General features: G+C 37.2%; 3 protein-coding genes across 8 annotated transcripts; 1 reads left to right on the plus strand and 2 right to left on the minus strand.

Moving 5' to 3' along the window:
* The first annotated feature begins 27233 nt into the window (after window positions 1–27233).
* LOC104216858 (clathrin light chain 1-like) lies at window positions 27234–31467 on the plus strand. The gene is made up of 3 exons (XM_009766998.2): window positions 27234–27673; window positions 30568–30721; window positions 30821–31467. The coding sequence occupies exons 1-3, from the start codon at window positions 27411–27413 to the stop codon at window positions 31268–31270; spliced, it is 867 nt and encodes a 288-aa protein (XP_009765300.1). The 5' UTR covers window positions 27234–27410; the 3' UTR covers window positions 31271–31467.
* A 779-nt stretch (window positions 31468–32246) lies between these two features.
* On the minus strand, window positions 32247–40623 carry LOC104216857 (cold-responsive protein kinase 1-like). 6 transcript variants are annotated; one of them, XM_009766994.2, is made up of 7 exons: window positions 40520–40622; window positions 39000–39173; window positions 37323–37435; window positions 36708–36918; window positions 36395–36632; window positions 34917–35064; window positions 32247–33074 (listed from the first exon to the last, which is right to left on the minus strand). In XM_009766994.2, the coding sequence occupies exons 2-7, from the start codon at window positions 39082–39084 to the stop codon at window positions 32748–32750; spliced, it is 1122 nt and encodes a 373-aa protein (XP_009765296.1). In that variant the 5' UTR covers window positions 39085–39173; window positions 40520–40622; the 3' UTR covers window positions 32247–32747. The 6 variants fall into 6 exon arrangements, with proteins under 6 accessions (XP_009765296.1, XP_070012320.1, XP_009765298.1 ...); XM_070156219.1 differs by having other exon boundaries at window positions 39000–39135; window positions 40520–40612; XM_009766996.1 differs by lacking the exon at window positions 40520–40622 and adding an exon at window positions 40312–40513 and having other exon boundaries at window positions 39000–39135.
* Window positions 40624–50929: 10306 nt separating this feature from the next.
* On the minus strand, window positions 50930–53999 carry LOC104216856 (stem-specific protein TSJT1-like). Its single transcript, XM_009766991.2, has 4 exons — window positions 53677–53999; window positions 52772–53012; window positions 52053–52173; window positions 50930–51369 (listed from the first exon to the last, which is right to left on the minus strand). The coding sequence occupies exons 1-4, from the start codon at window positions 53886–53888 to the stop codon at window positions 51182–51184; spliced, it is 762 nt and encodes a 253-aa protein (XP_009765293.1). The 5' UTR covers window positions 53889–53999; the 3' UTR covers window positions 50930–51181.
* Between the last annotated feature and the right edge of the window lie 18090 nt (window positions 54000–72089).

Here is a 72089-nt window from a genome sequence, read left to right on the forward strand (position 1 = left end):
GCAGTTGATGAAGATATGAGTTATTGTTTCTTGACTAGTATGACAGACTTGGCAATTTGATGTCGTAGATATTCCTTTATGATTAAGATAGTAAAGTGTTGGTAATCTATTATGTCGAAGTAGCCACATAAAAGTTTTAAATTTTTGTTGGATTGGTAAACTCCATATCCACGCAAAATCATTTGTTGTGTGTGGGAGATAGGAACTATTTGTAGTGAGCTGCCTATACATAGTTTGCACTGTGAATTGTCCTTTATTTGTTAGATCCCGAATCAGTTGATCTTGTTGTTGTGTATATATAGAGAGGTATTGTTTGTTAATATACTTTTCTATGACCTCATGCATTTCAAAGCTGAAATTTGCCCAGTTTCATGCTTGGTGTTTGAGTACACTAGAGACTGTAAGTGTGTCATGGAACTATGGTAGTGGTCCTGTGAACATTGATCTTAAAGTTATTCCTGTGTTAATCCATGGATCAGTCCATAGCTTAATGTGGTTCCCCGTTCCCACTTTTCACTTAATACCTCATTGACAGTGACTCCATCCCTTTAAAATATTACGCCAAGTTGCAGAATGATTTGCAACCTTCTTTTGAGGTAGGAATTTATTTAAGAGAGTCACTGCCTAGAGAAAGTGAGGATTCTGGAAAATCCTCCAAGCGAGGCTTGCTAATAAAGCATAATTCTTAGCTCTAAGGTTTTATATATTTAACCCCCCCCCCCCCCCATCGTAGGACTAGTAATTTGTTCCCAGTTAAGGAGGTGTACTTTTTTTTGTCTCTAAGTGTTTCCCCAAAGAAAATTTCTTTGGTAGCGTTCCATTTTGTTAATGATAGTAGCCGGAATATGAATATATTGCATAATATGGTTTGGAAGAGTATTTAGCGTAGATTTAATAAGAGTAGTTCGTCCCACCATAGATAAGTCTTTTGTTTTCCATCCATCTAGTCTACCTTTAAAATTGTCAAGAATAAATTGTAAATCACTATTGCGAGGTCGACTAGTAAATATTGGGAAACCTAAATACTTAACAAAAGACTAGCCTTCCTTCATCGAAAAGGATTGAAGTACAAAGTTTTTGTTAGTAGCGGAGCAATGTTTAGAAAAAAAAATCTTAGATTTTAGAAAGTTAATTTTTTTACCACATATTTGATTGAAATGATTTAAAACATCAATAATAGCATGATAGCTTTGCAAGTTAACTTTTGACAGAAGCATGATATCGTTATCGAAGAAAAGGTGGGACATATGCAGGCCATGTTTGGAAATACGTATGGGATGCCAGTTTAGATAGTCTACTGACTGATTAATCATATGGAAACGTATTTCTATGCACATAATGAAGATGTAAGGAGAGAGGGGATCCCCTTGACGAATGCCTCGTGAAGGAGAAAAGTAGGAAGTACGTGTTCCATTAATGAGTATTGACGTAGTTGTAGTAGTAATACAGGACATGATTAAATTCGTTAAGGAGTTATGAATATTAAAGTATAAGAGTATTTTCCGAACAAAAGACCATTCCAAATGATCAAACGTCTTTTCAAGGTCTAACTTAAGAAGCATGTAACTAGTATCATCTTATTGAAATGTGAAACTATTTCTTGAACTCTTATTGCATTTTGTGAAGCTCTTTTTCCCCCATTGAAAGCTAGTTTGTGTTGGGCCTATAATTTTTGGAAGAATGGGCTTTAGCCTATTACCTAATTGTTGAATTTGGCAAAGTCTCACATCGGTGGGTTAGCCATTTGGTTGGGAAATTTTCCCTATAAAAGAAGGCTTAATGTTTAGGATTTAAACACACCTCTCATTTGCCTTCTCATCTGTTTAAGGCATTTGTATCTTATCTCTTTAGTATTATTTCACTTGTATTTTTGGAGTGGAATAAAATATTTGTTGTGTCCGAGGAGTAGGCAAAATTAGCCGAACCTCGTAAATTCTGGTGTTCCTTTTATTGTTATTTTATTGTCTTATTTATTATTTGGTGGCTGTCATAATTTTTGGTATAGTAGTTGTGACTTATTCACACTATATACATTTGGCTTCCGCAACACTAATATTTTAGTAATTAATTTAGATAGTATTACACAAACTTATAGGCCTGTATTTGCTGGATTGTGTGTGCATGCTTGAATTTCGGGATAAGGCATATATAAGTGCGATTAAGGGCAGAGGGATTGACTTTGTCGTTGAAAATTTGTTGGCAAAAACGTTTAACTTTAGGGCCTACTTCATGCCAATATTTTTTATAGAAGTAAGGATGTAGGCCATCGGGACCTGGAGCTTTGAAAGTTTTGAACCCGTTGAAGGCATTAATAATTTCAACATCCTCGAGAGCTGCCTCCGATAGATGGAAGTCAGCAGGCTCGATTATGTGGGTATGGGATAGTGGAATATCCTTAGAAAAAGAAGTATGTTCTGTTGAAAACAAGTGTTGGTAGTAATCAAAGATTTGCATTTGTATTTCATTAGTGTTGAACGTCCAATTTCCTAGGTGTCTTTTAAAGTCGTTATCCTATTTTTTCATCGACATTGAAGTGTGGTCATATGAAAAAATTTAGTGTTGGCATCACCGGCATTCAGTCATGCGATACGAGATTTAAGTTTCCAAAAATCTTCCTCTAAGCGCAAAATATTACTATAATCGGTTGTAAGTTGTTGTTCTAGATTTTGAAGGAAGGTACTAGTAAGATAGTAAATTAAGGATTGGATGCCCGTAAGTCGAGCTAATAACTTACGTTTACGATTAAAGATATTTCCAAATATTCAGTGAAGGACTTCTTCCTAAAATAGTTTGGTCGTATGAATGAGGTCTGAATTATTGCCCCAGACTTGATGCATTAATTGATGGAATTGAGGGTGAGATGTCCACATTGTCTCAAAGAGGAAAATGTTTTTATGATGTGGGCGCCTAGATTTCAGGGTTATTAAAAGCGGACACTAGTCCGAGTAAGTTCTTGGTAAATGTGTATTGTTGCCTCTGGGTATATATTAAGCCAATCATAATTAGCTAATATACGGTCGAGTCATTCTAAAATTGTATTGCCATTACGACGTTTATTAGTCCAAGTGTAACAGTTATCCTAAACCCTAAATCCATCAAACTGCGTTTGATTAATAAAATTACCAAAGTTGTCAGCTCTATTATTACTTATTGACAGGCCTCCAAATTTTTCATTTGGACTAAAATTTCATTAAAGTCTCCACCTATCAGCTAAGGGCCATTTACATAGTTATCATGGAAATATATTAAATTATTCTATAGTATATGTCTAACATCATAATAATTACTAGCATAAATAGCAGATAATAACCCTTTGGGAGTGGCTGGTATACTTGGACAAGGCAGTGGATTTCTTGCTCTGACATCCTCAGCTCTTCTACAGTAATTAGTGTGTCATGCCACAGCACGACCAAACCACCTATGAGCCTATTAGCAGGCACTTGCTACATGTTAGTAAACTGGAAATCATCCCGAAGCATTGTGTGATCTTGCATGTGTATCTCCAGGAGTATAGCCAAACTGGCCTATAATCTTGTCCAACAAAGATCGAAAGTGGCACCTAAATTTAGCATTATGGGAACCTCGGCAATTTCAAACTATAAAATTCATGAATGGAAGTGGATTGAGAAGTTGCTCAATCGAAACTGGACTCTAGGGATTGGCAGCCTGCATGGCCATCGTTCCCTGATCCTCTAGTAAGTGAGTTTGTTGAAGCATTGTAATTATGACCATGGCATATTTCCCCGCCTCTCGATTTGTCATCAAACAGAAGTTTAGACTGCACAACACTAACTCTGACGGGCATTTCAGAATGAACTTTTTTCGTATTTCTCTTTGAGGTTGTAAAGATGAATGCCTTTTAACCACAGAAACTCCGTGCGAGCATCCCTCATCTCCGCAAATATTTCCACTAGCTCCTGGTTTGTTTGTGTGTCTAGTATGTTGGAAGATAGTGGTGGTGTAAGAGGTGGTGTTGTTTGTGGATTTAGTGGGTCGTATGGACTTTGTTGTGTTGAGTAGCGTGACAGAGGGTTGAAGGAATCTATTGGTTGGAACCACGGGGCATAGATTTGGCCCTGGTGGTGCAGAGGATAGAACGGAAAGAGGTTCATGTGTGGGTTGACATGCGGAGTCGGGGGGTGCATGGGATATGACCATTGTGGTTGGTGCGAACTCGACGCCTTTCAATAGAAGCGGAGTCTGAGTTGTGTACCACTAGGTTTAGGTAGTGGCGGAGGCAGGATCTCCACGAAGGAGGTTCAAAAAAAAATTTTGTATCTAGTGGGAATTGAACTCATGACTTTATATAGATTTTGAACCCGCTTGACCACTAAACTACACTTTTGGATTGTGTTAAAAGGTTCAAAACTTAATATATAGAGGTAAAAAACAGATTTTGCCTTATATATACAGTATATTTTTTCGGCGAAGGGGGTTCACCCGAACCCCTTGCGCCCCTAAATCCGCCCCAGGGTTTAGGCATAGGCTTCCATCCCAGACCTCATTCCCTCTGTTACTATTTCAGCTAAATGGGTTGGATTTTGTACTAGTAGAACTACTTCCTGGTTGTTGAGCTCTAAAGTGAAGACCAAGGCATAGCCTTGGAGGCCTATATCCAACCATGACTGGAGAGGCTGATCTGTCATTAGTAGTTGGGAAGTGTATATCAGAGGTATTGATGTGTGGGGGATTTGTGGACCTTGCATGATCAAATGAGGAAGGTGAAAGAACTGGCTGTTGTGGTGTATTGTCTCCCTGAGATAACTGTTGTTGGGAGTGTTTGTGAAGGAGCGACGCTGCATGGTTGATGGTGGAAGTATGCAGCTTAGTAGACTGTAGTTGGTTTTGAACTTGTAGGAATTTCTTTAAGAGCAGAACTATTTCCCTTAGTGATAATAGAAGATGTAGACGGTGGCTTAATATTGCATCTAGGGGAAGAAGAAAGGGTGGTGGATACATGATGGTCATCACATAGACCATAATTATTTTGGTTTGTTGGGACTGGGGATATCCTAGATTCATGCATAGGCTACTGTAGCATGTAAATTAGAGGTGTTAATGTCAATTTGCATGGGTAAATCTGAAGTATTTTGTATTGCTTTTGGGAATGTATCCTAAGTTGATTGGTTAGCCGTAGTGGCTGTGGTAATTGGAGATGTTTTATCCTTATGTGTCATATGCTGGGGTTGTAGCGTGTGAGAGCTAGGGTCTAATAGAGTGATTTGTGGACAGAGGTTATTGTTATTGTTATTAAAAAAACTTTGGTGATTAGGAGAGTAGGTGTTAGTGTGGGCTTGCATGTTAGTCCAGTCGGACGAATTCCCTTAGGCTTCAGAAATGGTTCCCTTTAAAATAGAGGATTGACAATTTTTACTCGTAGTTTGAGAAGTGGGCTTATCAGAGTTTGAAAGATCTGCTGGGCTACTAGGGTGTACGCCATTTTTAGGGGCATTTGCATTTTGTGTCACGTTTTAATTTGTGTCCGCTTTGCAAAAAAAATTGCAAGCATACCCATTTTAGCATACGGGGCTGAAGTAGCAAAGACAATCACGCAAAACTTCAGCATTCTAGTAGACGGGCCTGAAGTTCAGCTCTAGAGCTGAATATTTTGTTTTATAACTGGCGAAGTTTTTGTTTTTGGAACTGGCGAACTTCAAGTTTTTGTTTATGTAACTGGCGAACTTCAGCTCTAAAACTGAAATTTTTCTGATTTGCTCTTGTCTCACACATAAAAATGCCAGTCTGGTTTCTTCTACGGAACTACTGTGTTGTACAAGAAAAAGGGCGGATTAGACACCAACCTAATGGTTTGCCTTTGAAATCACTTGCTAGCTTTACATGTGTATCTTGTTGAATTTGGCAAAACCTTTTGTCCCACATCGGTGGGAAAAGAAGGGTTGGGGGATTTTCCCCCTATAAAAGAAGGCTTAATGTTTAGGATTTAAACACACCTCTCATTTGCCTTCTCATCTGTTTAAGGCATTTGTATCTTCTCTCTTTAGTATTATTTCACTTGTATTTTTGGAGTGGAATAAAATATTGGTTGTGTCCGAGGAGTAGGCAAAATTAGCCGAACCTCGTAAATTCTGGTGTTTCCTTTATTGTTGTTTTATTGTCTTATTTATTATTTGGTGGCTGTCATAATTTTTGGTATAGTAGTTGTGACTTATTCACACTATATACATTTGGCTTCCGCAACAATTGGTATCAGAGCCAAGGTACTGTCTAAGTATGCTCTGTGGTTGCAGCATAGTCTGATCTTCCACATCAGAAAAGATTTATCTTGGTAACTGAGTCAAGGTTCTGTCTGAGTATGCTCTGTGGTTGCAGCTTAGTCTGATCTTCTACATCAGAAAGGAAATAATCTTGATTTGTGTCGTCAGCTATTAAATAATATTTGTGTCAAATATGGGAGACAATAAACAAGAAGAATCTACATCAAGTGTCAACAATACGTCATCATTGGCATCTTCGCTTATGACAAGAATTGTGTCAAATGCGAAATTTGCGGTAGAAATATTTGACGGGTCCGGACATTTTGGGATGTGGCAAGGCGAGGTTCTAGATGTCCTTTTTCAACAAGGGCTAGATCTGGCCATTGAAGAAAAGAAACCAGATGTTATTGGAGAAGAAGATTGGAGAATTATCAACCGTGTTGCTTGCGGTACTATTCGATCCTACCTTGCTAGAGAGCAGAAATATCCATACACAAAGGAAACTTCTGCAAGTAAATTATGGAAAGCACTGGAGGATAAATTTTTGAAGAAAAACAGTCAAAATAAATTGTACATGAAGAAGAGACTGTTTCACTTCACCTATGTTCCTGGTACCACGATGAATGAACATATCACCAGTTTCAATAAGTTGGTCACAGATTTGCAAAATATGGATACAACTTATGATGATGGTGACTTGGCCTTGATGTTGTTGGCGTCACTTCCTGATGAGTACGAGCACCTTGAAACTACTCTACTCCATGGAAATGACGAAGTTTCTCTCAGAGAAGTTTGTTCGGCTTTGTACAGCTATGAACAAAGAAAGCGAGAAAAACAGAAGGGCGGAGAAGGAGAAGCACTATTTGTGAGGGGTCGTCCTCAAAATCAAACGAGGACAAAGAAGGGAAGATCCAAGTCAAGATCCAGACCCAGCAAAGATGAATGTGCCTTTTGTCGAGAAAAAGGGCACTGGAAGAAAGACTGTCCGAAGTTGAAGAATAAGGCCAAATATAATAATGGAAAGGCCATTATGGATTCAAATGTAGTTGATTGTGATGATTCAGACTTCTCATTAGTTACAACAGAGTCATCAACATCATTAGACATATGGTTGATGGACTCGCCTTGTAGCTATCATATGTGTCCCAACAGGGACTGGTTCGTGGATTTTCAAAAAGGAGAATATGAAATTATTCACACAGCGGATAACAGCCCTCTTACCTCATATGGCATTGGTTCAATACGATTAAGGAACCATGATGGAATGATCAGAACATTGATAGATGTTCGATATGTACCGGATTTGAAGAAGAATCTCATCTCTGTGGGAGCCCTAGAATCAAAAGGGTTCAAAATCATTGCAGAAAATGGAGTGATGAGAGTATGCTCCGGTGCACTAGTGGTAATGAAGGCTAATCGGAAGAATAATAATATGTACCGCTATCGTGGCAGTACAGTTATTGGGACAGCGACAGTGACATCCAGTGACGACAAAGAGGCAGAAGCAACCAAGCTATGGCACATGCGCTTGGGACATGCTGGAGGAAAATCCTTGAAAACTCTATCAGATCAAGGATTGTTAAAAGGAGTCAAGGCTTGCAACTTGGAGTTTTGTGAGCATTGTGTTAAAGGGAAACAGACAAGGGTTAAATTTGGTACAGCGATCCATAATACTAAAGGCATTTTGGATTATGTACACTCTGATGTTTGGGGTCCTTCCAAAACACCTTCATTGGGTGGGAAGCACTATTTTGTAACCTTTGTTGATGATTTTTCCCGAAGAGTATGGGTGTATACAATGAAGAGCAAAGATGAAGTGTTGGGAATTTTTCTCAAATGGAAGACGATGGTGGAGAATCAAACAGGCAAGAGGATCAAGTGTATTCGCACAGACAATGGAGGTGAATACAAAAATGATCATTTCAATAAGGTCTGTGAAAATGATGGCATCGTCCGACACTTTACTGTTAGACATACACCACAACAGAATGGAGTGGCAGAACGTATGAACCGGACCTTGCTGGAGAAGGTACGGTGTATGTTGTCCAATGCTGGCTTGGGCAAAGAATTTTGGGCTGAGGCAGTTACATATGCATGCCACCTCATTAATCGCTTACCATCTGCTGCTATTGATGGCAAGACACCATTTGAAAAATGGTATGGAAAGCCTGCTGTAGATTATGACTCTTTGCACGTGTTTGGCTCAACTGCATATTATCATGTGACAGAGTCAAAATTGGATCCAAGGGCAAAGAAGGTTATTTTTATGGGAATTACTTCTGGAGTCAAAGGATATCGCTTATGGTGTCCTATGACAAAGAAAGTAATATTCAGCAGGGATGTTACCTTTGATGAATCTGTTATGGTAAATAAGGTAACAGAAGATACCAAACAAAATAAAGGTGCTTCTAAGCAGGTGGAGTTTGAGGGAAAATTTATTTTTCCTACACAAGAAGCAGAGGAGGAAACAAATGAAGATTACCCTCTGGAAGGAGAGCCAGTAGAGGAGATTCCAACTCAGGAACCTCAACAACAACTTGAATCAATAGCAACCAGCAGGCCAAAAAGAACAATAACGAAACCTGTTCTTGTGCAACCTCAATTGTAGCTGATGATGTTCCTACCACTTATAAAGACGCTGTCCAAAGTTCAGAAGAAGATAAGTGGAGGATTGCCATGAATGATGAAATACAGTCCCTTCATCAGAATCATACATGGAGATTGGCCAATCTCCCGAAGGGAAAGAAAGCAATTGGGTGCAAATGGGTATTTGCAAAGAAAGAAGGATTTCCTAACCAATTAGATGTTCGCTACAAAGCAAGATTGGTGGCCAAAGGATATGCTCAAAAGGAGGGAATTGATTACAATGAAGTATTTTCTCCAGTTGTAAAACATTCCTCCATTAGAATTATGTTGGCTTTGGTAGCACAATTGGATTTGGAACTAGTTCAGATGGATGTAAAAATTGCGTTTTTACATGGAAACTTGGAGGAGGAAATCTACATGACTCAGCCAGAAGGATTCAAAGTTGCTGGAAAAGAAAATATGGTGTACAAACTAGAAAAATCGTTGTACGGATTGAAACAATCTTCTAGACAATGGTACAAGCGATTTGACGAGTTTATGTTGCGGCAAGGGTACAAGAGAAGCAAATACGATCATTGTGTGTATTTGCACAAGCTTAAAGATGGTTCCTTTGTATATCTTCTCCTATATGTTGATGATATGTTGATAGCTTCCAAGAATTCGGAAGAAATTGATAAGTTGAAGATTCAACTGAAGAAGGAGTTCGAGATGAAGGATTTGGGTGAGGCAAAGAAAATTCTTGGCATGGAGATAATTAGAGATAGACGTTCAAAGAAACTCTGTTTATCTCAAAAGGAATATTTGAAGAGAGTACTTCAACGTTTTGGCATAGATGACAAGACTAAGCCAGTTGTCACACCTCCTTTTTGCGCGCCCGCCCCGAAGGATAAAATGCGCGAGGGAGTTTTTCCAATTTAAGTGACAATTTAAGTCTGCGAACCGGTTTATTCTTGTTGTAAGCACGGGCCATTCTTCATTGGTACAGCTGCCCGTGACAAACCGCAGCCATTCGTTTCTCGTCAATCAGAGTCAACTGCTCCAATCGAGTCTTAACCCACTCGCTATCTTCAATTTCTGCTTCGATAATGGTTCGGAGCAAAGGAATTTCTACCTCTGCTGGTATCACAGCCTCGGTTCCATAAACCAAAAGATAAGGGGTTGCTCCTACTGACGTGCGTGTCGTAGTGCGATATCCCAACAATGCAAAGGGTAGTTGTTCATGCCACTGTCGGGAACTCTGGATCGTCTTCCTCAAAATCTTCTTGATGTTCTTGTTTGCTGCTTCTACAGCGCCATTGGCCTTGGGCCGGTAAGGAGTGGAATTCCTATGCGTTATTTTGAACTGCTCGCATATATCTCCCATCAAGTGACTATTCAGGTTCGCTGCGTTATCTGTGATGATAGTTGCAGGAATACCGAAACGACAGATAAGATTTGAATATACAAAATCCACTACAGCTTTTTTAGCGACCGACTTGAGAGTGACAGCATCTACCCATTTTGTGAAGTAGTCGATGGCAATCAGTATAAATCTGTGTCCATTTGAGGCTTTCGACTCGATCGGACCAATGACGTCCATGCCCCAAGCAACAAATGGCCAAGGTGCAGACATGGGATGCAATTCCGTGGGAGGTGCATGAATCAAATCACCGTGCACCTGACACTGATGACACTTCCGAACGAAGCCAAAGCAGTCCTTTTCCATGGCCATCCAGTAATAACCTGCTCGAAGGATTTTCTTTGCCAAGACATACCCGTTCATGTGGGGTCCGCACACTCCTGCGTGTACTTCATGCATGATCCTTCCCGCCTCCTCGGCGTCAACACATCTTAGCAGATTGAGGTCTGGGGTTCTTTTATACAATAACTCGCCGCTCAAAAAGAAACCACTTGCATGCCGCCTAATGGTTCTCTTTTGATCTCCAGTAGCATACTCGGGGTATTCTTGTGTCTTCAAGAACCTCTTGATATCATGGTACCATGGCTGTGTACACGATCCTGCCTCAATTCCATTACAGTAACCGTGTCTTTCCCTGATTTGGATTTCCAAGGGATCGACGTGGGCATTGCCTGGGTATGGTAACATTGAAGCTAAGGTAGCGAGTGCATCCGCTAGTTCATTGTGACGCCGCGGGATATACCTGAACTCTATTGATTGAAAACGCTTGCCGAGGTCCTCCACGTGCTGTCGGTAAGGAATAAGCTTGATATCCCGAGTTTCCCATTCACCTTGGGCTTGCCGGATAATCAGGTCGGAATCTCCCATAATCAATAAATCTTCAACATCCTGATCGATCACCATATGCATGACCATGATGCAGGCTTCATATTCAGTTGTGTTGTTCGTGCAAAAGAAACGCAGTCTGGCTGTAGCAGGATAGTGCTGACCAGAGGGCGAGATCAAAATTGCCCCGATTCCTACACCTTTGGCGTTTACGGCCCCATCAAAGAACATCTTCCAAACGTGAGCGTTTTCCGAGACCACTTCTACGGTATTTATTTCTTCATCTGGAAAATAGGTACTCAACGGCTGGTATTCCTCATCAACCGGATTTTCGGCCAAATGATCTGCTAATGCCTGGGCTTTCATTGCCGTGCGGGTGACATAGACTATGTCGAACTCAGTAAGCAAGATTTGCCACTTGGCCAATCTTCCAGTAGGCATTGGTTTCTGAAATATATACTTCAAAGGATCCAGCCTGCTTATGAGGTAAGTAGTGTGAGCTTGGAGATAATGTCTCAATTTTTGAGCAACCCATGTCAAAGCGCAACATGTTCTTTCCAGCAGAGTGTACTTGGCCTCGTAGCCGGTGAATTTCTTGCTCAAGTAGTAGATCTCTTGCTCCTTCTTTCCGGTTACGTCATGTTGCCTGAGGACGCAACCAAAAGAATTTTCCAAAACTGTCAGATACAAGAACAGGGGTCTCTCTGGCTCTGGCGGGACCAAAACTGGGGGATTTGAAAGATATTCTTTGATTTTGTCGAAAGCTTCTTGACACTCATCCGTCCACTTGATCGTTGCATCCTTCCTCAATAGCTTAAATATGGGCTCACACGTGCTAGTCAGCTAGGCAATGAATCGACTGATATAGTTTAACCTGCACAACAAACTCATCACGTCTTTCTTCGTTCTTGGGGGAGGTAGATCTCTGATAGATTTTATCTTTGTTGGATCTAATTCGATACCTCTCCTGCTTACTATGAAACCCAAAAGCTTACCTGATGGGACTCCGAAAGCGCATTTGGCTGGGTTCAGCTTCAAGTCGTACTTTCTCAGTCTCTCGAAGAACTTCCTCAAGTCTTGGATGTGATTATCCTGCGTCCTGTACTTGACTATCACGTCGTCCACATACACCTCTATTTCCTGATGCATCATGTCATGAAAAATGGCAGTCATGGCCCTCATGTAAGTTGCCCCAGCATTCTTCAGACCAAATGGCATAACCCGATAACAGTAAGTGCCCCAAGGTGTAGTGAAAGCAGTCTTCTCGGCGTTCTTCTTCATCCATCAACACCTGATGATATCCAGCGTAACAATCTACGAAAGACTGGATCTCATGTTTGGCGCAATTATCAACAAGGATGTGGATGTTGGGCAATGGGAAATTGTCTTTGGGACTTGCTTTGTTCAAATCTCGATAATCCACACATACCCGAGTCTTCCCATCTTTTTTCGGCACTGGAACTACATTTGCCAACCACGTGGTGTACTGGACTACCCGAATTACTCCCGTTTTCAGTTGCTTGGTGATTACTTCTTTAATCTTGTCACTGACGTCAGTCTTGAACTTTCTTTGCTTTTGTTGAACTGGAGGACAATCAGGGTGGATTGGCAATTTATGCACCACTAGATCAATGCCTAATCCCGACATATCATCGTTTGACCAAGCAAACACATCTTTGAGTTCAAGAAGGAGTTAAATTATAGCGTCTCGCGTTCTCTCATCCGTGTGAATGCTTATTTTGGTCTCTCGGATTTCCTCAGGAGTTCCCAAATTAACCGGTTCGGTGTCATTCAGATTCGGCTTAGGTTTGTTCTCAAAGTGTTCCAATTCTCGATTTATTTCCTTAAAAGCCTCTTCTTCATCGTATTCCATTTCTTGGTTCATTATTTCGCAGCTAGACTGCATGTTTAGATCTGGGCATGAAGTCCGCAAGCATGTCATGTTATTTAAAATCGCATTATTAGAACTGAAAGAAATAAAACAAAAATAAAAAGAATCAGAGAGAATAAATAAGATGAAAGATGAAATATTAATCTCATTTCATTGAATTTTGAAGATAATAGGGTTTACAATTAGAATTTAAGGACAGGAAACTAAAAGAAAATCATTCGAGCTACACCCCAAAATAACTCGTAATGCAGAAAAGGTGGCAAGACCGGTCTACCAGGATTCCCGCTTGATTGGAAACGGAGTGGCCTTCCAGTTTTGCAATTTGGCGACAGGCCCCATGTAAAGCACCTCAGCGGTGCTCGCGCCTTCTCCCGGCTGAACCATATGGGTTTCGTACAGCATTTGCCTCATAACCCCACAGATTTCTTCAATTTCCTCGGTCGTGAAGGTCTCATCCTCTCTTTCTTCAATGTATTTGGGTCTGACGAATATTCTGTAAAGATGCGGAATTGGCTGAGATAAAACCCAACCATTGCTCTTACGTTGGTTTGCCCATATTACATCAGCTTCTTCGGCGTAAAACCCAACGTCGAAGAACTTTTCGGCGGCAGGTAAAGCGATAGGTTCGGTAATACCTTGCAATGATGCCCCGAGTCCCTTCCCCGGTTTATAACCATGCCTGATCATTTCCTTGGCAACCATAACTGACGCCTTTGAGAGAAAAGTTTGAGGGTGCGGGCTTCCTTCTTCGCATTGGTCTGCGACCACAACCTCGAAAGCTTGATAGACTATGTGTTCACTACAATCCTTAGCTTCGAGGCACGGAACCGACGGGTCTCGATAAATTGAATGCTCATCCTCTCCATGGACTATAATCTCTTGATTTTCATATACAAATTTTACCATCTGGTGGAGAGTAGAAGGTACGGCTTCCACCGCATGAATCCAAGGCCTTCCTAGGAGGAAATTGTAGGAAGTATCCATATCCAAAACCTGAAAAGTCACCTCAAAATCTACAGGTCCGATTGTCAAAATCAAATCGATCTCGCCTAGGGTGTCCCTTTTGATGCCATCAAAGGCACGAACACATACGATGTTGGGTCTGATTCTTCCTGTCTCGATCTCCATTCTTTGCAGAGTCGAAAGGGGACAAATATCTACTTCGGACCCGCCATCCAGCACGACCCTCTTCACATAGTAGCCTTCACATTTAACTGTTAGGTGGAGGGCCTTGTTGTGGGCGGCCCCTTCTGGGGGCAGATCATTCTTGCTGAAGGAAATCTGATTGATCATGAAGAATCTTTCTGCCATCCTCTCTAGCTGTTCCACGGTAGTTTCAATTGGGACGTAAGCTTCGTTGAGGGTCTTAATCAACACTTTCTGATGCTCAGTTGAATTCATTAGTAGAGACAACAACGAGGCTTGAGCAGGAGACTTTCGGAGTTGGTCAATTATCTCGTAGTCCGCAGTTTTCATTTTCCTGAAAAACTCTTCCGCTTCCTCGGCGCTGACTGGTTTCTTGAGTGGAAAATGCCTCTTTGTAGAATCACTCAACTCCTCCAGGTTGAGATATTTCTCAGTTGGGTTAGTTTTATTTACTCCTCCCAGGATTTCTTTTCCTTTGTAGGTTACTACCTCTTTGTTATAATTCCATGGTACGGTAGTAGGATCTGTCATGGGCCTCTGCGGCGCGCGTCCAATAATCACGGGCTCATTCAGCCTTGGTGAAATTATTGGCCCTCGTTCCGCATAGGTCCCTTTGGGCACGTGCATTCTAGATCCTTTGTTCAGTTCGAACCTTCTTGGAGGGCTCAATGTCACTTGTCCTTTCTTCGATCCTCGGGGAACATAAAGGACGACATCTTTCGAGGGCACTACCTCAGTTTTGGTTTCCACTGCTTTTTCTGTGTTTTGAGGGGGGGTTTTACTCTTCTTGTCCCCCTTTTCTTGCTTTGCATATGTCTTGGGCTTTTTCTCAATGTCGGCGATTGCAATAATGGCTTTCAAGACAGGATCAAACTCTTTATCTTCGCAGATCATCCCAATAATCGGTTCATTGTTGTGAGCCGGTAACGGGTTGTTGGTCATATTAGGGATGTCTTCGTCCTTTAACACTATCCGGTTTTGTTCTATGAGGTTTTTAACAACCTTTTTCAAAGTCTAACAGCTCTCAGTGTCATGCCCTTCCACTCCAGAATGATAAGCACATCGGGCACCAGGTTGGTAAGAGGGTGACTCTGGGTTTTGCCTATTTGGGGGTACGGGTTGTAACAAACCCATTTGGACCAATTTAGGGAAGAGGTTGGAATATCACTCACCAATAGGTGTGAAGTCCATTTTCCTAGGCGGCTCTCGAGTGCGGGCGTTGTAGGGGAGATTATTTTGTGGAGGTCGGGGATTATACTGAGCTTGGTGAGGAGGTTGATTTCTTGGAAATTGAGCTCGCTTTTGGTGGAATTGTTGTTGTGGCCTAATATACGGTTGTGCATTCATTACTGTGTAGGGCTGAAGGTTCATAGCATAGGTCGCATGTTGATGGGGGTAGTAGTGTTGCGGGGCTCTTTCAGAGAAATGGAATCTGGACGGAAGGGGTTTTCTTACACGCGAAGTTGCCATTGTTGCTTCTTCCTTCTTCTTTCGGTTTGTTCCTCCTCCAGACCCGCCTTGGATTGCTTGGGAGGTGGCCCTTATAGCAGACTGACTCAAGATTCGCCCTGTTTTCAACCCATTCTCCACCATTTCACCAATTTTGATGGCTTCAGCAAACGGCTTTCCCAATGCAGACATCATGTTTTGATAATAATCAGCCTCTTGGGCTTGAAGGAAAACACTGACCATTTCAGTTTCATCCATCGGAGGTTTGACTCTGGCCGCTTGTTCGCGCCATTTGACAACATATTCTCGGAAGCTCTCCGAAGGCTTCTTCTTTAGATTTGACAATGAATTCCTGTCAAGGGCAATGTCGATGTTATATTGAAACTGCCTGACAAAATCTCGAGCCAAGTCGTCCCAAACGTGCCAACGAGATACTTCCTGATCTATATACCATTCAGAAGCAATGCCGATCAAAGTTTCTCCAAAGTAAGCCATAAGAAGCTCTTCTTTTCCGCCTGCTCCCCGCAACTGGTTGCAGTACCTTTTGAGATGGGCTATGGGGTCCATGTGCCCGTCATATTTCTCAAACTTTGGGGTTTTGAATCCCAAGGGCAAATGTACGTGCGGGAACATGCACAGGTCAGCGTAAGACATGCTCCTTTGCCCGCTCAGACCCTGTATATTTTTGAGAGTTTGCTTCATGCTTCTCATTTTCCTAGTCATTTCCTCTTGTTCAGGTGTTTTCTCGGCTTTCTCCTGCCCTGCGATAAACTCGTATCGAGACGGCAGAGGGTAAGCGTCGGTAGTGAACTGGCTAGGTTCCAATGGAAGAGGCGGTGCTTGAAATGTGAAGGATGATGAATCGAAGTTAGGCCTGGGTAAAACAGGTTGTGCCGTGGCTGAACAAGGTGGAGCAGTGAATATGTTTGAAACCGCACCGGAAGCTAACACCTGAGGGCGAGACTCAGAAGGTGTTCCAGTAAAGTAGGCTGAGGTGGTAGGAAATCCCAGTGGGGTATTTGTATAGCTTATGGGTGTGTTGGAGGTCCCACTTGCCCTAGGAAAAAGCTCAGGGAATCCAGGGATCGCACTTGGTGGCTCTTTTCCATTGGCCCAGGTGTCCCACATTTCCATCATGCGGAGACGTAGAATTCTATTTTCCTCGACCGTTGCTGACTCAGAAGTTGGGATGGCTGTGATTGAACTTTCCTCCGAAATAGGAATCGTTGGCAGAGGAACTTCTGAAGACATTTTGACACTTCCTTTCGATCTTGTGAAGTAAGTGTGAGTACCCCCTCTTGTCTTAACAACAGGTATTTGAACACTCCCTTTCGACCTCGTGAAGTGTGAATGTGAGGCCAGACTTTCACCAAACCAACCCCCTTTTCTGAAACCTGGAAATGACTCAACGACGAACGAACGGTTAGTTCGAAACAAATAACAGATAGGTAGTCTCACGTTGGGGCATGATGCACCTATACAGTTAAGTGAATTCCTACATGTTTGCAACGAAGGCGTGCGTCATTCCGGCTTCTTTTTAGGCTTCCCCTTTTATTTTATTATTATTTTTTATTATTATTTTTTTTTATTATTACTGTTTTCAATATTTGCAGTTAAAATGTGACCGGATCCGATGAGGATTGCCTACGTATCACGATGCAGCGTGAATCAGATCATTACATAGTTCGAAAAATATGGGTGTAAAAGAAGCACACATTTTATTACTGAAAATAATCTATTACAACCAACATTTGGAACAAGGAAAAACAACAAACCTTGAAAGTAAATACAGACTCAAACAAACTAATGCATCCTGATGCGAAGGGATGGACAGAAAATGCTAAAACACAGACTCGACCTATGAATATATTAAGGTTTCAAAAATTGGTGTCCGCGGGGCATCGTTCGGCCTTGCCGCGGTCCTAGGTGCGATATCCCTTTCAAGTTGTTCTATCTCATGCATGGTCTGCTTGACATAACCCATCACTGCCGAGAGAACGGTAATGTTGGTCATGTTCTCACACCATAGACACCGTCTGATGATGGCGTGGGCAATGGTCCTGATTTTATCTCTGGTTTGCTTCTTCTCTATGAGCAGGCGTTTTATCTGATCACTGCATGTTTTTAAAACCTGAGAATCCTGCATATGCTGATTCTTCAGTTGCCGCACTTCTACCTTCATTTGGGCCAACAAGTCGTAACAGTATCTGCTCTCCATTTGGAAATCCTCGGCCCGCTTAACTACTTTAACCTCAAGTGTAGCCATCTCTCTCTTCATTTTGGCAACAGTTTTCTCGTGGTCGCGTTTCAATTGACTCAAGTATCGGCGATGCTTATCTGCTCTTGTACCCCACTGTTCCCTCAGCTCTGCCATGACGTTTTCAGACTCTTCTAAACCATCTCGCCATTCCCTGACTTCACTTTTCAACCCTTTTATCAACTGCTCGTCTGATCGACTCATTGGTTGTTCATCAAGAGCCAATCTCAATTTCTGGATTTGGGCCCTAAGCTCTCCATTTTCTTGGGCCAATCTATTCTTTTCGCCTCGATCCGCAGCGATTTGCATACTGTTATTGAATTTCAGACTGTCAACCTGTTGCTTCAAATCCCCGATCTCTGCCCGATACCCCTTTTCCCTTTCTAACCAGTTCCATTGCTCTTGGGATGACTCAACGAAATCTTTGAGATGAAGTCTCTTAGCTAGTCTCTCGCAGGACATGTCACCTCTAAACCAAGCATGATACCCCGAGGCAACTTCCCCTTTAGCCGTATCCATCACACAAGTGTTTGCTGTCAGATGTTGGCACTCACTCCAGATTTGGCGAACTTCTTTTTCGGGGAAATGACCGTCCGGACTGATTTCAATCACTTGGGTACTCAAGTCTTCATCTTTCGGCACTACTTGATACCTCCCAAGTTGCCTCAAAACCCGATACGGTGCATAGGGTTGGATGCTTTTAAGTCCCATTAACAGAAAGTGGGGCCTGGTTGCCGGCATATATATGATTTCCTCAACAAGAAACCATCCGAGCGTCCACTGGATTTAGTCGGTAGTGAGAGCTCGGAAAAATGAAGTCCATGTCGTGACTCCCTCGGGTAGACTGAACCCTTTGATCCTTGTGTAGAATTCTCCAATACAAGTCTTCTCGGGCGAACCGTAACCCAAGAGCGGAGAGCGGTGGCATAAATGATCGGTCACCCACATTTGCAACAATAGGTTACATCCTTCGAAAAAGTCGCCCCTAGCTCGGCAAGCAGTGAGAGCCCGGAAGATGTCAGCCACAATCATAGGCGCCAGAGTACTTTTATCTTGGGTGAGCAGGGTACTGACGACCCCAACCACTTTTAGATCAATGTTTCCGTCTTTTCTTGGGAACACTATAAGACCCAAAAAGGCTGTCATAAAAGCTACCAGCCTGTGTTCGTCCCACTTTTGTCGGTTGCCTCTACTGCATAGTTTGAAGTCTGGCTTATTGAACCCGCCCACGTGGCCGTATCTAGCATATATGAGGTGGAGACTGCAGAAACCTTTGGCAAGATCTGGATGGTGAAATATTCGGGGTATTTTTAGGAAATCCAGAAAACGGTGTACCGTGACGGCCCTGGGTGCAATCAAGTATTTGAACCTTAACGGAGCTTCATCACCTCCGATGTATCCCGCTATTTCTTCCAATGTCGGGGTGAGTTCAAAGTCCGAGAAATGAAATACAGTGCGTGCTGAATCCCAGCAAGTGACCAATGATCTGATAATATCACCCCGAGGCTGAATGTCTAGTAAATCCGTGAGATCTTTCAGATATTTCTTTACTTTGTCTTGTCCCTCCTTGCCTAAGTCGTTCCACCATAATCGCAACTCAAAAGGGATCTTGGTCATTATTGAAAAGGGTTCGTTTTGTATCGTGCTCATCCTGCACATTTATTAGGGTGATTAGACTCAAAATAAAACTATCTATGTTCTTTTCCAAGATTTTTTTCAAAACGACGAACTTGATTTTCAAATGCGGCCTTTTAGCACTTCGAGAACAAAGACTTTTAAGGCTGCGAGGATTAACCGATCAAAAATGATGACCAAAGGTGGCCGTTTATGCAATGTCAGCCTTCTGGCGTCCCGCTTGAGAACATTCGGCTATTTTTACAGAAACGGCGTCACCCGACTCTTTATAAAAGTGGCAACATTTAGTCTTTTTTTCTTTGCAAAATGGGAGGTTGGACCCGATGAGAGTTGCCTACGTATCTCACACCCTGTGAGAATCAAACCGGCCTAGTTCGGTCAATCGTGAATAGAGTAAATCAATTAAACCCCTTCTGAATACAATCTTTTAAAGCAAGAATATTTATAAAAGAGATACTACCAAAGAAATAAAAATTTTGAATTTTTTTTTTTTGAATTTTCCCTTTTTTTTTATTTTTAAATTTTTGAAAGTGATTAAAAGAAATGTTTTTTTTTTAATTTTTTTTATATATATATGTTGTTTTTTTTTAAATAAATCAAACTAAAAGACAAATTTTGTTTTCATTTTCTCTTTTTCTTTTTTTTTTAAGAAAATTCTGGCGAGATTTTGACACTACTTGGACATTGGTTTTATTTTTCCAAAAATAAGTAATTATCTCCCTACGCTGTTATTTTCTTTTTCTTTTTTTTTTTAAAGTTTTTTTTTTTAGAAACCGGTCAGCATGCAGAACTGAAGCAAATAAATGCGCAAAACAAACGGGATGCAGCAAGATGGTCTTTTCATTTCAGGTTGTCTGTCCTAGACGGACCCAACCCCTGTGTTGAGTCCCCTATGTCAAATGCAACATGATGCAAATAAGCGTTCCTACTAGGGATCCGACATGAGGTTTTGTTATACTAGGTTTATAAGCTGAGTGTATGTTCTAGACTGTGTACCCGAGAGGACAACTCGAGTCGATGAAGGGGCAACTTATCGGAACCAAAAGGCCATCCGGCTTCGTAACTTGTCCGGCCTCTTTCTTATTTCAGGTATTGACACTAACAGAATAGGGAGCCTCGACCAGCGAGCTTCTCCCCGGAGGTAAGAAGAGAAGGGTTTCGGCACAGTCTATATACAGTTGAAATAATATCAAAGCGGTAAAAGACAACATTTAGCACGTTATGCCAAGACATGTAATAAAGATCAGATAATAAAGCCAAATATAACAATTATTCTAAGCTCGAATTCTTGAACCCTGAACCAAAGGTTCTGGGTTAAATTCCCCAGCGGAGTCGCTAGAGCTGCCACACCTCCTTTTTTGCGCGCCCGCCCCGAAGGATAAAATGCGCGAGGGAGTTTTCCAATTTAAGTGACAATATTCGAAATGAGATTATTTATTTAATTCAGAGTCGCCACTTGGGAAAGGTTTGGCTTTTGGTGTCCCAAGTCACCGGTTTATCTTGAATCCCAAATCGAGGAAATTTTCGACTTTCCAAATGAAGTCTGCGAACCAGAAATTCTAAGTAAGGAATTTTGTTGACCCGAGGGAAGGTGTTAGGCACCCTCGAATCCCGTGGTTCTAGCACGGTCGCTTAAATTATTATAATGGCTAAATATCTGATTTAAATACATGTTATGACTTATGTGCTTTTATTAAGTTTAAACCGTTTTTATTATTATCATTTATTTTTATAGAATTGCAACGTCGTGAAAATGCATCTCGAACCACGTCACAATCAATGCACCCGTAGTTGTTAACACATTCGACTCCGTTGAGATTTGAATTTGGGTCACATAAATGCGCACCCGAATTTAAGAATGTAATTTAATTAAGTCGCGCCTAAAGAGTCTAACGCGTTATTATCTTCGGGGAAGGCAGTGAAATTTACTAAACAGTCCATCCCAAATTCTAAGTATTTATCATGATCAATTATTGAGGGCCCCGCAATTTGCATTTTTATTTGACGAGGCTCATCTCATTATTTTTTAAAAGGATAATCTTAGCATGACTACATTTCCTATTTTTTTCGTTTCTAAAAAATAAGAAGAGAAAAAAAAATCTTACTTAGCTACATGTTACAAGCATAACATATTACGTACTAGATTAAGACAGACGAGAAAATTACTTAAAATTTGAAATTATAAATAAATACAAAACTCGACAAAATAATGTAGTCAAAGAAGATTAATTATCATATAGCTAGGTTAATTCCGCATAATTATGTGAATGGGCCAATAATTATTTTTTACTAGTCAAAATAAACATCAACCTTAGTCTTAGTACTTATTCGAGAGTTTATTAGATCTAAATTTAAACCATCTTGCTAGATTCGCGTCTATTAGATTAAAGCTCTTAAACCCCGCACCATTGACTCGTATTCCCTAATATGTAAAAACCTGTCGATTCTATAGAGTAGATAGCCGTTTTATTTACATAGTAAGCCGGTGCTAACATTAATTATTTAAACTACACTATTAAACCTATATTGAAACATGGAATTCAAACAAGAGAGATGACATTAATGGTTAACCCATTGGCACTAACTAACGTGATATGAAATTTGCTTGATATATGTGTTGAAGTCAGACTGAATTGGGCCATGGTAAAACAGTTCAAAGATCCAACGGGATACATACAAATGCCTGCTAACATTCTGTATTATGTTATCATCACCAACCAAACTAAATTGCTAAAAACACATGGACATATGTCTAATTGATCTAGCATTGCACTATTTAACAGTCGCAAAATAGAGTTTGAGTACGTTCTAATTCACACAGAGTAAATACAATTGGGATGAGCTTAAACAATCACAAACTATTTTCATTCGTCTTATTGCTACATCTTGAGTATAGACATTGTGAAGCAGACGAGCATTTGTTTTATTCATTTCAAACTCCAACCTCAAGCTTAACATCAACACATGGTGTCAGAAATATGTACCTGGAAATGCTTACAAATGAAGAAGAAGATGGAAGCAGAAAGTCAGCAACAAACTCAAATGGCAGCAGTGGCCAACATATAACAGCAACGAACAGCAGCAGTAACAACAAACAATAGCAGAACAAATTCCAGTGCAAGATGCAACTGTAACTGATGGAAAGCAGTAGCAAAAAATGACAGCAGCGAACAGTAGAGTAGAATCGGACCCCAGATGGACAAAACTCAGAAGCAAACCAATGACACAAGCCCCCAGTACACTCAGTTGGGACTTGGAAATACCAGTGTTAATCGACAGACCGACATAGGTGAAATCAAGATATTAATGGAAAACAGTTTCTGATTTTCAAAACTTAAACCCTGAACTCTCTACTGTCTGATTGACCCTTTCTGATTCAAAATTGTCTTTTGTCTAGCTTTTTTAGCTTTTGTCCCCCCTCCTAACTAATGGAACCCTCCTCTATTTATAACCTTCCTCAGAATCTATAGCCTGTAAAACCATTCAAATTCCCTCCCATCTCCTGCTGTTTTTCCACTCAAACATTTAAAAATAAAACCCCTCCCATGAGATTCCCCTGACAGCCCTATTTTTAAATATTAAAAGTGGTTTCTTTTTTATTAAGCTAAAACAAGAGTATGGGAAGCCTTCATATGCCCTGGCAGCACATGCTGTCCCATTTGCTCTAATTTAATAAGGAAACTATAATGCACATGCTGCCCAAGAATGCACATGCCATCAATTCATACTCAAACCTGAACTGCAACTATAACCCAGCCCTTAAATGTTTCTGATTCAAATTGAACAACTAACAAGCAGCTATACTCAGTTCCTAATTGGATTCAAACAAGACTTCAGCAGAAGAAACCAATAACATGAATCAGATTATTACAATTCAAAGCTGAACTAATTGACGACATATATCGAATCGACTACACGAATCACAACACATACAATTGAAACCAATGACCAGAATTCAACAGTATTAACATGTGATTCAAATTGTACTAAACAAACAAAGTTGCCCCGGAAACTAATTAATCAACCAAATTCAATTTCAGTCGATTGTACAGTTTACACATATACACACGATCAATAAATGAAGAAAAATTTGACCAAATACAGAAGTCTGGGCAAGGTGGATAGAACAGTTGACACAAAACAAATCAATTAATCATTTGGCCATATGAACAGACATTTAACTATAACAACAATAAAATGAACTAACAAAGAAAAAGAAAACAAAAATACCTTAAAGGCTTGAAAAATCAGAAAGCCCTAGCCCAGATTTGAATCGACCTTTCTTGGGGTTGAACGGACTTTAATCAAAGTGTTCTCAACTGAGAACACTTTGATTAAGGTCCATTAGACCCTAATCTTCTAGTTCAAACGGACACAAAATCGGACTCAGGGCTTCTAGGGTTTGTTAGGGCAGATTTGGGATCCAGGTTTTCCTAGTTGGATTCGGACCAAACCAAGCTTGGTTTGGTCACGAGGGAGGTCAGGGGAGTGCCTGGCATGGATTTGGGGTAGTTTGGTGTAGATCGAGGTCCGGCTCGAATCTTCAAATGAAGATTCGAGATGGTGGGGGAGGATTCGAGACCCACGGTTAGTGGATCTGTGTTCAGGGGTCGAGGTGGTCCTAGGGTGTTAAGGTGGTGGTCACCGGCGTCCTTGCCGCCGGATTTAATGGTGAGGGGAAAGGGGGCGGGGCTAGGGTTCTAAGGGATTTGGGGTTTGGGTGAGGGAGACGACCTAAGGGCAAGGGGGGGTCCTACTTAGGGCGCGGGGTGAAGGGATTGGGGTTATATAGTTTAGTGGGATATTTGATCTTGACCGTTGGATCAAGAATGATCAACGGGCCAGATCCTTCATTGGGGTGAAATGGCGTCGTGTGATTTTGGTGAGACAGGGTCGGTCTTTGGGGTTAAATGGGTCGGGTTAAGTAAGGAGTAGGGGAGGCCGGAGGATTGAACGAGATGGACGACTCTGATTGAGCACTCTTATACGACATCGTTTGGTTTTAAAAACGGGAGTTAAATTCAACCGTTAGATATGTCAGATCCGCGGTCCAGATCTGGTAGGCCTTGGACGACATCGTTTGATGAGGCCGAACTGGACTGGGTCATGAAAATATATTGGGCCTGCTTCTTGGTCTCAATTTTAAACCCAAGTCCGAAAAACCCCTTTCTTTTCTTCTTTTAATTTCTAAAAATCCCAACTAAATTGTAAAATAAAACTATACAAACATTGAACAACAATTATCCCACATATTAACATTTAATTAAAATAAAATCACTTAATGACAAAAATAGAATAAAAGATGTATATATTTTTTGTGTTTTTTCTTTTAATAACCGAATTATGGTTTGATTAATTTCTAATAGTAGAATGATATCCTAAGCTTACCCACGACATATACATTTTTGTATTTTTGTTCGATAAGACTAAATAAACACGGACAAAGCCACAAATAGCTAACAAAATGCCACGTAAATTCCAAAAATTGTACAGCAAAGCCATTTGTGAATATTTGAAGAGAGTACTTCAACGTTTTGGCATAGATGACAAGACTAAGCCAGTTAGTACTCCACTTGCTTCCCATTTTAAGCTAAGTACTATTATGTCGCCAATGGATGAAGCTGAACGAGAGTATATGTCAAAGGTACCATACGCAAATGTTGTTGGTAGCTTGATGTATGCAATGGTTTGCACAAGGCCTGACATTTCACAAGCTGTTGGAGTTATTAGCAGATATATGCACAATCCAGGGAAGGAGCATTGGCAAGCTGTGAAGTGGATTCTACGGTATATTCATAATACTGTAGATGTCGGGTTAGTTTTTGAGCAGGAAGACAATCAGTCTGTAGTTGGATATTGTGACTCAGATTTTGCGGGTGATCTGGACAAACGAAGATCAACTACTGGTTATGTGTTTACTTTTGCAAAGGCACCAGTTAGTTGGAAGTCTACTTTGCAGTCAACAGTTGCTTTGTCTACAACAGAGGCAGAGTACATGGCTATTACAGAGGCTGTGAAAGAGGCAATTTGGCTTCAAGGATTGCTAAAGGAGCTTGGTGTTGAACAAAAAGGTATCACAATTTTTTGTGATAGTCAAAGTGTTATTCAATTAGCGAAGAACCAAGTTTATCATGCAAGGACGAAGCACATTGATGTTCGGTATCATTTCGTACGAGAAATCATAGAAGAAGGTGGAGTCACAGTGAAGAAAATTCATACTACGGAGAATCCTGCTGATATGCTGACAAAGGTGGTGACTGCGGTCAAGTTTCAACATTGTTTGGATTTGATTAACATTGTTGAAAACTGAAGATTGAAGATGAAGACACAATCAAAATTTGTTATTGAGAGAAAATTGAAGATGTGGAATTTTGCCAAGGTGGAGATTTGTTGAATTTGGCAAAACCTTTTGTCCCACATCGGTGGGAAAAAAGGGTTGGGGGATTTTCCCCTATAAAAGAAGGCTTAATGTTTAGGATTTAAACACACCTCTCATTTGCCTTCTCATCTGTTTAAGGCATTTGTATCTTCTCTTTTTAGTATTATTTCACTTGTATTTTTGGAGTGGAATAAAATATTGGTTGTGTCCGAGGAGTAGGCAAAATTAGCCGAACCTCGTAAATTCTGGTGTTTCCTTTATTGTTATTTTATTGTCTTATTTAATATTTGGTGGCTATCATAATTTTTGGTATAGTAGTTGTGACTTATTCACACTATATACATTTTGCTTCCGCAACATATCTAAGAATTGGCAAAAGTGCATTGCTGAAGTTTACCGTTCTAAAAAATGCTGGTCTCTACCTTACTTAATTGGTTTCTTTTGTGTGGATACCCATACTCATTTTTCTTCTCATATCAGGTATTGCCATTATTACTTGGTGTAGTAGTTTAGATAAGTCAGTCAATTTTATTGGCGAGAGTGTGAATATTGTTGCATCTTCCAATGGTTTTCTTCTTTGCAATAAGCGTAGAAGCAGACATAGGATTTATTATGTTTATAATCCCGCCACGAGGCAGCGTTTTGATATCCCTAAAATGCAGCACCACCAGCAGCAGAAAGAAGGAGAATGCAGAAAAAGGGGCTCAAGTTATTTAAAAAGTGGGTACAAGTTAAAAGTTTTAAAAAAAATTGGGGCGACCAAATAGGGCTTTTAGGCATGCTAGTGTCCATATATCAGAGTATGTTAGTTGGGTATTGGAAGCTATGAATTTAGGTTCCCATTGTCGTATAGAGAGGAAATGGTTTAAGATTAACCAAGGTCCCCGTGGAGAGCTTTGTACATATTATCTTCTTGATGAGAAAAAATTCAGATCCTGGATCAATTAAAGGTAGTGGTTCAGTTGGTTGCCATAAAGAGTTAAGTTTCTGTTTTAGTAGTTGATGGCCCAATTTTTTCCCAAAAGCTTTAACAATTACGGGAATTTCCAGGGGCTATAGAGACGTGATTTATCATCAGTGGTTCTGTATGAAAAGATCATCCTCAGTTTCAGTAGCTGTTGTTTCATTTACTGATGGGTGTAGAAGTTGGTTGTCAGAGTTGATCAGTGAGGAATTGTTTGTAATCGAAAGAATATTCTATTAAATCGCCTAATGTTTCCAAGACTTTGTAAAAAGTTACTACTTGTAATTTTTTTTAATTTTTTCCTCTTTTTCTGATTTACCCCCTCAAATACATAAAAAAGTTACAGTTTTGTGAGCAGCAAAAAAAAATCCGAAAATTTTGAAACGATGATTTTTTTGAAAAACTCATTTTCGAAAAATCTTCAAAAATTTACAACCATTTTTTTGTCCATATACTACTTTTTTTTCTAAAAATTATATTTTCTAATGTCGAAACGCCTACTTAAAACCCCAAAATTGAAAACAGAAAACCTTTTTCTGCCAGTGTAAACACAGTAATATCACTTTCTTCGTTACTTTCTTTTTTCAAGGAGTATAGTATATAAAGAGGCAAAGAACCAAATACAACAGAAAAAGAAACACATAAATAAGAAGAGATCCAAATAATGGCTTCGTTTGATTCATTCAGTATGGACGGCGGCTATGAGGAAGCTACAGTAGATCACGTCGATCCCTACGGGTTCGGGTCGGATCCGTACCCGAACCAATCATCAACTCCTTTCGACGATGCCTCCTCCGAAGTTCCGATCTCCAACGGAAATAGTGGGGCCCAAGATCTCGGCGATCGAATATTCAGCTCCGATGGACCGGTACTCCTTCCTCCTACTGAAATGCGTGAGGAAGGCTTTGCCTTACGTGATTGGCGAAGGTTAGTTTTCCTTTTTTACTTCGCGTTCCAGGTATGTGACACTGTTTGACTTGACATCGAGCTTAAAAAATAGACTTTTAGAGTTTGTGGTCTGAAATAAGCCATAATATCTGGCTATAGAGGCCGAGCCAGGATTTGAAGGTTGTGAGTTTTGAACCTACCATGGAATTGATAACTTGTCCTTGTTAATGAGTTTGTAATCGAATGTTTATACATATATATTTAATGGTTTCTATTTTAAAGTTAAATTGTTCTAAATAAAAAAATGTGACATTATTATGGTACAGACTAAAAAGGAAAGAGTCATGTAAATTGGGACTCAGGGAGTACTACGATAGCTACTTCTTGATCCCCAGCTGGTCAGAGTCAACTATATGAATCCTTAATATAATATCTGTTGAATATTGTGTATTCTTTTGATTTAAAAAGTTTATGCAGTCAGAATCACATCCAAGATTTGAACTTTATTGTTTCGAGTTCAGGATTCTACCACAATTCATTTGATTTACTGGATTCGAAATCAAATCTTTGTACTTATTTGTTGAATTTTTTAACACATATAATGGTTTGAGCCAAAGTTATTGTCCATATCTATAACTACACTCGCCCCTATATGCAGTTAAAATTTTCTTTTGTTGATTTGGATTGTGTTCTGCATATGCTTTCCTTAGATATATATTGTATTATTTGATCAGTTGCTTTTTGGTAATGTTAGAACTGACAACAATATCAATAAGATAGGCTTTATTTTTCCGTTTTAGATATCTGGAGTGAGCTTAGTTGGCAAGTTTTAGTTGTTTGAACTAATCAGTTGCCAAAATTGTGACTTGATTCACCACTTTCTTTAATTATTTCTTTTTTGGGAGAAGTTCGCAGATCTGTTTTTGGATACTAGTAGATCTTCTAGAAATGAAAGACGTTTCTAGAAGTGGTGCAAGTTTTGGTCTTCATAACTGTTAGCCAGTTTTGGAGATCTTGTTTTCTTAATTATATTGCTGGCAAGAGACCTTGCAGTAGAAAGAAAATTCTTATTAAATTTAGATTATATGAATTGATGTATGCTATGTTGAAAAATCGGAGGGAAGAAATATGATGGTTGGTGTGAAGTATAAACAAAGTGAAAGCTGTATGAATTTTGAACTTCTCCCTCCTACCACTTCAAATCTTCAGAAGGCTTCCATACGCTGTATTGGACTGGCTGAGTTAGAATTACGCCTTTTATGGCATGAGATCCAAGGCTAACTTCATATTCAAAGCTAAGTAAAACTTGTGTAAGTCGCATTTATGATGCTTTTAAGTAACACTAAATAGGTTATGTTTGTTAGAAGGTGTTAAGAGATATATAAAATCCCACATTGATTGTATAAAGGGTTTTAAAGGGGTTTATAGTGGTTTTCGACTACTCAATCCGTTATCTTAAGGTTGGCTTGGATTGTCTAGATTCTTTCACAAGCCAAACTTTGGTAAGTGTATTTGCCCGGTCATAAGTACATCCTCTCGTTACATTTGGCCCAATGATTTATTTTTTCTATCTATTTGGATTTCTTCGTCAAGTTAGCTTATTGAGCCACTAACTTAGCTCTTTAGGATACTTCTTAACCTTTGAGCCTACCGTTGCAACTCCAGGTCCACTCTTCGGTTTTTTCTTTTTTTTTTCTTTTAGATCAGTAAACAAGATAGTATTAATATAATAAAACCAGACACCAAGAAGGTGATTGGTATGTACGAGAATGGGCAGTCCTAAATGCAAAAAAAATGGGGGGAAAAGAAGGGAATCGCCTCTATATGAAAGATCCTACTCCTGAAACGAGCTAATGAAATCTATCATCCCGTCTTTTCATATACGTCCTGAAAATTCACCAAAAGTCTAGCATACACAAACATGTATGTTTCATCTCCTGTACAGTGATTGCTTTGCCCTCAAAACAGCTAGAGTTCCTTTCTTTTCAGAGTACCCAACATACACAAGCGGGGATAGTTTTCCAGATTTCCTTCCGAGACTTGTTTCTTCCTTTGCGACCCCAACCAAGCGGTAGATCCTTCAGAGAGTTTTGTATGACCCATTTCAATTCGAACATGCTAGGAATAGATCCCATAGTCGTTCAACAATCCAGTGCAAAAATAGATGACTACCATTGTCTTCTTCTTTGTTGCAAAAGTAGCATCTGTTACACATTGCAAAAGCTCTTCTTAAAATATAAGCGTGTCATAGTCCAAAAACCCAAATCCAAAAACAAAAAAAAAAAAAAAGCTTAATTCCATGTGTCAACCGAAGCATCAGGTTATACGTACAGAAGGGTATTAAGGATGCGATATGTCAACATCAGTTGTATGGGAGCTTTCGAAGGGGTTTATAATGGTTAGGACTTACTCCACTTATTCTCTCAAGATTGTGGATTGAAGACTCAAATTTGTTTGCAATGCTTGAGGTAGCATTATTCTTCTAAAATTGATTTACTGAGAATAGGAATACATAGTGAAAGAACTTTAGAAAATCTCAAATGTGCTAATTACGAAAAAGTTTTAAATCTTATTTGGAGATAAGCTTATAGGTTGCAACCTCAACTTTGGGATATAGAACAACTATTCCCACTCCATGTTCTGGTTGTTTCAGCAACTTATTCATCTTGGGAATAATTGGTTATGCAAAAGCCTCTTCTCTTTTTGATCTCTCAGACTAATTTAAAAAGAAATAAGAAGGAAAAGTACGGGTGAACAGTGAGGTTGATGTGATAAGTATCCGAGTCCATTGATGGTGTTGGCTGGATTTAAATCAGTTTTTCATTTTCCTATTCAGAGAACAGTTCATATTTGTTGTGAAAATGGTAATGGTTCTCGAGTAACACTTTCCTTCTGTAGATTCCTTACAGTTTGTGCTTTGGTTGGGGATGCAGGCAAAACGCTATCCGTCTTGAGGAGAATGAGAACAGGGAAAAAGAAATCAGAAACCAAATTATTGAGGAAGGTGAAGAGTTTAAGAAAGCGTTCTATGAGAAAAGAAAGCTTAATATTGAGACCAATAAGACCAATAACCGAGACAAAGAGAATGTAAGTCTTTTGGAAATTGCGTTAGATCCGCAATACTCATCTTACAGAATTGCCTGGTTCTCTAAAATTGACTTCTTATTTTTTTGTTCCTTGTGGCAGTTGTACTCAATTAATCAAGAAAAGTTCCATAAAGAAGCTGACAAACAACACTGGAAAGCTATAGCGGAGCTCATTCCTAATGAGGTTCCTAGTATCGAGAAGAAGGGACGGAAGAAGGATCAAGAGAAGAAGCCATCCATCGCAATCGTCCAAGGGCCCAAACCTGGAAAACCTACCGATCTTGCAAGGATGCGACACATCTTAGTGAAGCTTAAGCACAACCCACCACCTCATATGTTGCCACCACCTCCCTCCCCTGCCAAGGATGGCAAAGCTGGGAAGGACGGAAAAGATGCAAAGGGTGGGAAAGATGTCAAGAACACTAAAAAAGATGCGGCAGCTGACGGAGCTGCAGCAGCTGCTGGTGATGCACCTGCTAGTGATTCCAGTGTTGCTCCTCATACATCAGAACCACCTGCTGCTGCTGTGAATGATCAACATGCTACCTAATTCTTGTCCGATTGTATAATTTGTTGTGTGTTTTTCTCTATAAATTTCTTTCTTGATAATGATTTTTTGACACTAGATATTCTGTGCTTTTCTCACATCCCATTGGTTCGACGCAGCTGCAGCTGCAGCTGCATTTTGTTATCTGAATATCATAATCTTTTATTGTATTATTGGAGTCCAGACGATTTCCATGTTCATAGGAAGCTTTCTCTTTCCCTCTCTCTCATGTTGTCTTTTTCTTTCTTTAATTTTTCTTGTGGGTTTTGTGGTTGAGTTAGACGCTCCATTTTGTATCCTCTCCTATTATGATTTTATTTGTTTTTGTGTCCATCCCAAAATGATTGGTACCTTTCTATATTTAGTACTTCTTCCGTTCCAATTTATGTGAACCTGTTTGAGTGGGCACAAAGTTTAAGAAAAAATAAAGGATTCTGGAATTTGTGATTCTAAACAAGTCAGAAAGGGATCCAGAGTATTTTTGTGATTATAAACAGCTTCTCATTAATGATATAATTAAGTTTAAGCTAAATTAATTTTAAATTTAGAAAAGGGTTATTCTTTTTGGAATGGACCAAAAAGAAAATAGGTTCACATAAACCGGAACGGAGGGAGTAGCTATTTTACTATTAAGCAGTAGCTTCTTCGCTACATCCGCCCCAGTCGACACAAATCATATTTCGCAGGTACCATGGTGTTTGTTAACATGAGGTAAAGTATTTTGAAAAGCTTACTTTGACATTGGTAAGGAATTGATATAACTAACATCAAAAGTTGAAGCATTTGAATTTTGAAACGTGGATCCCTCACTAGGCACATTTATATTTAGTTTGCGTTAAGGAATTGAGCCCTGTTGCTTTTTTTTTTTTAATTTTTTTTTAATCTTTTCTTTCTGAACAAGAATCCAAATAAAATACAAAGACGAAAATACAATGGAAAAAAGTAAAAGGAAAAAATAAAGAATAATACACAATATCACTTGCCTGATTTTTATGCATGTAGATATAAGAGACTGTTAGCCTCCAAACCATGTTCACTCTCAGTAAAGGGAAAAAAGAAAGTTTTGGACTATGTAGATTGACGAAAACACGAGCTACTTTGAGGATAAAACCAAATAAATAGAAAAAAATAGAGAATATGATTTATTGAAATACTTTCTTCCTAATTTTTTTTTTTTACACTAAAGAAATTCCCTATGGCTTCTGCCCCTACTCCAATTTGGTGCACATATTTGAAACTCCGGGGAGTATAGGCATGCCCTCTACCCTCTTCCCAACTTAAATACCAGGCTTTGTTCGCAACAAGGTTGAACTCATGACGTGCGCCAACCCCCACCCCACAATCATGTGTCGAGTCTTTATCATTTAACCAAAGTCCCGCTGGCAATAATTTCTTCCCAATTCATCTTCTTTTGTAAAACTAAAGCTGTCAACCCATCCAGGATGAAATGTTCAAGTGTCATTCACTATTGATAGATTGATTATCTAGGGATCACCTGAGTGATAGTAAGGGGAACAGAACTCATTTGATAACTTGTACTGCTTTCAGATAACTTCAGCTTTGATTGCGTGCCACTAACCCCGCCTGAATCTTGGAAAAATCCTGGGGGTGTGAGTTCTTTCTCATTTAGCTTGATGTTTCTTGTGAGCATGTCAAGAACTTGGCTCATCATTGGTCTTCGATTTGTATTTTCTTGTGTGCAAAAGAGAGCTACTTTAATGTACTTGACGACTTCCTTTTCTGGAAAATCTCTGAGTTCTGGGTCAACTAACTCCAACAGCTTTCCCTCTTCATAGAGTTGCCATGCCTGATGCAGAATTGTAATTAGATTTGTCATTAGATAACAAAACCTTGAGCAGTTTTGTAAGAATTCTGGATGCTGTATTATCAAGAGTGGATTTCATAAATTTGCGAGAAGCCAGAAAGGGGAAAGGAACAAATTGTATTCGCTATAATTACCTTGAAAGTTTCTCTCTATTTAGCCTGAAAACTAGCAAAATTTCAATATATCTAAGTATATTTTCACATTTCTTGGTGTTGCTTGCTCTTTGTTCATTGAAATGACTGGTCACTGATGTTCAAGACAACTATATGGCTGTTCCCCAACTTACAGCCTTTACGCTACTATTATTATGATGTGAGAGGTTCAAATTTTTATAGCAGTTTAAGCTAATCAAAGGGAGACATTGAGAAGTAAAAAGATTCAAATTCATACAAGAAAAATTAACTTCAGCAAATATTCATCATTTACAACAACAACAACAACGACCCAGTAAAATCCCACTAGTGGGGTCTGGAGAGGGTAGTGTGTACGCAGACCTTACCCCTACCCCAAAGGAATAGAGAGGCTGTTTTGAGACTGAAAACTGAAATGCCTCCGTAGCCTTCCTTAACACCACAGACCCACATTTCTGAACAATCACATGAAGGTACATCACCTATCTGGGACAACAACTTGGACCATTGGACTTGGATCCTCTGTCGCAGAATAACATGAATCTCTCATACTCAGCACAATCTCCTATTGCTGTAAAGTAGCATCTTTTTTTCTTATGACAGTTGTGTCCGGGCCACCTTGTGCTCATCTCGACTATTCCACCGGATACCTGCTACCTCCCACCAGCAGAGGTACCATATAACTTTGACCACCAAGGCTTAGGCAAATGGGAAAAAATCACCTAGTTTTTTTTTTCGGTTGCTATGGCTAGGATTTGAACCTGAGGCCTCATGGTTCTCCTCCCACTTCATTGACCACTGGGCCCATACTTTGGGTAACCAGCATCTTTTACCAGCGGGTACCTTCTTGGATCAGCTCAACTTTGTAACAGCACGTTCTAATTGTCTCTCCTGCCATGATCCAAGTTGGACGAAACAGGTTCAAATACACTATTGTCTTGTTCATGCTTTTTCCCATGCTGAATCTAAAAATCTCATCTTGCACATTTTTATTTGAGACTCTTTCAAGCAACTATGCCTTGGGTTGAAGTATATTAATTCTCTATATGCACTCCACTACTGCTAAATTAGAGGTTCTCGAAATCTCACACCTATCCTTATTCTAACATACAAATCTCTAATCAGACAAAAAGACTACAAGACTAACTGGTAAACGATGGAACTAAAGTAAGTGTAAATTTTTTTATAAGGAACATAGTGTAAGAGTAATAACAACTAAACCTTAATTCAGACTAGTTTGTATTTGGCTATGTAAATACGTTGCTTGATAAACCCCATTGATATCAGTGAAACTCCAACAACTGTTAACTTCGCACAACTCTGGGAGAAGGAAAAGGATAATCATATACAAGGAGATTTTCACAAGACAACTTATTTACAGTAGAGGAGTAAAATGTGTCCGGATAGAGCATATCCATATGTCTTTCACATAACCCTCCAAATTAGTTTGAGATTGAGGCACATTTAGTTTATTGATTGATATATACTTATCAGAGATGGATTCACCCCTATTCTCTACAAAATCACATCTTGATGTGCCTGGCAGTTTTCTTATTTCAAATAGCACTAATCAATATATGTAAATACTAGTTGCAAATGCAAGTAAACAAACCATGCAATAGACTGTTGATTCTATTGGGGAATGGAATGGTAGATCTAGAAAGAAATTAAGGAATTTAAAAATGCTACCCACCAATTCCAGGAGTAACTTCTGCCCTTTCCATGTACCGCTGCCACTGCTCCTGCCACTTACTGTTTCAAGTATTAGGACCCCAAAACTGTAAACATCAGCCTTGGATGTTAATTGACGGCCTATTACATATTCGGGTGCCAAATAGCCACTGCGCGGAAGAGAAAAAGGTACAGAAGTAAGAACACTGCTTTCAGTTACCCCATGGTACCATTTAAAACTTTAAAGCAGGACATCTGTTGGAGACCTATCTAAACCATAACACAGAACATTCAAAACACTGTAGTTTGAGCCAGATGCTAGAGAATCCGCTGCCTTTCTAGTAGACACAATGTGTACAATAATAGGGCAAACAGTAGTGAATTCTCAGGAAAAATACATATTTATCAGGCAAGGGTAGCAAGATGCTATGAAGAACGTGTACCCTTAATTCTTCTGCACTGGAAGAGGTACAATATAAGCAACACAGTTCAGACAAGCTAGTTCTTTAAAAAGGAGAATCCACTTAGATATTGCAATTGGAGAGGTATCGGCGGGTGTAAAAATGCCTTCTAGATTTTTTAACAGGTGTATCTAAAAATATTTTTAACGACGCCCAACCTCTACAATCCTCCACACTCACGCTCACTGTACTCACGGATGAATGGTGATTTCAAGTTTACTAGCTAATGCTCTACCCATGTGTATGTGCACCCTTCCTATTGACATCCACAATAATTTTGTTAGCTACTTCTTGATTTACATCCACTAAGTCCATAGGTCAAACAACACTTGATTACCAAATAGGCCAATAAATACTGAGAGAAAATAAACAAGAACAATTGAGAGATACTGATAGGCAGTTGAAATTGGAGAACCAGGGGAAGAACCTTAAGTGGAAAATATATGTAAGCTATAATTGTATGGTAAACACTAAACAAAGCTAATAGGAGTAATATTTAGCGTACTGTGGGAACAATAATGTTTATGTGAATGCCCAATCCAAAATTACCACCTTTCTCGTGAAGTTCAAATTCTATCTTCCCCATATCAACCTCCAATTTTCTCGAAGTACCCTTCCCGTCATGAAGGTACAGTAGAGCAGGGGCAAATAGTCCCTTGAACAGTGGAAATTGCCATCTCTAGACTCCATTCCGCAACCCTGCCCCAGCTTCTATCCATAGGAAGTACTCCCTATACCTACACTTCTCACAAATCATACGTAATAAATTTTATATCCTATAGCAGTTACAAGAATCTTCATAGACAAAGACTCCAGATAGAAAAATGGCACATGTTGAAACCCCAAGGCAAATCTATATGCTTGGGGACACTCGTATTGAGGCACTATCTTGCACTCCTTTCTTCACTTTAGCTACAACTGCAGCAGGTTATAGCATCCCACGGGAAGTATTAACTATACTAAATCTCTCTGTTCAACAAAGTCCAATTTCAAGTAATGGAAAACATTGAAGCTTCAACAATAAATTCAGAGGACATACGTAGTTCCTTTTATCTGTGTGGTGATATGAGTGATATTATCTGGAAAAAGCTTTGCAAGTCCAAAATCTCCAATTTTTGGCTTATAATCCTTATCAAGCAGTATGTTACTAGCTTTGATGTCCCTGTGCACTATATGCGGCACTAATTCTTCATGTAGATAAGCAAGACCTCTAGCGGTACCCAAGCAAATAGCAGCCCTTGTGTCCCACTCTAATTTAACATTCCTAGCGCTGGAACCTGCAAAGCAAGCACCATTTCCAGTAACCCGTTCATAAATGGTGAAGTATTTTTTTAAATTTCTAGCAAATTTACCAAACAGTGCTCGATCGAGGCTCCTATTTTCTACATATTCATAGACCAAGATCCGGTTACTTCCTTCAAGACAGCATCCAATCAACTCAACTAGATTGGGGTGTCTGACATCTGATATGGTTTCAATCTCTGTCAAAAACTCACGCAACCCCTGCCTTGATTCGGCAGAAAGTGTCTTCACAGCAACTTCTACTCCTCTTTTTAGAGTTCCCTACAAAGTTGCACTAAAATTAATAACCATTCAACTAACATGTGAATGCACCACAAGAGTTAAGTCCAAGGACCTTGTTATTCTCTAAAAGTCTTGATCTCATATTACATATATGCCAAAAACCATGAACCAAAACTTACAAGAGTAAAATGTTTACAAAGCATAACTGTCTTTAAGAGGCAGAAAATGTGAAAATCAAATAACATAATTACAAGTTTGTGATGCAAAATTTTAAAGAATTACAGATAATATATCTCTACCTATAATTAATAACACAAAGGTCTAATAGTTCCAAGCCTTCCAGCAATGTAATTCTGTAAATAGCCCCATGCAAATGCAAGTTGTTCGTGTAACAAAGCTCGGGCATGAAAAGGAAGAGAAGTATTTATAGAATAGAGCTGAACCTTGTATACTGTCCCAAAACCTCCTCGCCCTATTTTGTTACTTTGATGGAAGTTGTTGGTTGCTATTCTTAATTCACTATATGAAAAATTCCTTGTCTTTGCAGTGGAGCAGCCTGACAAAAAGGAAATATTAGCGTGGACATGAAACTGAAGAACAAAGGGGAATGATTAAATTGTTGCAGAAAAAAGATGGATAGAAGGAAATTTTCAGCAACAAAATGTGATGCGTCAAGTTTTTGACCAAGAATAAAAGTTCCCCAGAAACTAAACTAGATGGAACTTTTTCATCCTTTAACTGTGTCATCATTGATGCAGGGCTCTGTATAACTTCTCACATATCACTTGGTATAGTGAACTTTTTTTATCATAAAAAGTACTCCCTTTGTTCCAGTTTGTGAACCTATTTCCTTTTTAGTCCGTTCTAAAAAGAATGAGCCCTTTCTAAATTTGGAAATAATTTAACTTAAACTTCCTACTATACTCTTAATGAGAGGCTTTTAGAGCCACACAACTACTATAACATGTTTAAGACCACAAGTTTCAAAAGAATTATATTCATACAAATGCTATGGCGTGTTTAGAACCACACATCTCAAAAGTCTTCATTTCTTTCAAACTCCGTACCCAGTCAAACAAGTTCACATAAATTGAAATTGAGGGAGTAATAGTTGTGCCACTTGACTGACTGCCTCTTATCCTAACCACTTATAAGATGATTTTAGACAGATACCTGAGCAAGCTAGGGAGCAGGGAATACTCAAAGTTTCCCTTCTCGACCCTTATAATGATATTCTATGATTAAACCTACCACATCAGTTCATGTTCGGCAACTACTCACTATTCAGATCCTGGAGCAAATTTGACCAGTTCTTAGTTCTAGTTAGGAACAAGATGAAATCGTGTTTTTCTTTTGAAATCCACCTGTGGGCCTTGTAAAGCATACCGTGTCCCAAGCCGGATAATAAATGAGAAGGGTTGTAGTCACCTAGCAACCAAAGTAAAAATAGTCTAATTACAATGAATTCTCCAACTACTGGAAAGAGCAGCCACATTTTCAACCCCATAAGTAGGATTGAAGCGTAGTTGATCAACTGACGTTTTCTTTTCTTTTGGGATCAAGGGCCAAGTACATATTGGCCCCTTGGAGCAAACTCAATCCAAACGCTAACTGCTTCTAGAACATGTCATTATCTATATAGCAAGCATATTAATTATATTTATCAAGTACCAAAATATTCTTGTAGAAATCACTCCCTTTTAGTATTGCAATAAAGTAAATTATGCTCGACGCTTGTTCAATCTGGTGTATAAATTACAGAAGGCAGGTCAATTAGCTCAAAATAAGTAATGATAAGTGCACCGGAGGTGTTAAACAGCTTGTATCCACTAACATTGGGTGTAAGAGAATTTCAGAATAGCAAGTATACAAAGGCAGAAGCATAAACAATTTGATAACTAGAAAAAGGAAAGAGAAAAGATGAATTAGAATTATTCACAGAATATTGCAACCACCATGATAAAATGACAATGCCACATCCAGACCAACCAGCTATGTAGGAGTATGAGGTTTAATGCTGAAGGCAATAAAGTTGCGAAAAATTCATTAAAGGACTAAATAAATCATGAAACTGAGAAAAAAATGATCAGCTAAAATCCAAGTTCCAACTATGTACTAACCTCCAGTGTCTGGTGTATCTTTATGAACATGATCAACACCCCTTTTCTGCCGCACAGTTGAGGCACCAAAGCAGCTGCAGTTCATTCCAATCCGTACTTTAGTAGGACAATCTTCTTACTTGACCGATAATGCCTCCTGACGTGTGAATTACATGTTAGCCTTCTCCAATTTTTCTGTGATAAATGAAAATGTTCACTGTTTTTGAGATATATCCAAATCAAATTGTTGTCAGTTAGCTTGCTTTAAAAAAACTGAGAAGTGGAATGAACCGGACCAAATGGAGCAGGATGGATATAGAATTCATATAACCAACACGAACTAGTTTGTAATTGAGGCGTACACCAATTTTAAAAGAAACACATCTTATAACCAAATGCTATGGCTCTACTACTCAGGTCAACCATTGAAATTTACGCATTCTACAGTAAAAATATTAAGTTTTGTATAGTTTCTTTTGAATTAACTATGAAGGAAACAATTAACTAAAATTCAAAATTCCCGGTAGCAGAAACAAAAAAACTACATAAAGTACATATATGCATAAGTCAGTATATGCATATGCATCACAGCCTACCAAACAATAACAACACCCCAGTGGAATCCCAGTGGAATCACATCCTAGGAAAATGATTTATTAATAAGATCGGTTTTGAACCCTAAAAAGATAAATAAATGCATCATGTATAAGCTTTTTTTCATCTAAAAATAAATGAGCACGTTCTATAAATAATATCCCCGCTTCAATTTATGTGAATCTATTTGACTTGGCACATAGTTTAAGAAAGAAAAAAAAGACTTTTGAAACTTGTGTGTTGTAAACATGCCATAACATCTGTGTGACTATAAATATTTTAAAACTTGTGGCGTAAACATGGCATAACATTTGGGCGGTTGTGAAAGTTTCTCATTAAGGATCATATTGGAATCCCAAAATTAAGAGTTTACTTATTAGGAATGAGTTCATTCTTTTTTAAATGACTAAAAAGGAAATAAGTTCATATAAATTGAAAGTAGGTAATAACATATTTTAAAGTTTTAAGTATTCTAAGCAAATGCACCAAAAATCAAAATTCTTGACTAATCATACCATTCTGCAATTGGCTCTAAATTAAAACCTCTAACTCAGATTCAGCTTAACCACTTCAAACTTGACTGATCATAAGCTAATTAACTTATCTACTATTGATCAACAGAGCCAGCAATTTTTAACAGTAGCAAAAGAAAACAAATTGTAGCTAGCTCAATTCAAATCCTGAATAGCAATTCAAAGTGTGTGTGTGTGTGAGAGAGAGAGCGAGAATTTTTACGTACCATAAAAATTGAAGGAAAAAAAATACTGAGTTGTGTTTTGAAGTCGTGAAAGTGAACAATTTGAGAGGACGATGAAAGAAAGAGGTAGAAGAAGGTGACAAAAATGCGGGCGTAGGTTTTCTGGGTGATTTGACAGGCGAAACGACGTCGTGTGGAAGAAATGAGATGATCACCAGCAGTAGCAGACGAAGAAGACGACTTATTATACCTTTGGTTTTGAGGGTGTAGCATTTTCTTGGTTGATGTGGAGCTGTGAAAGCGATACTCCTCTAATTTGCCAATCTGTCAATCGCTGTATTCTCAACTACCTTTCCCTTCCTCCACTTTAGTGTTTTTATCTTCATTTTTTTTTTTCAACAACAATCATTATGAATATATAAAGATAATATTACGTCTAAATCTGAACACTAGATAATTAAGGTGGTCGGTGTATAAGAATAATGCAGAATAAAGTGTATAAGAATAATGCGGAATAAGGTGCATGGATTAGTAGTGCATATGTTAGTAATATAAGCATTCGTTATGTAGATATTATTTCTTATCTGATATTTGGTGTGGTGTATTAAAATTATAATGCATTGCATAATTTTTAAGAAAAATAATTGTTTACAAAAATGCCCTCCATATCTCTAGCTTTAAGGGAGTTTAAGGATAATTTTGTCTTTAAACATACTAATGCATGTATTAATAGTCTTGGTATTACTAATGTCATGATTTTCTGTGCATTACTTATACATAGGATAATACCAAGTATGATGTAGTTATACAAATGTTGGAAAAATGTACCAAACAACGTATTAGTAATATATAGAGCTAAGCATACATTATTTTTTCTAATACCTCCTACCAAACGACCCCTAAGGCTGTTGATTTTTTCAGCATTCGAATGTGTTTATTTTATCTTTATTATATTCATCTTAATTTATATGGCAGTGTTTGATTCACCACGAAATTTAAGAAATAAAGGAAGGTTATTGAAACTTATGGTATAAAATAAATATTTACGTGACTGTATATTAATACAATAAGGGTAACATATAAATTCTTAAAGATAAATTATTTTCAAATTGTTTACCCTAAAAATTGAGTAACAATTAAACTTATAATGTGGTTTAAGGATATGTGATTTCACCTAATACCAATTGATAAACGTAAAGATAAATGATGCAAATCGACAATAATACAAAGCAAACTAGTGTTTTGTCAATACCCTCGAGCTAATGTACCCTTGAGCTTGGTAGAGTAAGAATAGTTAAAGAGCAGTAAGTTGATGAGCAGAAGAAAGAAATATTATATTGCCTTGATATTCGTCAATGTTAGGTGTTTGCAAATGACAGGGACCCTCTTTCATATACTAGAGGAATCCTAATTATAATATAATTCTAATTACGGAAATAAATCTCATGATTGGTATAAATAATCACCCTTGATTTGATCTGTTCCGAGATTTCCGCTGTGATCTTCGACCGGTTACGGATATCTCGCCTTTCCGTTATTGCACTTCACTCGAAGTCGGTCATATTTAATCTTGATTGCTGCTGGCCTTAGTCTCAACGGACACTTCGATCTTTAGACTCGATGCCTCGTCTTAGAACTCGGGTCTGATTCATTATGAGACTACCCTCGATGCAACTCCCTTGTCTCGATCAAATAGTAGTATATAGATAGTTCCCTCGTTTCTTGGAGTGTAACGAGAAGAAACGAACTGAGCCTTCGATTTTGTACCTCAACCAATTATGACGTCATCCTCGTGAAGTAAGCGGCGGAGGCGACTGAAGCGTCGCGTCTGCACAGTTCTTAAGATTATTAATTAGTGTCAGTTGATAGTCGGCCACTAGTGTTTTCAAACCATCATAGCAGATATTATAAATAGATCATCTTCATAATTTTCTCAAACTTTACTTTCAAAATTTCTCCTAATCTTCAAAACTCTTCCATTCCCTTCAAGCTTATCAATTCTGCAGGTTCTTCAATTCCGTTTGCCAATCTTTTCTTAAAACAACAAATTTCGTCTTCTTCTTTCTTTCAACTCATATAACAATGGCGAAAACATCAAAAACCGTTCCTCAAATGGAAAAAAACCTCTTCATCGCGGCCGGTCGGTGATAAAACGTAGGTGGAGCAATGTATCGAAGAATGTGTTCCCGGGTCATGCGACCTTACTTCTGATTTCAAAGTTGAAAAACCCTCATTTGTCCCTGGCCGTTGTGAACCAATGTCGAGATACATATGCTCGATAACCGAGGGTGATCTTGAGCAGGTGAAAAAAGATTGTCATTGGGAAAACAAAGAGGTGGTGATTCCTACGCCCGAGGAGGATATTACCACTCATGTAAAAGGGGTTTTAAGTGTTTACACTTACCCTTTCATGCTAGGTCCCATTGATCCCATTATTATCTACTTCTGCCGCCAATACCACATAACCCTAGGACAAATCCACCCCTCTTTTTGGTGCATTGTTATTTTGCTCTGATTCTTCGTGAGCAAGGTCGAATGGATGTCTTTCACCCTCGATCATCTCATTAGACTACACAGCCCCCGTCTTTATCAAGGCGAATTAGTAAGGCTTCAGCACCGGGCCACAAAGATGTTGTTCTCGAGCATAGACGAGGACAAAAATCGAGGATGGATGGGCCGGTTTGTCCGAGTGAGGACTTCTGACATAATCCCGACCGATAAGATGTCATTCCCCGAAGAATGGAACATGAAGCGTAAGTACAAACCCACCAATAACTTATGTTGATTGCTTTGCTTCCTTTACCTTTTCTTATCAACATTCTTTCTTATGATGCAGCGGTTTCTTGGGTGCCCGGTACAATCCCGAACCTTGAAGGTTGGGTTCGGAAACTGGCATCGACCTCTTCGTATGTTGAGCGCTCGTGGCGCGATTTAGCCAAGGGCCGATGGGAGGCCAAAATCATGGTAAGCTTTTTTATCTATGTTCGATGCCTTCCTGTGAAATGTTTCTTTTTTATTTTTACTTAATTTCCTCCCATACAGGTCTCGGAGACAAAACTGCCATGAGGCCGCCCCACTTAGGGAAGAGGAGGCCCCGAAACTGGCTAAGGATAAGAAGAGGAAAAGGGTCTCGCCATATGATACTCCAAAGCCTAAGAAAAGCAAGGCTCGTAAGTTGAAGAATGGCACTGCCGCTCTGCCTACCGACATAGCCCAGAAACTACGAGATGAAGAAGAGGATAAAGAAGATGCTGACTGCGAGTCGGTGCCTCGAAAGAGGGGAAGCGTCGAAGCTTCAAAAGCAGCTGAGCCGGTGACAATCGAGGAGGCTCATCTTCGGACCGAGGAGATCTCGGAAGATAGTCCAAGCAAAGTCCCTGAATCAACGGAGGCTTAAAATGCCTCCTGCCGTGATGAACAATCGGAGAGAGCACCCCAAGTGTCTTGCTTGGGGAAATCGTCAACATTGTTGATTCCCCGCCCCTCCCCACATTTTATGTGGCGCAAATTCGGGAGGCCCAGTCTATAGAGACCCCCGATGTGGGAACGACCCACGAAGGGGATGACTTATTTTGTGGCTACTTCATGGGGATCGATAATGTTTTCCGACCTGGATGCATCAATCATTTTCGATAAGGCTCAGCAACTCCTGAACTAGGTAGATTTCAGCCCCCGTTAATAGGTTTATGTTTACTTTTATTTTCTTTTGTCTGATTTCCTTCCTTTCTACATAGGCCATGACGCTTCATCGGGAAGTATTTTCCAAATTTCGAGCTGAGATGAACTGGTGTGAGGCTGATCTCAAAAGGTTCACGGAGGAGAGAGACGCCCTCAAACTCCTCAATGTGAAAAATAAAAGAGGAGGTCAGAGACCTCCGAGCTCAATTGGCAATAACTCACAAAGAGCAGACTGACCTAATTGAACAAGTAATGAAGAATCTTCTTAGAAGTTTGGTGTGTTGATTCGGGGATGGAGACTGATACTTTGACCCTGCAGGTTCAGCAGAAGGCCGAAAAAATCGAGCAGCTTCTCGAGGAGGCTGAGATGAAAGAGGCAGAGACTTTAGGGTAGAAGCAGAACATGGAACACCTCGCCTCGGAGAAAGATACTGCTCGAGCCCAGCTATCTTCGGTTGAGCATCAACTCCAAAGCATGAAGCAAGAGAGCTTGCCCTAAGCCAAGAAAATTGAGGAGCTCGAGGCTCGGTTGGCTTATGAGCTTGTAAAGGTCGCATCTGAGGTAGAAAGAGTAAAGGGCAACGTGGAAGTGGTCGTGGCTGTCTATCGAGTTGACGCTGAAGCCGCTCACGCTCGAGCAAAGGAAATTTCTGATGTTGCTCAGGTTTGATCATTATGTGTTGTGAGCATGCCATGTCTTAGTCTCGGAGAGAGACTCTCAAAGAAATTCATGCTCGTGGTTTTGACTTCACTACCGATATCGAGAACGCAAAAGTGCTTGAGGCCGAAGCTAAATCTTTGCTCTTAGATGATGATGACTCCGGGAACGCAAGTGGATCTGAGAGAGGAGAAGATGAAGATGGAGCTCCCAGGGAAGATTAGAATTTTTTTCTTATTCTTTTTTTTTTGGATTTTTTGTGTAAGACCCTGAGTGTTTTTGTAAATACTTTCGTATATATGAAAGGTTTTTTTTTTTCCGATTTGTCTCTGATTTCTATTTCGTGAAAATTTTGTTTTGCTTTCGCCTTATGATAATTCTCATATACTTTAGGTTTTGTGAGAAATTCGACTCACTTCGCTGCCTTGTGAAAATTTTGTTGAAATCGGATTGTTATAGTCTCTATAATCGAGTGAGTACTTGCTCGAACTTAGAGTAGCAAAACACTTAGGTTTTTTGGTTAAGCGAGGGCGGGTCCTCGAGCTCAACAATGTAATGGCCCTTAGGCTCTTTAATCGAGCCGATATGACCTCGAAAGATTGGCTTTTTCCCTTTTTTCGGCTTCAAAGTTTTAATCATATAAATATATTTTATGCGTTAGCATGAGATAGATCTGTACCCATTAGGGTTCAGTGTTATCGAAAAAACTTTGTTATACCTTAGCATAAGTGTGTTCAATTTGGTACCTCTTAAGGTTTTCGAGGGTTGATGTTATCTAAAAATTGAGTAACAATTAAACTTATAATGTGATTTTAAGGATATGTGATTTCACCTAATACCAATTGATAAACGTAAAGATGAATGATGCAAATCGACAATAATACAAAGCAAACCTGTGTTTTGTCGATGCCTTCGAGCTAATGTACCCTCGAGCTTAATAGAGTAAGAACAGTTAAAGAGCAGTAAGTTGATAAGAAGAAGAAAGAAATATTATATTGTCTTGATATTCGTCAATGTAAGGTGTTTACAAATGATGGGGACCCCTCTTTATATACTAGAGGAATCCTAATTATAGTAAAATTCTAATTACGGAAATAAATCTCATGATTGGTACAAATAACCGCCCTTGATTTGATCGGTTCCGAGATTTCGACCGTGATCTTCGACCGGTTACGGATATCTCGCCTCTCCGTTATTGCACTTCACTCGAAGTCGGTCATATTTAATCTCGATTGCTGCTGGCCTCGGTCTCAACGGACACTTCGGTCTTTAGACTTGATGCCTCATCTTCGAACTCGAGTCTGATTCATTACGAGGCTACCCCTGATGCAACTCCCTTGTCTCGATGTACACAAGTAAAGAAATGTGACATTTTTTTTAAAATTAACTAAAAAGGAAAAAAATGTCACATAAATTGAACGAAGAGTACTATTATTTAAAATTCAAGTAAATTAACAATTAAATATTATATCCACAAAGTAATAGCAAAAATCTTAATTTTACACTGTGTCCTAAACAAACTTCTTTAATGAAACACAATATTAAGATAAGCAACATGGGTAGTTAATTGTGGTGATCGACAATAATGATTGCGAGGTGGCAAATGGTGGTGATAGTGATAGTTATTGTTGTTGTGGGTGGTGATGCTTCTGCAGTGGTGGTCAATGGTAGTAGCTTAATTCAGTGCCGGCTTTAGGGTAAAGCCTTAAAGTATGTGCTTTAGGCCCCAAATTTGGAGGTCCCATTTCTTTTTTTATCATTAATAGGCTAATAATTTTTTTGTGTGTGTGGAAAATAATGAGTACTTTTAAGCAGAAAAAGTAGATTTTTTTACTATATAAAAGGAAAATTAACTTTTTAATGTGTGACTAATTGACGTTTGAGTAAAATTTCAGTAAATAACTCTTCTAACCCTCTTGCTGTGAACAAAATATAGGGAAATCATTATATTCCACTTCTTATCATTTTTTTTAATTAGAAATATGTAGATTATATTTTATACTATTTTCTCTCTTTCTTGGTTTGTCCAAGAGTTAATCTCTTAGACAACATTTATATATTTTTATATTTCTTATCTTGATTTCCAAGTCCAAGTCTGATAAGTTATATTAATATTATTTTCTGAAAAATCATAGCTTAAGAGTACTTTTCATGAAATATATTGCACACTTTTTTTCCCTCACGTTTCAAGCATTGCGAAGAGTTATTGAAGTAGTAAAAGATATTTTGGAATTTAATTATCATTTTTCTTGAATTAGATTCTATTTTGCCACCTTTCAAGTATTTTTTATCTAATATTATGTATTATCTTTTTAATTATGTATTGAAATAAATATGTCAACTAGAGATATGAATTAGGTTGTTCAAAACTTAATAAAGAAAAAAAGTTAAAACTATAATACAGTCCCAAAAAGGATTATTAGGAGAAATGATTATAAACAATTCCTACGTAAAAATTTTGCATCTCAAAACATTAGGAAATTAACTAGACTTCAAATAGGTATTTTATATATATGTAATTCAAAAAAAATAATTTAAGGCCTGTCATCATGGCCACAAAAATTATTGAGCCGCCCGAGTCGCTTATGATAATAGTTAGCCGTGGTGGTCAATAGAGAATGATGGTAGCGGCTGCTCATACTAGTAGACAAAATGGTAGTAAAAGATCATCTATACTATATTCAAAGCACGAAGCCCCTGTCAAAATGTCATTCGCCTTTTTTACCCTTTGTAAGTATATTCTACGCTGGACATAATTGTAATTATAATCAACTATAATTTTCTTAGGCAAAAAAAAAACTGCCGTTTATTTCCATTTTTGTTGGCTACAGATTTTCTTTTGTTTAGGTTTAGGATTCTTTAGGCTTTTCTTTGACTAGGATTCAGTTTCTTTACTGCCGTGTGTGGGTTTCTTTTAGGTTTAGGCTTCTTTAGATTTTTCTTTGTTTCTTCATTCTTTCCTTGTTATTAGGATTCTTTTATTGCCCATACTGCCGCATGTTAAATTAATGCTGCACATGCACTAGGTTCGTATATTGTTGATATATAATTGCAAATTGAAAGGTACGTTACAATGTCTTATATACGATTAAGTTCAAAACTTGACTTATTTATAAATTTTGCATAGGTTGTTTGGGTCATTGCATTCGTAACTTAAATTTGCTTTCCAACTTTATTTTTTTGGTATTTAGATTTAGATTCTCATAGTAGGTTTACCCTTTTCTTCTATAATATCGTATCCAAGTATCAAAAACAAGGATTCATCATGAGTTTTCAATGTTAAATAGTTTAATAAAAATAGGTAGGCACTTCTTATGAACTTTCGTGAACGAAAGGTAATATAAGAGATATTTACATGAGAAATAAATCTGTTTGAATAAGTTGAATACCATAGGAAAATAGCTAACTCAATTTCGTGAATTCAAATAATTAATGGTATAATATAATTTATGTATGAGGAGTGTGCTAAAGTCAAATAATCATTGATCATGTGAAACACATACACAAATAGTAACTTTCTGAGGGAAATTGGTAGAAGTTAAACATCATATACTCTATATTTTGTCCTACTGATATCATAAGGGAGTTAGATTGACAATAGGTACTATAAAAAAAATAACGAAGTATACTCTTAGCTAAGATACCTAATAAATGAGATTTTTCATGTCGTTATTATTATACAGAACTTGTGGCACTTGATATCTATACACTAGGCATATAATACATGTATGAGCATGTGCATGGATAGAGAAAGAAAGCTCTTCAAGACGAAAATAAGAGTAGAAACAATTCATATAATGCTAAGTATTGATTAGAAAAATAGAACAATATTATATTTTGCTCATAGAAAATAACTAAATTTAAGTTGAATATATTTGAAAGATGATTGAGGACTTTTATGTGACAAAGTTTATTGTTTTATTGAGTTAGCTATATATAGAATCAATATTAATAAATATGGTAAGCTTAAAATTTTACTTTATAACTCAAATACAAACATGTTTTTAACATATATAATATTATGTGATTTTATTTTTACAAAATTACTCATCGAGATGGGGTAAAAAGTACGAAGTCACTTAGCGAAATATCGTTCGCCTTTTTTACCCTTTAAAAATAGAGTTCACACTAGATAAAATAATCATTTAGTTATTTTCCTAATATTTAGGACCTAAAATTTTGTTGAAATTTGAGTATTAAATCTTTCCTTATTTAAGATAGATACCTAAATTATAAGACTTTAAATTCAATTAGATTTTGTACCTTACATAAATATTTTGTAGACGTTCTTTTGACTATTTGATGATATTACAGTAGAACAATATTAGTACAAGTAGTTTCTTTATGGAAAGTGACATAACCATGGTACTCCGGTTTTATTCATGATGAATAAAATAATTATTTAACATCAATGGATAATAATAATTATTTTTTGAAAAACAATTTTTACTTCACTTAAATTTTTAACAAAATATATTAACTTATTCTTATTATATGGTAAATAATGTGAGACTAAAATTAAAAACTACTAAGTATATAGAAAAATAATGTTTTACTTTTCTATTAATTTTGTCCTCTTCAGTCAATCTATCTAGACTATTATAAAAGTACGAAACTTCAACGCAAAATTGATTGATATTCTTATCATTTAAAATAAATTCATATTGGATCAAATTACCATTTACTTAGTATTTTTATTATTACTTAAGACGTCAAAATTAATTAAAATTTTGACTATTAAATCTTTTCTTATTTGAACTAAATAAAACTCCTAATATTTAGGAATATAACCCAATAAAATTATAAGTCGAGTAAGTTAATTTCACAAGAATTTATAATTTTAGGAATTGTTATTTCACATGGAACAACAATAATCCAGGTAATATTAGAAGTCTTCCCCTTCAAGATACCAAGAGAAGAAAACTTAAAGCAAATTATACAAAAATTGTACTCAGGAGCTCATAATTATTTTCAGATCATCCAAAACATTAAAGATTTAAGTTGTAATGTTAGCTATTTTTTCATCCTAGATTTGGTCTGGCAATTGTGTGATGGACACATGTGCATATACCAGAATTGTACAAGAGACTATGCCCAATGGCTATTTCAAGCTATTCTTATTTAGGACAATGTCAAAAAACACATTCCAAAACTGTTGCCATTGTGTTTTATAGTTTCTTATAGTGTTGATAAATTTGTTAGGGATATGTGACTAACTGATATTACTCATCATTATTGAGCTAAAGGAAGTAATAATATTTATTAGCATATATAATCTCTTTCATAATAATAAAGTATTTGTAGAGCAGAGACCTTCTTTTATTGAGGTAGGTAAATGTGATTATATTCATTATTTTTTCGGTTTTTTTTTTAGTTTTTATTTAATAAGTTAGACAATTTTGTGAATAACCTCTATGTAATTTTACTAAATTTATATTCAGTGATATTAAATACACGCGCAACGCGCGTATTCTAAGACTGGTATTTTATAAAAATCTTTAAGTGAATAAAGACTTAATAATGTTAAAGATTGTGAAAAGTTAGAATGACCTAAATATATTCAGAACAAATAAGCTAAGCAGTCATAAAAGAAAACAATAAACACACTTAATAAATTGAAATGTGAATGATTCAGACGCAAACCCCATTAAGTAAAAATAAATGAATATTCGAGCTCATGCAATTATCCTTGAATTTTATCTCTTGATCACTGATTTATTCCCCTGGAAAGACTAATTTTAACCCAACAACCTCATAATCTCAGCATATTTATCTTGATGCAACGTCAATAAATTTCAAGTGGGTAACAAAAATTTTACAAGTAATATTTTCATTTCGTCTCAAATTATTTGTCACAGTTTATTTGAAAGGTTAATTTGATCTTTTATTATGTGAACATAGATAAATTTGTTACTAAAATAAGATTTAATTTTTTTAATACTTTAAAAATATTTATAAATTAATTTTAAATTTAATAACATTAAAATTATTGTACAAAAGTCTTGGTTATTGGCAAAGTTGAGATGCTCAACTTGTTATTAGCAAAATTGAGGTGTCTAACTAACGCTTTCGTGCCAAGTTTGAGGGGCCATCTATATGTTTGGGCATTTGGCCAATAATTAAAGTCTCTAGTTTTATTAGATGAGCTAGCCTTTCTTGTCCAAAAGAGAGACAAACTTGATTGATTAGGCTTATAGAAAATTATGATGGGGACATAATCACCACAAGAAGGTGGAAATTTGGTGATTATGTTTACAAAAAATTAAATTGTTCGTATAATTTTTGTGAGGAACTCTAAGCGAATTTTTTTATTAATATGGAAACTTATAGGAGCAAACTAAGAGAGAGTCTCATTTATACAAAGGTTAATCCCCAAAATGAGTAGTACAAAATAAAGAGAAAAAAAGGGCTAAAGAGACAATCTTCCCATCTAGGAACCTCAAGTCAATTTACAAAGCTGAGGTCCATTTAGAAGATGAAAATGCTTGAAACACAATTAATAAAACAGCAGCAATTAACAAAGATAACAAGTCTTTGTTAATATAGTCTTTTTTTTTAATGAGGTCTAAAACATGTCTACTGGCCCCAATTTGCCCAATTTGCTGCACTTCCAACTCTTGGCATGCTATTCACTTTTGAGTAGACATCAACCTTGAAATAAGCTCCACACATTGATCCTTCACTATCTACTCTTGGCATTGCTTTCATCTTGTAACTTGGATGCTCATAGCTCTTTAATCCTGTTTCACTATGGTACATGCACCCTACAAAACATCAATCACATCCAACATTAATATTCTCACAGCTATTAGTTCCAATAACGGTAGAGCGAGGATTAGAAGTTTATGAATTCGGAATGTCATTAAGAGCACTGACTATTTGAGTTATTGAGTTCGAAATCCAGTAGTTGTATGTATTTAGTAGATTGTTTATCACATATATTGGATTTGAGCCGATGGTCGTTCAGAAACAGCCTCTTTACCTTCACAAGGTAGAGATAAGATTTGCCTACACACTACCTTTCCCAGACCTCACTTGTGATATTTACACCGAATTTGTTGTTGTTGTTGTATATCGAATTCGAGCCAAAAGTTACTGAATTAAGCCGAATTCATAACTTATATGCTACCTCCGTCCCTAATTAGTTCCAGTTGTGTAATGTAGTAGTTTTTTTTGTATCTGAGAAATTTCTTGTGTTCTGGCCTAACTATAGTTGGCGTAAAGGTTTGAAATTAGGACAAATATGGACCGACCCTCTACCTTCCTCCCAACTCCTATCAGGCTTTGTCAATGACAAAGTTTGAACATGTAACATGCGCCTAACTTACACATCATCTGTTGCATCCTTACCGCAAAAGGAAAGACCTAGTGCTTGCTCAATTTGATTTTTGATTTTGTAGCTTAGTGACTAAATCTAGGCAAATACTTTTGAAATTGAGCTACATACCAACAGGGAAGGGAGCAAATGATTTGATACAACTTGCTTTAATGTGATCCACATTATCAGATATCATAACAGATCCATCATATGCTATGCCCCAGAATAGCTTCACCTTTTCATCAGCACCCTATCCATAAAACACCATTCATGATATTGATTAGTGACACAAAAAAAATATCATAACCTTACAAAAATAAACAAACATATATTCAAACAACGGAGCCAGAATTTGAAGTTTACGGATTCAGAATTTTGATCATGGGTACTAGCTTAATAATTTGTATATACAATAAATTTCTTAAGACACATACAAAGTTAGAACCAAAGCTACCGGCAAAAAATAAAGGCCTAAGGGTCCAAACAGGTGGCACGGGGTCCAAATATGGCATTCAACCTAAAACATAGTAATACTTTCCAAAACACAATAGTATCAAATAGTTTTCAATCAAATGCGCAACTTAATAGTCAGTCTGGTGCACTAAGTCCCCACTTTACGCGGGGTCTGGGGATGGGCCGGACGACAAGGGTCTATTGTATGCAGCCTTATCCTGCATATCTGCAAGAGGCTGTTTTCACGGCTCGAAGGAGGTCACGTGGAGTCAACCTTACGAGTTAAATCAAAACTCCCCTTCTTGAACCAAAGCTAGGGGATTCAACCGAAATCATAACCTAACCTCTAGCTTCGCCCCTACATATATTTCTATATTCACAATATATAAACGTACCAGGGCAACAAAGACTGTATCAGCCTTATGATCATAGATCACAAATCCAAAGCTACCTTCAAGATCCTTGAGAACTTCATGGGCCGGGTATGGGCCTCTGTCACGGAGGGTCCGATATGCTTCACTTACAAGCATAGCCTCATTGGCACATTTTGATAGGCCATAATGCTTGTTTAAGGCACATAAGTTGTTCAAACTTCCCAAGAAAACACAGTATATGTCATTCACACCACAGAACAACCTACAAAAAAAAAATTCAAATAACTTCCCATTATTTCTCTAATTCATAGGCTTGAAAATCACAATTTTGGGCGAATTTAAGAACATATAAACATAATTTTATTATTAAAGAAGAGGGATGACAAACGAGGCGAGACAGGGCGAAGCAAAGCATGTGAACAGAGGCGGAACCAAGTTCTAAATTTAATATTTATAAATATTTAATAATTTCTTTAACTCAAATATACTGTTTGAGCAAAAGTTACTATGTTCGGGTGAACCCTATTCAAGCTTCTAGCCCCGCCAATGCATATGAAAGCCTCATCCCACCCAAATTTTAACTCTGTCCCAACCACCCACCCAATCGCATAAACTAAAATTAGCCGGTTAATATATAATATGTGTATAATCATATATAATATATGTATACATGCTAGAAACAAATAAGAAGTGAATCCAACCGGCTATTTATATAAAGATCCCTAACATTTTTCTCTATTCTCTATTTCTATCACACCAAACCATATCAAATCACCATGATTAAGTAATTTATTGAGGCGAAAAAATATATTTTAATTAACCATAATTAAACAAGAAAAGTATACCTGCAAACAATCATATCATGCATTTATTGATTTAGTATAGACAGTTAATGCGATAAAATCTCTAGGAGAGAGGATCAATACCTTTGAAGAGTGTTATATGAACTTGCACGATTAGAATAGGCCAAAAATGCCTTATCCATAAAACCAATAGAAAATCCATTATTTGGATTTGCAGATAAGAAATTCTTCATAGTTTCTTCAGGAGATGCAGCTTTAATTGATGCTTGTAATGAGGCTGGACTCTGCAATTCCTTTGGTGGATCAACAACACCTTTCTTGAATATTGCCAACATTTTTTCTTGCCTTTTTTGAATGGGAAAATACAGAGATCTAACAAAAACAATGTAATATACAAAGACACAATATTAGTCAATTAATATTTGGTAGAATGGATAATGAAATGGTGTGTGATTTTGTCGAGTATTTATAGGCAAAGAAGAAAGAAAGATAAGAAGAGACAGAGGTGTCAGCATTATCCATTACGAATCTTGAAGTGGGGTTAAAGTTATTCTAAAATTGGTGATGTGGATCACTGAATTTTGTAAATTGGTAAGAATTTTTAAGTGCCAATCAATTCTTGAATTTAGGAAACCTGAAAATTTTAAATGGTTTTTATATGTTGGGGCACATGTATTTGAGGTGGAGGTGACTATGGAAATAGTATTTCAATTTATGTGACTTTATATTTTTAAATTATTTAAAAAAAGAAGAGGGCAACCCAATACACAAAATTCTGTAGTCATGCAGGGTTCAAGGACGGTCGCACCCTAGGAGTGTGATATAGGTAACTTACCCTAATGCAAGCATTAATAGTTGCTTCTACAGTTTAAATTTATGACCTATAGGTCACGCGGATATAATTTTAAATAAATAAAATGTATTTTTATATTTAATGCATAAATTTTTAATATTTAATATTTTTAAGTTATTCCTAATTTCTAATAAAAATAACATAATATATTTAAGATCATACTCCCTCCGGTCTACTTTAATTGATTTTTTGGTATTTTTCTTGTGGCCCACAATATTTAATTTTTTTCAGATATCAAGAAGGAGTTAACTTCTTTTTTTCAAAGTTGCCCTTGAAACACAGAGTCTGGGAATATTTGTTATATTTCCGATGATCAAATTAAGGTTAATATACTCAATTTTATTAATAATTAATGCTAAAAGGTGAATTTCTTAATATGGTTGAAAACAATCAAAAAAATCAATTAAAGTGAATCAGAGAAAGTAATAGTTAAAATATATTTTTAGTAGATGGGTACTCCCTCCGGTCCAAAATAAGTGATTTTTTGGCTTTTTTCTTGTGGTCCAAAATAAGTGATTATTCCAGATTTCAAGAATGAATTAATTATTTTTTTTCCTACATTGTCCATGGAGTAAATAATGTTGGAGTATGTGTTATGAGTGTTTATGTGAAGAGATAGTAAAGGTTAATATGGTCAATTTTATTGTTAATTAGGGGTCATTTGGTAGGATGCATTAGATAAGTTAATGCATGCATTGGCTTTGTGTATTAATAATGCATTGTTTGGTAGACATTTTGAACCTATGCATTAGTTATGCAGGCATTAGTTATACATCCTATTTGGTATTATCTTATGCATAACTAATGCACAGAAAACAATGGTATTAACAATGCAATGGGTTTTAATGCATGCATTAGCTTAGTTAAAGACAAAATTGTCCTTCAAAATTTGTACTTGATTAAAATATGCTAGTTAGTATATTAATACAAGTTCAAAATAATCCAAATAGTGAAAAATAAAATTGTATCCCTAGTAAATAAATAAATACTTAGCATATTTTTTTTTTATAAATAAATATTTAATTTTATTTTACAATATAGGTAGACAAATAAAATAATTTTTTTAAAACTTTTCATATAAAAACATTTCTCAACATATGTTTCTTTTAAAAAGTTAGATTGTGGACTAGTTTTGAGGGCATTTTTATAAACAAATAATTCTTTTAGAAATTGTGCAATATTTTAATACATCAAACCAAACAATGGATAAGAACAATACCGGCATAACTAATACCAGCATAACTAATGCAAGCATAACTAATTACAGCATTATTAATACATCATATTCAGCATTATTCTCACCCTACCAATGACCCCTTAATGTTAAAAGGTGAATTTCTTAATGTGTGAAAACAACTAAAAAATCACTTATTTTGAATCGGAGTGAGTACAATTTAAGACCATAAAATTTAGATATTTATTTTACACCCTTAAATTTTGTACAATTAAGATATAATAAATGAAGAAAAGGACCGTGGTTGTTAGATTGTTGTTGGAGAAAAAGGGGTTTGTTTAATAAATATTCGAGAAAAAGGAAAGAAAAGTTGAGTATGTGGGAGGAAATACGAGGAATGGGTCACCACTTATAATAGAACTTATCCATAACCATAAACGCAATGAATTGAGTTTGACACGAATCCTAGTCAGCGAATCCATCTTTTACTGTCTGATTGGATATGATTTTGATCTGTCTCCTTCTGACATTTGTACACACTTTCTCACTTTTCTTTATTTGGGAACCTTATTCTTATTTTTTTTTATAATTATTTCTTACCCGATATTCGAGTATTTGTTTTGGATGTTATTAAATTCGATAAAGAAGTAATTATACCGTTAAAAAGATATAGCGCAGTGGATGAAACTGCTCCTTCCTTAACCAGATATTTCAGGTTCGACTTTCGAGCCAGGGTATGGAAAAATCCTTGGTAGGGAGCGCTTCCCCCGAATGGGGCCCTACATAACGTGAATCCGGATATAGTCGGGCTCAATGCGGGTACCGAACACCAGGTGAGAAACCAAAAAAAAAAGTAATTATCACTCCATCATAATTCTTATTGATCCCTCGTTCCTTAACCAGATATTTTGGGTTCGACTTTCGAGCCCTGAGTATGGAAAAATCCTTGGTAGGGAGTGTTTCCCCCGAATGGGGCCCTACATGGCGTGAATTCGAATATAGTCGGGCTCCAATGCGAGTACCGGACACCGGGTGAGAAACCAAAAAAAAAAGTAATTATCACTCCATCATAATTCTTATTGATCCCTCGTTCTTATTTGTACTAACGGACACAAGGGCAGAGCTATCATGGCAGTTACGTGCAGAGGCAGATCTAGGATTTTAAATTTATGGGTTCCTGTCGCAATTTCAAATTAATATACAATAATAATTGGGTTCACAAGTAGATATTTATAGATATTTAATAAAAAATTTAACAAACATACAAGGTCTACGCAAAAGTTACTGGGTTCCCGGGAACCCGTATACTACACGCTAGATCTGCCCCTGGTTATATGTTCGACCGTATTCAGTAATTTTTGTCCAAACCCTATATTTATTTAAGAAATTAATTAAAAATACATAAATTATTAATTTAAAATTTAATAACTTAAAAATATTAAAATCTTAAATTATTAGCTTCAAATTGTGGCTCCGCCTTAGAACGATTGACGAAGCCTCCAGAGAAAGGGGATATATAAAATTGTTCTAATTAATAGAAGTTGTTCATTCGATACAAACTATAATTTCTTTGACAATCTAAATGTGATTGGTTCACAATCAAAGATTGACAGTATTAAAAGGAGATGATGTAATGGGCATTTGGCCATAAGAATTGTAAAATTTCGAGAAAAGAAAAATTCAAGTGAAAATAATATTTAAAAAATAAAGTTGTGTTTGAACATGAATTAATTTTAAGTTATTTTTGGAATTGTGAGTGATCTGAGTGAATTTTTTTTAAAAAAAAGCTTTTTGGCATTTTTTACATAAAAATTGAAAATTTTATCACAAAACACTAATTTCGAAAAAAATAAAAATATTTCGAAAAATAAAAAAATTCATGGCTAAATGTGCTCGTAGATCGAAGCATTTTACCTACTATGATTATGATTATAAGGTGGATGTACCTCACGAAAATTCTTATATAAACCTTGTGTGAAAGTGGTTGTCTTATTGGGTTATTACTTATTTTTTCTTACTTGGTTTCATAAGACTTTAATTGTATTATGCTTATTTTACGATGTTATTACATGTTTGCTCCTTGTTAATTATTGTTTCTAGTTCTTTTTGCAAGTATTGCAATGCTATTTTTATCATGTGTAGCTTTATATTGTCCCTTGTTAGTTCTATATTCATACTTGTACAGGTTATTATGTTTAATAGGTGTTTTAACTGTTCCTCATCACTATTCCACCGAAGTTAGTATTGATACTTACTGGGTACTACTATGATGTACTCATGCTACGCTTGTTGTACATTTTGTGTAGATCCAGGTACCTCGGAGCGTGTTAATCATTAGTTAGTTGATTGTGAGTTGCGAAAACTTCAAGGTATACCTGTCGTTGTATTTGTTATCAAAACTGTATTGCTGTAAAATTAATAAAACAATAAACTTTCTGAAAAAATAGAAACAGAAAGTTAGTAGAACTAGAACGTCAAAATAAATTCTGAAAATAGTATAGGAACTTCAAAATAAATTCTGAAAATAGTATAGGAATAAATCGAGCCCACTGAATACACAGTGTGTCCTTAAGGAAATTATTCTCCTCAAGTACCCGAGGTTCTGGAATATATCCTCCCAGGGTAGAACGATTTACCTCACCGGAGTATTGTTACCAAAAAAGCCGATGAACAACGAACCACTCGAAGGCTGTAAAACACACTAGAATTCAGAAGAAGAAGAAGAAAACAATCAGAAAATTTCGTGAATAAAAATTATGGGATTGAAGAAATATTTATAGCCCATTTGGCACTGTTTCTAAAAAGGTTTACAACCTTCCAGAACGGCTATAGCTGTTGGAACAGGTTTGCATTGTTTCTGAAAAGGTTTGCAACCTTTCAGAACAACCACAACTGTTGAAACAGGTGGGGAAATATTGCGGGAAAAACAAACGGATTTAAAATAATTCGGGAAAGAAAACGGACCGGACCGGATCGCGGGTCATGGGTTATTCCGGATTGAGTTTTTGTTAATTAATTAAATATTTAAAAATAATTTTGTCCAAAAAAATTAATCAATCAATTGATCTTTGAACAAAACCAAATCCAAAGCCGAAACCGAAGCTGAACCGAGCCGAACGATGACGACGACGCGAGGCTTGCCTTCTTCTTAACTCTTTAAGAGCTAAAAGATGAGCTTCTCTATATATACACAAAGTTTTTCTTTCCTTCTACCAATAAGGGACAAAGTGCATTAGTAAAGTGAACTCATTCAAAATTTCACTTCCCTCTATTTCTTTTCCCACCATTTTCCATTCACACCTCTTTTGTTATTAATAACAAAATCCAACAATCCCCCACATGAATGGGGAATGGCTATAAACTTAAAGGAATACACGGACGTGTGTGTGTTTTACATTCAAGAATTAATTGTATCGGGATAAGTAGGTTTCTCTTTGAACTTTTCGTAGTGAACGTATATTGGATATACTCGGTCAATCGGTAGATTTGATGTCTTTGAATCGTCGAGCTTTGTTGTATACCTAGACAACATAATTCACACAATCAATCCTTAACCATCTATGGTTCTCATGGTTGTGTTCATTTAAGCCATGAACATCGCCTGATTTCATGAGTGCTTAGAGAATGGGCCTTTACTTTCATTCCCCTTGAAGCGTCTTACACTTCACACTCACATAGGTAATTCCTAAACGTGTAATCCTAAAGAAACACTAGATTTACCGCTATGATGACTTGTCATAGGCCTTAACTCCATTCCATTTGATGATCTTTCAGCTGACTCTCTAGAGAGGCCTTTTGTAAGTGGACCCGGCACGTTATCTCTTGACTTTACGTAGTCAATTGTGATAACACCACTAGAGAGTAGTTGTCTAATGGTATTGTGTCTCCATCGTATATGACAAGATTTTTCCTTATACATAACGCTCCCTGTCCTACCTATTGCCACTTAACTATCACAATGTATATAAATAGATGCCAAAGGTTTGGGCCAAAATAAATATCTTCCAAGAAATTACAAAGCTGTTTAGCTTCTTCACCATCCTTATCTAAAGCTATGAATTCAGATTCCATTGTAGAACGGGCGATGCACGTTTGTTTGGATGATTTCTAAGACACTGCTCCACCCCCAATTGTGAAAATATATCCACCCATGGATTTAACTTCAGATGATCCGGTGATCCGATTTACATTACTATATCCCTCGATCACGGAAGGATATTTGTTCTAATGCAAAGCATAATTTTGGGTATGTTTCAGATACCCCAAAACTCGTTTCACTGCCATCCAATGTATTTGATTGGGATTAATTGTAAACCGACTCAATTTGCTAATAGCACATGTTATATCTGGTCGCGTACAATCCATGATATACATCAAACTTCCCAATACTCTTGCATAGTCCAGCTGTGAGTCATTTTCATCTTCATTCTTTTGAAGTACATAACTCACGTCAATTGGAGTCTTGGCAATTTTGAAATCTAAATACTTGAATTTGTCAAATACTTTTTCAATGTAGTGAGATTGTGATAATGCTAGACCTTGTGGAGTCTTGTAAATTCTGATTCCTAAGATCACATCAGCAACTCCTAAGTCTTTCATGTCGAATTTGCTAGCCAACATGCGCTTTGAAGCATTAATATCTGCCATACTTTTTCTCATTATCAACATGTCATCAACATATACAAACAATGACTTTATGACCTGGAGTATTTTTAATGTAAACACATTTGTCACACTCGTTGATTTTAAATCCATTTGCCAATATTGTTTGGTCAAATTTTGCATGCCACTGTTTGGTGCTTGTTTAAGTCTATAAAGCGACTTAACAAGTTTTCACACTTTCTTTTCTTTACCAGGAACCACAAAACCCTCAAGTTGTTCCATGTAAATCTCTTCCTCCAATTCTCCATTTAAGAAAGTTGTTTTAACATCCATTTGATGGATTTCAAGACCATATACGACCGCTAGTACCATTAACACCCTAATAGATGTTATCCTTGTTACTGGCGAGTAAGTGTCAAAGTAATCAAGGCCTTTCTTTTGTCTATAACCTTTGGCAACAAGTCTTGCCTTATATTTGTCAATAGTGCCATCAGCTTTAATTTTTCGTTTAAAAACCCATTTTGAACCTAAAGGCTTATTTCCCGGAGTAAGATTAACCAATTCCTATGTATGGTTATCCAAAATTGATTAAATCTAACTATTGACTGCCTCTTTCCAAAACGCTGAATAAGAAGACGACATAGCTGCTTTAAAAGTTTGAGGCTCATTTTCAAGCAAGAATGTCACAAAATCTGGTCCAAAGGAAGTAAATGTTCTTTGACGTTTGCTATGCCTTGGATCTTCTATACTTAGAGTGTTTTCCTTTGGTTCTTCCCGAGTTCGTTTAGGTCTTTCACTTAATGACTCGCATTCAGTTTTATATGGATAGATGCTTTCAAAGAATTCAGCATTATCTGATTCCATTACCGTATTAACATGAATCTTAGGATTATCGGATTTATGAACCAAAAACTGACATGCTTTACTATTTGTAGCATATCCAATGAAAATTCAATCTACTGTTTTTCGTCCGATTTTAACCCTTTTAGGTAAAGGAACTTGTACTTTTGCTAAATACCCCCCGCACTTTGAAATATTTCAAGTTGGTTTTCTTCCTTTCCATTTTTTATATGGAATAGATTGCGTTTTGCTGTGGAGTACTCTGTTGAGTATTCGCTTAACTGTAAGGATAGCTTCCCCCCACAAACTTTGCGGTAATCGGACTTATGAATAAAGAATTCATCATTTCCTTTAATGTCTGATTTTTCCTTTCCGCAATTCCGTTGGATTGAGGTGTGTAAGATGCAGTAGTTTGATGGATAATTCCATATTCCGAACATATTTCTGCAAACGGAGATTCATATTCTCCACCTCTATCACTTCTAATCATTTTGATCTTTTTATTCAATTGATTCTCTACTTCATTCTTGTATTGCGTAAATGTTTCAATTGCTTCATCCTTACTATTAAGCAAATAAACATAACAATATCGAGTGCAGTCATCAATAAAAGTAATAAAATACTTTTTCCCACCCCGAGATGGTGTAAACTTCATATCGCAAATGTCAGTATGAATTAAGTCTAAAGGATTTGAATTCCTTTCAACAGACTTATAAGGATGTTTTACAAACTTAGATTCAACACATATTTGACATTTTGATTTATTACACTCGAATTTAGGCAATACTTCTAAATTAATTAACTTCCACAAGGTTTTATAATTGACATGTCCAAAACGAATATGCCATAAATCATTTGACTCCAATAAATAAGAAGAAGCTGAAATTTTATTCATACTGTCAACAACCATTACATTGAATTTGAAAAGGCCCTCTGTAAGGTAGCCTTTTCCAACATACATTTCATTTTTGCTTACAACAACTTTATTAGAAACAAATACACATTTGAATCTATTCTTTACAAGTAAATAAGTAAAAACTAAATTCTTCCTAATTGTAGGAACATGGAGAACGTTGTTGATCGTTAACACCTTGCCTGAAGTCATCTTCAGGAATATCTTCCCATAACTTTCAATCTTGGCTGTTGCATTATTTCCCATGGAAATCTCTTCTTCGGGACCAATAGTAGAGTAAGTCGCAAATGCTTCTTTGATAGCACAAACATTTCGAGTGGCTCCAGAGTCGATCCACCACTCATTCGAATTTCCAACTAGGTTGTATTCCGAAAGCATTGCACAAAGATCATCAATGTCATCATTCTTCTCCACTATGTTGGCTTGTCCCTTCTTTTTATCCTTTTTCGGGAGACGACAATCAGGGCTTTTGTGACCAACGTTTTCACGATTGTAGCAGTTTCCCTTGAATTTATTTTTGTTCTACTCCTTAGTCTGTCCAGAAGACCTCTTCTTCTTACTTTTGGAGCAGTCTCCTCAACGAGATTAGATCCCATGATCGTTGAATTTCCACGAGACTTTTTCTCGACTATTTTGTTGTCTTCCTCAATCTTTAGACGTATCACAAGATCTTCCAACTTCATTTCTTTGCGCTTGTGCTTAAGATAGTTCTTGAAATCTTTCCACGAAGGATGCAATTTTTCAATCATTGGAGCCACTTGAAATGCTTCATTCATGACCATACCTTCAGCAATAAGGTTGTGAAAAATAAGTTGAAGCACCTGAACTTGGGTTCCCATAGTTTTGTTGTCTATCATTTTATAGTCTAGAAACTTGGCAACCACGAACTTCTTCAAGCATGCATCTTCCATCTTGTACTTCTTCTCAAGTGCGTCCCATAATTCTTTTGAAGTATTCATCGCATTGTACACATTGTACAAGTCATCCTCTAAAGAGCTTAACATATAGCCTTTACAAAGAAAATCTTCCTGCTTCCATGCCTCAACAATCATGAACTTCTCATTATCCGGCATGTCCGCAACATGCACTAAAGGCTTTTTAATAGTGAATTTCTGCATACCAAGTGTGGTAAGACAGAAGAACACCCTTTGATGCCATCCTTTAAAGTTGGCTCCAGAAAATTTCTCCGGTTTCTCGGTCGGAGGAACAACAGTGCGGCTTGATGAGGCTATCGTCGTTGCAGCAACAGTCGCAGAAGGATTTCCGTTATCAATTGCCATTTCTTACTGTCAACAACAGAAGAGTTCAATTAATGGCAAAACCAGAATAGAAGACAATAGTATAATTAGTAAACAATATGTAAAAAATTGAAATTTTTATATACTGTTTCACAGAAAACGATGAAGGTTTTATGTTCTTCAAATCGTTTTCTGAATTTCAATACTCTGATGAAGTTTTTATATCTTCAAATCAGAATAGTAAAATTCAAACGGAGTAGAAAACCACACATGTTTTAATCTCCACAAATAGAATACAAAATATAATATAATAATTTCCTTATGATTGTTATCAAAACTGTATTGCTGTAAAATTAATAAAACAATAAACTTTCTGAAAAAATAGAAACAGAAAGTTAATAGAACTAGAACATCAAATAAATTCTGAAAACAGTATAGGAACTTCAAAATAAATTCTGAAAATTGTATAGGATTAAATCGAGCCCATTGAATACGCAGTGTGTCCTTAAGAAAATTATTCCCCTCAAGTACCCGAGGTTCTGGAATATATCCTCCCAGGATAGAACGATTTAACTCATCGGAGTATTGGTACCGAAAACGCTGATGAACAGCGAACCACTCGAAGGCTGTAAAACACACTGGAATTTTTATGTGCAGAAGAAGAAGAAAAAGATCAGAAAATTTCGTAAGTAAAAATTCTGGGATTGAAGGAATATTAGCCCATTTGGCACTGTTTCTGAAAAGGTTTGCAACCTTCCAGAACAACCATAGCTGTTGGAACAGGTTTGACACTATTTCTGAAAAGGTTTGAAACCTTCCAAAATAGCCATAGCTGTTGGAACAGGTTTGACACTATTTCTGAAAAGGTTTGAAACCTTTCAGAACAGCCACAACTGTTGAAACAAGTGGAGAAATATTGCGGAAAAAACAAACGGATTTAAAATAATTCGAGAAAAAAATGGACCAGACTGGACCGGGTCGCGGGTCATAGGTTATTCCAGATTGAATTTTTGTTAATTAATTTAATTAATTAAATATTTAAAAAGAATTTTGTCCAAAAAGATTAATCAATCAATCGATCTTTGACCGAATCCAAATTCGAAGCCGAAGCCGAAGCCGAGCTGAGCGAGCGACGACGACGACGACGCGAGGCTTGCCTTCTTTTTAACTCTTTAAGAGCTAAAAGATGAGCTTCTTTATATATACACAAAGATTTTCTTTCCTTCTACCAATGAGGGACAAAGCGCATTAGTAAAGTGAACCCATTCAAAATTTCACTTTCCTCCATTTTTTCCCCCACCATTATCCTTTCATATCTCTTTTGTTATTAATAACAAAATCCAACAGTATTCGTAGGCCTCAGAGTCACCTTCTGAAGTTTACTTTGTACTGTTTATTTCTATTCCGGAACAAATGTACCTAGAGATTTTCTAGTGAACTCATTAGAGCTTCTGAATTGTACTACCAGTTTTGGGATGTCATATATCTACTTTGGATTGTTGGCTTTATATAGATATTTCTGTTTCATGTTTAATAGTTGATTGGTTAAAATTTGTTATTAATTCCGAAGTGTTAGGCTTACCTAGTCTTAGAGACTAGGTGCCATCACGACTCCTAAGGATGGGTTTTGGATCGTGGCAATAAATGACTTATGGGAGTCATGAGTACCACGAGTGTTGTTTACTCCCTCCGGTCGAAAATAAGTGATTTTTTGGCATTTTTCTTGTGGTCCAAAATAAGTGATTTTTTCAGATTTCAAGAATGAATTAATTATTTTTTTCCTATATTGTCCTTGGAGTAAATAGCATTGGAATATGTGTTAGGAGTATTTATGTGAGATAGTAAAGGTTAATATGGTCAATTCTATTGCTAATTAATGCTAAAAGGCAGATTTCTTAATCTGTGTGAAAACATCCAAAAAATCACTTATTTTGGACCGGAGGGAGTACATACAAATCAACAACAACAACAACAACAACAACAACAACAATAACCAACAACAACAACAATAACAACATGCCAGTATATTCCCAACAGATGGGGTCTAGGGAGGGTAGTCTGCACACAGACCTTACCCTACTTAATGCAGATAGAGAGGCTGTTTCCAATAGACTCTCGGCTCGAAAAAAGCGAGAAGAAGAAAAAGCAGAAAAAGAAGGAGAAGGAGAAGGAGGAGAAACCCAAGAACGGAAGAGAGAGAGGATTGCTTACATACTAATCAAAAGCTAAATCAAGCTGAATATTCATATGTGATAAAGGATAGGAATAATTGAGTCATTTTTTTATTCTCGTAATATTTATGACTTTAAAATCAATAAAAATCTCTTTACTAAACTATTTCCTTTAATGTAAGTGATTTCTAATATGTATTAATTATGAGTATGAGCAAGTGATTAATATTCGTGCTTATTTTTCGTTTTTTTTTTGTATGAGTTCTAATATGAATAAGATGAAATTTATATTAGGTACTTGAACAAATAGAATTTATTTTTAAGGCTATAAAGTATATAGTATTATTGCATGATATTTAATTATAAGTCAACATATTATTTGACATTGTTCGAGTTACTAAAGCAAATAGACAACTTATATCAAAGTTATGATAATGCATTAAAATACTTTTGTATGACATAGTTTTTTATTTTTTAAAGTTGGCTAAATACGATCAATATTAATCATTTTCAACAACTTGTGTTTTTTTTTTTAAAAAAAAAGTTATATCATAAGTAAATCAAATAGTTTAATATATGAATCTTAACGCACCGACATAAAACTAATTTCATAAAATTAAATAGGAGTTCCACTAGTACTACTTTAGTTTGCATCCAAAGATGTGAAGGCAAGCATATAAAGTATAAACGCTTCACAGGATGCATCGTGTTAAGAGTATTTCGTGCACGGGTAACTCTCCGTCTCATAATAAGTGTTGCGATTACTAAAAATAGTTATCTCAAATTATTTATTATTTTAGAAGTTCAAGATAAAATTAATTATATTTTTCCTTTTTTACCCGTAATATTCAATTGCATTCACATTTAGTAAAAATATGAATAATGTTATTGATAGAGACAGGGGCGTACGCAAGATTATTCATAAGTGTTGTCGACATTTAAAGAAGTAGACAAAGAAACAAATATAGTAACGACATCATTTATTTTTTAAAAGTACCTTACTATAACTCTCCTAGATGAGTTTCATATTTTGGAAGGTATTCATAACCTCATTAGGAATAAGACTAAATACATCATTTTCTATGTTAGGCACCAAACAGCTACTGAAAAACTCATCATCCATTAGACTCTGCAAATCGGTCTTAATCAACTTCATTGCCGAAAAATCTCTCTCAACTGTAGCGGTAGTAATTGGCAAAAGCAAAGAAAATTTTTTAAGTTGAAAAACAAAGAAGATAAGTCATATGCTTCTTTGTCTCCACTAGTTTTATGGAAAGATTACCAAGTTCCCTAAGACCTGAAAAACTTTTACCATGTGTGAGCACGTGATTTTTGCCTTACGAAAACTACTCCAAAATGAATAAATAAATTTCTTTTAGTGTGCAATTTTTGAATTTGCGTGGTGTTAAATATTTGTGTTATGTCCGTAAATGTTTACTTTGTCATAATAAAATGAAAATTAAAATAAAATACATGTTGCATGCATATAGGATTTAATTATGCATTTAAAAGATAATTTAAATAAAATCACAAAAATATGCATTCATTCTATTTTTAAATATGTCACTGTGTGATTAATGTTTTGACTATGTGTTAAATAGTTGTTATAAAGTAATTAATATTTTTGTGTAAGGTTAAAAATTGTTTTATAATTTTTATTAGGATTTTTTTAATGATTAATAATAAAATTAGAAAATAAAAATATAAGTTGTAAAATAAAACTCGGACCTGGATTAAAATCCAGGCCCAAAACCAAGTTACCCCCCCCTCAGCCCAATCCAGGCAACCCAGGACTAGGGCTGTGCATGGATCGGATCGGATCGGATCGGATTTAGCACATTTCGGATTGAAATTTCGGATTTCGGATTCCACAAAATGCAATCCGAATCCGATCCGAATTATATCAGATTGGATCGGATTGCATAATTTCGGATCGGTTTGGTGATCGGATTTTCGGATCGGATTCAACAGTTAATAACAGAACAAAATTAACATAAAAACAGTTCAATTCAACATCGTAATAATTCTTGTGAATGTCAGTCCTAATTGACAATTTGACATACACACATAGTTAATAATTATAATTCAACAAGAAAAGGAAAGCTGCAAATCCTAATTCTATTATAGAATCCATTACATAGCTGTCGATCAGTATGCAGCAGCAACACTGCACTTTCAAGTTTCAAATTCTGGGCAGAACACTTGTCAAACTTCAAAGTTCAACTCAACCTTTAGAACCAAAGTACCAAACCATACTAACTCGATCAGTAATCAGTATGAATGCACAGCCCTACTGCACTTTCAACAAAATTAACATAAAAACAGTTCAATTCAACATAGTAATAATTCTTGTGAACATCAGTCCTAATTGACATACACATAGTTAATAATTATAATTCAACAAGAAAAGGAAAGCTGCAAATCCTAATTCTATCATAGAATCCATTACATAGCTGATAGCACTCGATCAGTATGCAGCTGCAGCACTGCAACACTGTACTTTCAAGTTCTGGGCAGAACATTTGTCAAACTTCAAAGTTCAAACACACAACACTTGTACCACAGAACAAAGTATGCAAGCATGTTGCAATATCCATTTCAACTGAACAAGGCTGAACTCTTGCTCTAGCATGTTGTATATCACTCTTGCTCTAGCATTTCAAATACTTGATGTGGTATATCAGCACAACAGAATTTGGATAAAAGCAAGGCTGGAAAATGTATCAGCACCCAAATGTCAAATGTGTCAGCACCCAAGGCTGGGATAAAAGCAGTATCAGCATCCAAGGCTGGGATAAAAGCAGTATCAGCACCCAAACGTATCAATTCATTTGGATAAAAGCAGAATTACTAAAGTCTCGGAAATGAAATCCTACCTTCTACATGTCGACGATGCAAGGCTCTCTTCCGGTATTAATAAAGTCTGTAGAATAAGATAGTAATAGAATAAATTAGTTTAAAAATAATCTAAAGAAACATAACATAAGTATACATTAAACACAAGTAAAGTAATTGAAGAAATAAATAGTCTTACCCGCTTCAAGTTGTTCAAGATTATCTAAATCTTCTTTAATTTTAACCGGAGTTGTTGATTCGTTCCGAAGCCAATCTTGGACACAGACAAGAGCTTGAACCAATCTAGGAGTCAATGAACTCCTAAATGGATCAAGTATGCGTCCACCGGTACTAAAGGCTGATTCTGAGGCAACACTAGAAATAGGAATGGCTAGCACATCACGTGCCATCTCAGCAAGTGCGGGAAATCTGGGTGAATTCAACTTCCACCACCCCAGAATTTTAAAATTTTCAAAGTCTTCCTCAACATCTTCACCCAAATATTTATCTAACTCTGTTTTAGAATCAATTCCTTCACCCTTCTTATGCTTCTTTAAATCTAACATGAATTTTGAAAGCGATGATGAAGAAGTAGATGAAGCTGGAGAAGATGGACATGAACCAGGGGAAGATGGAGAAGATGGACATGAACTGGAAGATGGAGAAGATGGAAATGAACCAGAACCACCATTCTTCTTTGCATACACATTGAACAAAGATTCCATGTATGTCTTCACCTCAATTTGTATTTTCACACCTATTGTTTCTCCAAACATGGCAGCAAGAGCAAACGAAAGAGATTGAAACTTGTGGCGTGGATCGAACACACATGAAATAAAAATCATTTTGTTCATCTTTTGTGGATCCCCCCAATACTTATCAAACTTCTCTTTCATATTATTTGCCATTTCTTTCAAGGTAGCATCTTCACTTTGCATCAACTCTTTCAAAGAAGAACCAACAACACATATCTCAAGAAAGTGCACATTAGACGTAATATAAAGTGTACCTGATACCTTCAAGGTGAGTTCATAAAATATTTCAAGAAACTTCACAATACGTCTTACACTATCCCAATCAGTACTTAAAAGTGGTCCTGCAGGCTATCCATCCTCACAAATACAGTTAGCAATACATGACATCAAACCATAATCAATATCACAATATTTTGTAAAGGCTTCCTCATAAACTGTAGCAACCTTCAGCATCAAATATGTGGAGTTCCACCTAGTAGGAACATCCAAGCACAATGATTTTTTAAAAGTTATCCTATCTAGATCACAACATTCTTTAAACTTCTTCCATCTTGCTGGAGATTGTCTAATGTACCTAACAGCTTGTCTTATTCGTTCCACAGACACACTCCCTTCTCTCAACCCATCTTGAACAACTAGATTGATGATGTGAGCCATACATCTAACATGAACATGCTTACCTTCCATCAAGTTAGTGTTCCATCTAGTAAATTGTTTGGATAATTCTTTAACCATGACATCGTTAGAACTTGCATTATCAACTGTCACAGTAAATACTTTATCCACCCCCCATTCAAGTAAACACTTAGCAACACCACTAGCTAAATCTTGACCTTTGTGACTAGTAATTGGACAAAAATTTAATATCTTTTTATGCAAATTCCAATTCTTGTCAATGTAATGTGCTGTAACACACATATAGTTAATTCTTTGAATTGATGTCCATGTATCAGTCGTAATACAAATTCTCTGTTTTGATTCTTTAAAAATTGACTTCAAAGCAAGTTTTTCATCATGGTAAATCTCAAAACAATCTCTAGTCATAGTAGTACGAGATGGAATATGAAATAAAGGTTGAAGAGCTCTCACGAAGTCTCTAAATCCATCATTTTCAACAGAAATGAAGGGTTGTTCATCTATAATTATCATACGAGCTAAAGCCCTCCTACATGCCTCTTGATCAAATTTCCAAGGGATAAGTGAGACATCACCTGTTTGACCTTTCGGTTGAAAAGCTAATTTTGTCTGGCTTGTCTCCGGCTTGTGGGGATTGTTCGGACACTTGAGAAGATGTGATAGCAAATTGCTTGTACCACTGTTTTTGGTGTTAGCTACATATTCTTCTGGACAGTACTTGCATTTCGCTTTTTTAACACCCTCGTCATCAGTGAAATTACTGAAGTGTCGCCAAGCCACTGATCTTTCTTTCATAATTTTTCTTTTCTTCGAACCAAAATCAGATTCGACGTTGCTTGTGGAATCATTTGAAGCACCACTTTCACCACATTTAACAAGGTCTTGAACTTTATTCACCATCTCTACCTCATCTTCCATCTACGAAACAAAACAAAAAATTAAAATTAAAATCGGATTCAAAATAGTAGTATAGTATGGTCTATTTCTGTTTAGGAAAATCAAGAGTGAAACCCCCAATTTATTTCATCAATTTTATCCGAGAAATAAAAGAGAACAAAGAGACCAAACCCTAGTGTCTTTCTTAAGAATTTCATCAATTCTTAGTGTCTTACCAGAGAAGAGCTAGAGGAAACGACGAGCAACAGCAGGAGGGAGCAACTTGAGCCTTGAGGCGTCGCGTGAAGACTGAAGTGAGCAGCACCAACACAGCAGTCTCTGGGTGCGACACTGCGAGTCTGCGACTTGTGAGGCGTGAAGAAGAGTGAAGACTGAAGCTGTGAAGTGAGGACTGAGTGTCTGAGTCTGAGCTGAGGCGTGACTCGTGAGAACTGAGAACTGAGAAAGTGTGAGAAGGGTTAAGTGGTTAACTGAGAAATTGAGAAGTAGACCGCAGCAACTGAGCAACATCAAAAATTTGCTTATGAGAAATGAGAATTAGACGGAGGCAGAGGCAGAATGAAATAAGGGTTAGGTGACCTAACCCTAAAAATAAAAGTAGTATTTATTATTCCCTTAATAAATTCGGATTTTGGATCGGATCTGGTTCAAATTATACAAATCCGAATCCAATCCGAAAATCCGAAATTTTAAAAAATTAAATCCGAATCCGATCCAAATATCCGAAATCCGAAATCCGAAATTTAGCGGATCGGATCGGATTTCGGATATCCGATCCAAATGCACAGCCCTACCCAGGACTGGTCCAATTCAAAGCCAAAACCAAACGACGACGTTTGGTCACATTTTATCAAGGACCGTTGGATCAAAGCCAACCAACGGCTGAGATCCCACGAACCTAACCCGTAATCATTACCCGATCCAATACCCGGTTCAACCCGTCCTCCCAGCTTAAACCAAACGACATCGTTTGGTTAAGTGGATAAATCCTGGCCTTTCATTCTGCTAGATCTAACGGTCAGAATCAACCCACCCCGTCCCTATATAAGTCCAAACCCCTACCCCGACCCCCTAACTTAACACCCCCCTCTCCACTGTTCATCATCATCTTCCTCAAACACACCCCTAACCCTAGCCGCCCTAGCATCCCACCGCCGGAAACCCGGCGGCAACAACGCCGCCGGTCACCAAAATAACACCCCAGACTCCTCACCACTTCCTCTACACAGATCTGACCTTAGTTTCCTTCGAATCAGACCCTAACTCTTCGAATCTTAAATCGAAGGTTGGTCTGAAAACTCAACCCTTTCCAATGGCTTCCAAAATAACACCACAGCTTCCCCTAAATTCCCTCACCATGGATCTGTTAGTTGCATGGCTCGAATCTTACTGGAACTACTCGAATCTTCATTTGAAGATTCGAGTAAAACCTGACCCTATCCCAACCTGCCTCAAACTCACACCAGTTACCCCTCTGACCTCCCTCGTGCCTAGAATACCGTTGGTTTGATTCGAATCTACCCAGAAGTGTTCGGATTTAAAATCCAAGATCTGAAACCCTAAATTTTCCAAGATTGGAATCTTTTTCAATTCAGATGAAAGATTGAGGTTTAATCGACCTT

This window comes from Nicotiana sylvestris, chromosome 9, assembly GCF_000393655.2.
Source record: "Nicotiana sylvestris chromosome 9, ASM39365v2, whole genome shotgun sequence".
In the NCBI taxonomy this organism is placed as follows: domain Eukaryota; kingdom Viridiplantae; phylum Streptophyta; class Magnoliopsida; order Solanales; family Solanaceae; genus Nicotiana; species Nicotiana sylvestris.

Coding starts and splice junctions, on each gene's coding strand:
- LOC104216858 (XM_009766998.2), top strand. CDS start 27,411: ATGGCTTCGTTTGATTCATTCAGTATGGACGGCGGCTATGAGGAAGCT. Junction 27,674..30,567: donor GCCTTACGTGATTGGCGAAG/GTTAGTTTTCCT, acceptor TTGGGGATGCAG/GCAAAACGCTATCCGTCTTG. Junction 30,722..30,820: donor ATAACCGAGACAAAGAGAAT/GTAAGTCTTTTG, acceptor TCCTTGTGGCAG/TTGTACTCAATTAATCAAGA.
- LOC104216857 (XM_009766994.2), bottom strand. CDS start 39,084: ATGAACTGCAGCTGCTTTGGTGCCTCAACTGTGCGGCAGAAAAGGGGT. Junction 37,436..38,999: donor AGATACACCAGACACTGGAG/GTTAGTACATAG, acceptor CCTTTTTGTCAG/GCTGCTCCACTGCAAAGACA. Junction 33,075..34,916: donor AGAAGTTACTCCTGGAATTG/GTGGGTAGCATT, acceptor ATTCTGCATCAG/GCATGGCAACTCTATGAAGA.
- LOC104216856 (XM_009766991.2), bottom strand. CDS start 53,888: ATGTTGGCAATATTCAAGAAAGGTGTTGTTGATCCACCAAAGGAATTG. Junction 52,174..52,771: donor ATACAGTCTTTGTTGCCCTG/GTACGTTTATAT, acceptor TTTTATGGATAG/GGTGCTGATGAAAAGGTGAA. Junction 51,370..52,052: donor ATTTGCTCCCTTCCCTGTTG/GTATGTAGCTCA, acceptor GATGTTTTGTAG/GGTGCATGTACCATAGTGAA.